Source organism: Helianthus annuus, chromosome 10 (genome assembly GCF_002127325.2).
Source record: "Helianthus annuus cultivar XRQ/B chromosome 10, HanXRQr2.0-SUNRISE, whole genome shotgun sequence".
Taxonomy (NCBI): Eukaryota; Viridiplantae; Streptophyta; class Magnoliopsida; order Asterales; family Asteraceae; genus Helianthus; species Helianthus annuus.
The window spans coordinates 180371015-180442292 of record NC_035442.2 but is presented as its reverse complement, the minus strand read 5'-3'; the positions used below and the strand labels follow the sequence as shown (position 1 = coordinate 180442292).

At 35.9% G+C, this 71278-nt stretch overlaps 5 protein-coding genes and 3 long non-coding RNA genes across 44 annotated transcripts in view; 4 read left to right on the top strand and 4 right to left on the bottom strand.

Moving 5' to 3' along the window:
- The window catches only part of LOC110886972, a 3965-nt gene extending 3048 nt beyond the window's left edge, over positions 1-917 (top strand). The window contains exons 5-6 of one of the 2 annotated variants that reach the window (XM_022134862.2): positions 106-270; positions 492-917. In XM_022134862.2, coding sequence (XP_021990554.1) covers positions 106-270; positions 492-772 — 446 coding nt within the window. In that variant the 3' untranslated portion in view covers positions 773-917. The remainder of the gene's footprint in view (positions 1-105; positions 271-491) is intronic. The other variant, XM_022134863.2, reaches the window with a different exon arrangement.
- A 14105-nt stretch (positions 918-15022) lies between these two features.
- Positions 15023-23033, top strand: LOC110886971 (receptor-like serine/threonine-protein kinase ALE2). Of its 2 annotated transcripts, none has more exons than XM_022134860.2 (18): positions 15023-15920; positions 16718-16822; positions 17145-17285; positions 17363-17464; positions 17546-17611; positions 17742-18179; positions 18323-18454; positions 18556-18642; positions 18746-18832; positions 18922-19017; positions 19125-19349; positions 19432-19521; positions 20312-20401; positions 20489-20860; positions 20932-21222; positions 21318-21704; positions 21808-22051; positions 22144-23033. In XM_022134860.2, exons 1-18 carry the CDS (start codon positions 15830-15832, stop codon positions 22799-22801), a joined length of 3702 nt encoding a protein of 1233 aa, XP_021990552.1. In that variant the 5' UTR covers positions 15023-15829; the 3' UTR covers positions 22802-23033. The 2 variants fall into 2 exon arrangements, with proteins under 2 accessions (XP_021990552.1, XP_021990551.1); XM_022134859.2 differs by having other exon boundaries at positions 15024-15920; positions 17360-17464.
- A 2690-nt stretch (positions 23034-25723) lies between these two features.
- LOC110886970 (receptor-like protein kinase FERONIA) lies at positions 25724-36606 on the bottom strand. The gene is made up of 3 exons (XM_022134858.1): positions 36324-36606; positions 27981-28814; positions 25724-26195 (listed from the first exon to the last, which is right to left on the bottom strand). Exons 1-3 carry the CDS (start codon positions 36570-36572, stop codon positions 25773-25775), a joined length of 1506 nt encoding a protein of 501 aa, XP_021990550.1. The 5' UTR covers positions 36573-36606; the 3' UTR covers positions 25724-25772.
- Positions 36607-36828: 222 nt separating this feature from the next.
- LOC110886969 lies at positions 36829-38359 on the top strand. Its single transcript, XR_002563089.2, has 3 exons — positions 36829-36969; positions 37439-37492; positions 38049-38359. It is a non-coding gene; the product is annotated as an uncharacterized LOC110886969 (long non-coding RNA).
- LOC110886967 (receptor-like protein kinase HERK 1) lies at positions 38276-48535 on the bottom strand. 2 transcript variants are annotated; one of them, XM_035978878.1, is made up of 5 exons: positions 47597-48535; positions 47016-47069; positions 45857-45943; positions 44655-45273; positions 38276-38400 (listed from the first exon to the last, which is right to left on the bottom strand). In XM_035978878.1, the coding sequence occupies exons 1-4, from the start codon at positions 48527-48529 to the stop codon at positions 44656-44658; spliced, it is 1692 nt and encodes a 563-aa protein (XP_035834771.1). In that variant the 5' UTR covers positions 48530-48535; the 3' UTR covers positions 38276-38400; position 44655. The 2 variants fall into 2 exon arrangements, with proteins under 2 accessions (XP_035834771.1, XP_021990548.1); XM_022134856.2 differs by lacking the exon at positions 38276-38400 and having other exon boundaries at positions 44581-45273.
- LOC110886968 lies at positions 43083-44613 on the top strand. Its single transcript, XR_002563088.2, has 3 exons — positions 43083-43223; positions 43693-43746; positions 44303-44613. It is a non-coding gene; the product is annotated as an uncharacterized LOC110886968 (long non-coding RNA).
- A 3434-nt stretch (positions 48536-51969) lies between the features above and the next one.
- LOC110886965 lies at positions 51970-60846 on the bottom strand. 31 transcript variants are annotated; one of them, XR_004870099.1, is made up of 16 exons: positions 60050-60846; positions 59666-59954; positions 58977-59574; positions 58593-58881; positions 58292-58375; positions 58115-58189; positions 56578-57923; positions 55478-56482; positions 55094-55382; positions 54405-55002; positions 54021-54309; positions 53720-53803; positions 53543-53617; positions 53287-53351; positions 52517-53169; positions 51970-52394 (listed from the first exon to the last, which is right to left on the bottom strand). It is a non-coding gene; the product is annotated as an uncharacterized LOC110886965 (long non-coding RNA). The 31 variants fall into 31 exon arrangements; XR_004870101.1 differs by having other exon boundaries at positions 52517-52681; XR_004870089.1 differs by having other exon boundaries at positions 52517-53351; positions 54021-54100; positions 54194-54309.
- Positions 60847-62920: 2074 nt separating this feature from the next.
- On the bottom strand, positions 62921-70119 carry LOC110886963 (protein transport protein Sec24-like CEF). 4 transcript variants are annotated; one of them, XR_004870077.1, is made up of 22 exons: positions 69994-70113; positions 69048-69831; positions 68745-68978; positions 68582-68656; positions 68389-68487; positions 68162-68273; positions 67226-67353; positions 67000-67119; positions 66824-66904; positions 66660-66737; positions 66433-66525; positions 66270-66324; positions 66090-66166; positions 65946-66017; positions 65374-65863; positions 65144-65308; positions 64926-65071; positions 64373-64543; positions 63810-63898; positions 63669-63700; positions 63230-63391; positions 62945-63141 (listed from the first exon to the last, which is right to left on the bottom strand). XR_004870077.1 is itself a non-coding variant. In XM_035978874.1 (21 exons), the coding sequence occupies exons 2-21, from the start codon at positions 69810-69812 to the stop codon at positions 63288-63290; spliced, it is 3186 nt and encodes a 1061-aa protein (XP_035834767.1). In that variant the 5' UTR covers positions 69813-69831; positions 69994-70119; the 3' UTR covers positions 62921-63287. The 4 variants fall into 4 exon arrangements, 3 of the variants coding, with proteins under 3 accessions (XP_035834767.1, XP_035834768.1, XP_035834769.1); XM_035978874.1 differs by having other exon boundaries at positions 62921-63391; positions 69994-70119; XM_035978875.1 differs by having other exon boundaries at positions 62921-63391; positions 68389-68427; positions 69994-70119.
- Between the last annotated feature and the right edge of the window lie 1159 nt (positions 70120-71278).

The following is a 71278-nucleotide window of genomic DNA, read 5'->3' as shown; positions in this document are numbered from 1 at the left end:
ATGACCCACTTGGAAGGCTTTGGGTCAAGATTGCCCCCTCTAGATAGAAGTCTACATAGTTTTTGGTTCCAGGGTTAATAAGGTTGACACAAATTATTGTTGCAGGTGGGAATGTGGTGGTTTTATATGCATCGTTACACCATGACATTCACACCGTCGTAAACGTGTCTGGTCGATATAAGATGGATAGGGGCATTGAGGAGCGTTTGGGAAAAGATTATCTGGAAAGAGTGAAAAAGGATGGTTTTATCGACATCAAATCCAAAAAAGGTTTAACGATTTTATGTAGATTGGGGCCATATGCCTATTTCAATCCATTTACTTGTGAATGGGTCAGTTCGGGTTATGTTTTATCTTTTAACGGGTCAAATGGGTCGAAAGTTCCTCAAAGTGGATTTTTTTATGCATAAAACTTCTTAAATTATTTTATTATGAAATCACGTAACGATGCATAAATCTGTAGAATTAAAATTATTTTTCTGCTTATTTAGGAGAATCATCGTTTCGTGTGACGAAGGAAAGTCTAATGGAACGCTTGAACACAAACATGCATGAAGCGGGACTTAAAGTTGACCAAGATTGCAAGGTGTTGACCGTTCATGGATCAGTTGATGAAGTCATTCCAGTTGAAGATGCTTCGGCGTTTGCCAAGACCATACCCAACCATGAGTTAAGAATCATTGAGGGGGCTAACCATGGTTACACTAACCACAGAGACGAATTAGTTTCGGTTGTTTTGAATTTCTTAAAGAACAATATGCATAGGGCATGATCCATGCTGTCTTCTTTGAAGTTGGAACAAAATAAAATTTAAAGCAGAATATTTGTATTAACTTGTGATTATAAATACTGGACTGTATTTGTGTAAAATATATGTGTGCACTTAATGAGAAAAATTAAATAATTAGTTAAGACTATTTGGACCATTGAAAAAAGCAAACTAAGTTGTTAGGGACTATTTTCGTAATTTTTAAACCTTATAGACAAAATCCATAATTTGGCCAAAATACAGGACTATCTGTGAAATTTACTCAACGATAAAATGTAAGGGGTGGTCAATCGGCAATTTTTGGATGGTGAGGTCTCCTAAAAGGTTTTTTAACTAATAACAAACGCACTCGTAACTCAAACTCAAAGATGATTTGAGACGTACAAACTTTAGAGTCAAAGACTCAAACTTAAGTTGGTCGAATAAAGTTCCGTCATTTAACCTTTCTTAAGAAGTGTATGAAAACATATAAGTTGTATATTAGCATCTTGGTATTGTGTTCATTTATACTGTTTGTCATTATTCTTTTTATGTAAGAAGTGTACGAAAACATATACAATCATTAAAACTAAAAATTGAGTCAGCTTATCGAGCTATGAGCTGGCTCAAGTTGAATACATGTATATGAACTCGGTTTCTCAGTACTAGTTGAAGTCGGCTTGACCGAGTTAACTCAGTTTAATAATAGGATTTTATGCTTAAGCATCATCTTAGAAAACTCTTATTTACAAGACACATTGGAACATACATGACACAACACAACATTTTTGTTGTTGAACTTGGAGCACACTTGCTAGAAAAATCACAAGCCTCTTAAGAAGCTAAGCCCAACATCAATTCACCAAATTAGCCCAATAAAAGGCCCATCTAATTCATACTCTTCTTCCATGATTTGGGCCATTTGGCATCTCATTTCTTCCTATGTAAAAAGAAAAAGCATGAGAATTGATTTTATAAAGGTTAATAAATGTAGTAAGTAGTGTACAAGAATCTGCAAGACTTTAATTTTGATCACATGATAAAGTTTTGTTGTGGGTTAGGTTTGGAAGGGAGCCAAGCAGCCCATGTGGGGAATGTTTCAGAGAACATGCTCTCTTTTAACCTTTTACACATCTCATCACAATAAATATCCATTCAATTTTCAAAAAAAAAAAAAAAAAAAAAAAAACAATTTTATCACTTCAAACTTTTTGAATAACCGCTTGTGCAGATAACATGTTTTTGTTCCTTTTGCCTTTAACACATTTGGCTTCCTAGCGTCAGAAGCTATTCAATTCCTGACCAAGGTCCAACGGTCATCCACAGCAATTGTCCAGCCTTAGGGGGCAGGGTTTTGTCTTTGGTAGATTAGGATTTGCAATTTATAAAGGGGTAGCGGCGCAACTTATTGTCCGTCTACCTTCTCTTCTGATATAACTTGACAAGTTATAGGAATGAGCAGAAAATTAATTTAAAAAAAAATCCTTCTTATAATAAATGATTTCAAAGCAAATAAGATAAAGTAAAAACATTAATTAACTATATATTAAAATGTGTAGCTTGATGAACAATGCTCTTTTGATATATAGGGAATTTTCATTTACACTCTTTGAATTTTACTTTACATTAGTTTTTTTTTAACCAATTTACATTCTTACACCTAAAACTTTAATAAAACCATAGAAATCTCTAAACTTCAATAAAGTTTTCTTTTGATTTTATCTTTTGGGTTTCATCTTTCAGGTGTTATAATGAACGTCGGTATCGTATAGATACCATAACAAAACAAACCGACGTCGGTTGAACTCCCGCTGCAACACGCAGGTAATTTTACAAGTTTACATTAATTAAATAGTGATAAAGTAGAACTTTTCTTTTAAAAAAATGCTTATAAAATTACACACATGACACCTACGACAGATTCTTTGAAAAACTGAAAAAATATTTTATTGATGGCCCAAGTTGGAAAGAGGTTTTTTCCCTTTTAGTTATTTAAGTACGCCCGTGTATTCACATGTTTCACTTTTAGTTACCTTAATTACTATATGTTGTTTTGGACTTGTGGATATGATAGAAAAAAATTTGGACTTGTGGATATGATAGAATCATAGAAATAAATCAAATTTATAGTTTTTGGTTATAATTATCTTTTACCTTGAAATATGTTTAAAGCCACTATATGTTGTCATCCAGCCTATATTTAGTTCTATCTCATGCGAGACACCATGAGGTGGGAAGCAACAGAAACTTGTGGTGATACGCGTTTTGGGTTAAACGACACGAAAACTCTTAAGGTCAACCATGACATTTTAGGAAGACTACGTTCAGATAACAAAAAATAAAATCATAAGCTTCCGATAATCAAAATATACGACATTGGTTGATTGAAAAGTCGTGTGTTACATAGAACGATAGATTCACTTGATTTTCAAATTAATGATTAATCAAAATTTGATTAGAACAAGTAAGTTTATAAAAAAAACTTTATCATGCCAACAAATATACCTTTTATTGAAGCAAGTTGTGGGGGGTGACAAAATGAGCCCACCAAAGATTAGGTGGCCACACAAAATATCACATGCTAAGATGACATTACAAACAGGGAATCTAATTTCATGATGGGGTTTTTGGCACGTGAAGGGCGACAACATTTTGTCTATTGCCATCTCAATTTAATAAAATTCAAACACTAAATAAACACAAAATATATATTTATAACAATTATTGATAAACAAACACATTTCAACTTTTAGATTGATATCGTATGTACACAACAACGAAGCAACATAATGTCTACAAATTATTATATAAACTAAATAATAGAGGAAGTCACATAAATGAATATTTAAACGTTTGATTTATATGTTTGTAAACATATCACACCAAATCATACATATACGGTTGTGAAATTATTTTATGCATTTACCTTATCTTCACGTATGAGTGTGTGGCATCCTCTAAAACTAAGACAAAGTCGTGATGTGCGTGAAATAGTTCCGTGTATCTACTTTTGTTTATCGTGTAGCATCATCAAACGTCTCTTTGATATATAGTACAATAGCCTAGACACGTGAAATACATGAATTATTTTTTGTATTTGTTTTATCATTAGGTATCATCGTTTAATGTCTCTACACATTGACCCGCACGAGTGGTTATGTGTAATAAGTTTGTGAATCCGTGTAAAAACCTCAATATAAAAAGTTCAACTTGTCAAGTATTAGACCGATATGAGAATATAACTTTCAAGTTGCGACATATTTGTTTTTCTATCTAATAACATGAACTTCATTCAACAAGTGTCAATTAATCAAACTCATCTAAACTCGTAAAAAAGAAGTAATATATGGGAGGTTGGTTAGTGGGGTTGGTGAAGCGGACATGTAAGTCATTAAGATGTTACGATATGTAATCTGAATCACAAGATCAGTTAATCGCTTGGGTGATTTATAATGTTTGGAACATATACTCATGTGAGCGGCGAAAGATATAACTGCCGAAGTATCGTCATATCAATAGATTTGTGCACTTACCGATATTAGTAGTAAATTATACTTTTGAGGGATGTTCGCTAGGCTCCAGCTATCTAAAGGGCATAATATATATTTTTTTAGAAAACCAGTTGCGATAGATGCAAGGTATATCATGCAACCACACTCGTAATTACAGACAACGAAATGGATACCTAATTTAGTGTTGTATGAGTCGAATCAATCTTAAGGGTCAAAACAATGTTGAAATGACCAGAAAAACATGAAAATAATTTGTTTATTAAAATAAATCAACCCTAACCCATATACACTAAAAGCCATGTAACATAAACATGAATCAGTTAACATGTTTATCTAGATGAGTTAATCGGGTTAACAAATTATAAAGGGATTGTAATAACGTTGTATACGAGTTGTTTGAGTCTTAAAAAGGTTGGCATGTTGATCAAATAGATTACATATTTTATAACTTATATAATTATAATTTTAACCGGTTTATATTAGTATAACCTAATGGGTTGATGAATTGCACATGTTAATAATGCTTTGTTATGTGTTTTATACCCAATTACGTGTTAAACATGGTTACGTTGGGAGTGTTTATTGATTGTAGGTGGTACATGGGATTACACACAAAAGATGGAACAAGAATGAGTGACAAAAAATCAAGTTAATTGAACGAATGAGTCAAGAAAAATTGGGGGTTGCAAAACGTCGTGCACAACTTTTGGCATTGCATACGAGAATTAGGCGTTGCAATTGAAGTCGGGTGTTGCACAACGCCACTTGGGAATTATTGACTTGGGGGTTGATTAAACTTGCGAAATTCAAAAATTAACTCGATTATTTAAGGTATAATGCAAGGATTTCGCAATTAACACATCTTGGAAACTAAGGAACGGCTTGGAGTTTCGATTCATCAAATCCAACCCAAATCGATTTCTAAATTCATCAAGATTCAAAAAATCAACAATATAATGAGCAGCAAATCCACCCGTGATTGAACTCGTGTGTAGGGTTGTGGTAGCAATTTATATTCAACTTGGTTTTTTTTTTTTGTATTGAACACGAATTGATTGTAACTATTCAATCTTTTGATGATTACCATTGATTCCGTGTGTTTGGCCTATTGAGTTTTTAAAGAGGCAATTTGTCTTCGACACTTTGCAACATGATTTGTCTATCATTGGTTTCATTAACCATTAACTATCATAATGCTTTGAAAAACTAGTGGTTATATTAGTAATTGGTTGGGATCCTAGCTCGAATGCAATTCTACCGGATTATTGAGTTCGGTCTTACCCTTTGAACTTTTTTGGTTAAACAATTATATCTGTGTAATTGTCAACCATATTAACACAGCCAAGTTATACATTGTGCTTCTAAAACCTCAAACCCGGATGTGATCATCTTCCAATAGTTTTTAAAATTCAAATATATTGTTTTGCACAATTGCTAAATTTAATTAACCCATTTCAAACATCACTTTTAATTCTAATGTCTAGATGAAATAATCAATTATGAAGAAACACCATCCACTAAACTTCTCATGGATTCGACACCCTACTTACCTTAACTAATTAAGGTACTTAGGATATACTTTTAAACTATATTTTTACCGGTATTTCGACACTGATCATAACGCAAACATGTCCCACTTATTAACCATGTTAAATAGGTCAACCCAAACCACAACTTCTTTATTAAACTGGGTACACTGACTAACCCATAACATGATTGTTACGTGTCATGTGTCATGTCTCAGGTCATGTTAGGAATTACCACCCCTAATAAAAAAAGTTGTATTGCATGACCCCCCGCAGCTGACTTGGCGATTGTATAATGCTTTTATGAAAATATTATTTATTTACCATATGATAAAAACATTATTGATTTTCCATAATGTTCTGTTCAACACACAACCGTCCGATCCAACCAATATGTCTGTGAGAATGGGCAACGTTTCTCCACAATACATTTATAGGGATTTAGCCTTATCAATATAGTCAAGTCTTATCGCCATTATGTTGACTACGTTGGTGCTGTTATCATGTTCACGCCAATATGATAAGTAGTAACGTCTACATGTTGTTTAAATCTTAATAAGTTAGTGAGAAATGTTAACAGCATAATGAAACATTTACGACTTATGGTACTTGATTGTACTACATGTTTCTTTTTAAAGGAAACAAATAATGAAGATGATTAGAAATAATTAGCTACTATGGGATTATAACTTGTCAAGATAAACTTGTACAAACACTCAAACACCTCATTAAGTGTTCATTTCATGTAGTCCATACTATGTGTTTTCTCTCTTCACGAATCATGTAAAACATATAATAAAATCAAACACCATATATGTTGCAATAGTTGTGATATGTTATTAACACCAACCATAACTTATTAAGATCATAACATCCAGCGAATTTTTAAAGGTATCACTTTTTGAACGACCTAAAAACAACATATGACAAAATATGGCGATTAACAACAAGTTTGTCCTAATGTTGTTATTAACTTAATAGATTAACAAGGTCCAAACCTTGGGAAAGTAGCATCAGCATAACTTTCACAATAAATTCCTATAATTTGTTGGAAGCGTAAGCTTAACAAGTGTATGGACTAATGATAGAAAGAATTAGGTTATTACTATTAAGGGCTGCTCTATAGGCATATTCCTTTACTGTTGGAAGTGTAAGCTTAACAAGTGTATGGACTAATGATACAAAGAATGAGGTTATTACTATTAAGGGTTGCTCTATAAGCATATTCCTTTACAAATATGATTTGGCTGAGTAAACTTTTGGTATCATTAGATGAAAAATTACAAATCTAGAGCTCACAATCACAAAACACCATCAAAAGCATACAAAAACAACAAGATTTAACATTAACTTACTCGATAACTTATGGATAGAACATGCTTAAGTTGTAATTGATGAGTGATTGACATTATAACATTCAACCCCTCATACCAACATACATAGTTCAAATTCCCTACTAGGAGCTCGCGTATTTATTAAGTGAAAACTTCCCAATCTTGAATTGCTCCTACCGAACCATACCTTATTTCGGAGTTCTCCAATCATCCATAACCGAAAAAACCAAAAAGGCATTTGTGGTATTTAAGGAGAGGCGTTTATTATGTCTTAGCATCATTCATGTGAACATGAGATTTTGGATTTGCCAAAGTTGTCACAAATAACCCATGAGACTTATCATCCTCCATGAGGTTTGCTGGAACAACTAAACAAGATACGAGTGACTCTAATACCATTTTTCAGGGAAATGTTGTTAGTGCATCCATGTCTTTTCTATTAGAAAGTTGATATAAACTAAAGGAACAAAGATGACCAAGGTCTGAGGATCTTTTGTAACCAATACAAACCCGAATGATGTAGAACAAATAAAATTATAAGAAAGGAGAGTCCAGTGTCTTTACAAACACATAATATTTTAATATTTTATTGTAATATTATACCATTGTACTATAAAAATCACATGATTTAATTAATACAAGGGGAATTGGCCTGTAATAATCTCACCTAGACCTTATTGGCCATTAATAATCCCACCTCAGAATATTCCCCCCACCAGTCCCACCTTTCACATATTTTTCCTACAATGGTCCCCCGTTAAAAAAAACTTAACGGAGTTAAACTTTTTTCCAAATTACAAACAAATTTTTTAGGGCTTTTGATCAGAACGATGATACGAGTCCATTGATGTATAACTTATTCCGAAATGGTGCTCCAAGTGACTTGATTTTGGTTCATTGGAAATTTAAACACCCGAATTGAAGCGTTGTTTTCATCGTTTGGAGCACCGCTTCGAGGCAAGTTTTACATCAATGGACTCGTATTGTCATTCTAATCAAAAGCCCTAAAAAATCTGTTTGTAATTTGGAAAAAAGCTTAACTCCGTTAAGTTTTTTTAATGGGGGACCATTGTAGGAAAAATAGGTGAAAGGTGGGACTGTTGGGGGGAATATTCTGAGGTGGGATTATTAATGGCCAATAAGGTCTAAGTGAGATTATTACAGGCCAATTCCCCTTAATACAATTATCATACCACGATGCCACGGCAAAGATCTCGAATTGACACCGACATACTAAACATCATGTGACCCATCTGGTGAGAGAATCGATTGATCAAGACACACATGTAGAATCACTCAACTCACCACACATTTTGTATCTTGTAAGCTTGTTGTGTTTATTAAATCTAATTGTTCATAAAGAGTATACAAAAAAATTTGTGAACTAAATAATTAATTTCCATTCAAAGTTTGAAACCTATAAATACTTATGGAGGTAGGGGCACTCCATTAGTGATGGTTTTCCATCACTCACAACATAAAGATCTCGAATTGACACCGACATACTAAACATCATGTGACCCATCTGGTGAGAGAATCGATTGATCAAGACACACATGTAGAATCACTCAACTCACCACACATTTTGTATCTTGTAAGCTTGTTGTGTTTATTAAATCTAATTGTTCATAAAGAGTATACAAAAAAATTTGTGAACTAAATAATTAATTTCCATTCAAAGTTTGAAACCTATAAATACTTAGGGAGGTAGGGGCACTCCATTAGTGATGGTTTTCCATCACTCACAACATCCAATCAAGTTTCGCCACGTCATCAAGCTTTATTCCATCACTAGTGATCAATTTTACTAGGGGTGCCCATCACTAGTAATGTTTTTTTTAAATTATAAATTTAATCATATATCAAAATACTTTAACTTTATGCCTTGAGTTAAACTTCCTTGTACTTTTTTCGTTAATATATAAAAAACCAAATAACAGGATCCTCCGTCCAAATTAACCAACAATCTCCAAACCCCCACTTTAACATCTTCCTCCACTACCACCGCCATCATGGCCACCGCAACCGCTTCACTCTCCTTCACCAGACTCCTCTCTTCCGCCTCCAAACCCCACCGCCCCTTCACCCACCACTGCTCCCTCTCCTTCAAACCCCTCAAATTCTCCACCAAAATCTCCGCTACCATCTCCGTCGACGACAAACTCCCCGACGCCACCTTATCCTACTTTGACTCCTCTTTTCATCACAACGGTCTTCTTGAAATTCAACGCGTCATAGCCATGACATGTGTTAGAAGTCCACGCGTGGTGAGTTCAGGCGGCGGCGGTATATCACGTGTAATAACGCGTGATTTTTTGTTCACCGCGGAACGCCCCGACCCCCTTAAAATAGACCACAAATCATTGCTTGGTACCCTAGTAATGCACCCCAAAACTTTCCAATGCACACATAAAACGACCTAAGTGTGCATTATGGCAAAAATCAAAATCCCCATGGGGGACCCCACCGAAATAGAAGTCATACGCAATTCGTATCTCCCTTTCTCTTCCATGGGTATCTCTTGTGAGTCGTGACTATGTTGGGTCCTCTCATGTGGCGAAAGATGAGCCGCATGTCTCATTGAATGTATTAGGTAGCGTATGTCTTTTATATTGCCTCATAGAACATGTCTGTCTGCTAGTTGTTGATTCTAACGTTACATGGAAATAACGGATATGCAAAAAAATCAGATAACACATGAATTTATATTGCATAGTCTTGGTTACTTCTTCAACTAAACATATCATACGATTATTGGATAAAGTAGATGAGTGTAGCTAAAAGATATATAAACACTATAATATCAGGTATTTCATGGTTTTGTAGCTGTTTCAAAAGACATGACATGAGGATGAAGTAAATATATAAAATAATTTCTTGATTAAAAAACGTATAACTAAAAAGTATTACTTTTAGGATTTTCTTCTTAATAGTATATGATTATGTAATATGTAATGATACATGTGGAATAGGCCTCAAGCAATACCTTTTTCTGGAACAGTATGTTAATTATTTTATTTGTTTTCTAAGGCAAAAGTGTTTCCGTCACTTCCTTTTATAAAGTTGGAAAAAAAGTGTAAGTGGGGATTGAGATGATATGATGATGGATCTACCTAATTTGGCTTGACAAATAAAATAAAAATAAGATAAAATAAAATAAAATTAGGCTCTAAGAAACATTAAACTAATGGCATGTTTGGCTAAGCTTTTCAAAACAACTTATTGGCTTATTGACTTATTAAAAAACCAATAAGTTGTTTTTATGTTTGGTTAAGCCAAAAGTCCTTTTAGAAAATTTTTTTTGCAAAGAAGAAAAAGGAGGTTTCAAGAAGTCACAATATTGTGACTTCTTGGCCAACTTTTAACTTTTCAAACTACAAATTACCAATATACCCCTTCTTTACCCCCTTATATCTAAAAGAATGCCCATTTTAGTCATTTTACATCAATAAGCTAATCCAAACATTTTTTTTAAAAACTCGTTTTCAAAAACTCCTTTTCCCAAAAGTTCTTTTCCAAAAGTTCTTTTTAACTATAATAAGCTTAGCCAAACATGCCCTAAAAAATATGGTAGAGATATTATAGAGAAATAATATACCTTTTACTTTATATAAAAAATATCAGTTCAATTTTATATATTAAAGTCCGTAATCTTGTTTAAATTACACTTATATATATATATGAAATGAGTGATAAACGTCGGTTATCATTACACATTTTTTTGTTGACATGAATGTCATACGTACTCTTCTATTGTGAAACATTAACTTATCAAATTGTTATTTTGTTCATCGACTTTTGATTGATTTAAGGGACAACAAGTCGTTCTTTAGATTTTTAAATATTTTAAACAATTTTAATGACACTAATATATGTGTATGTTTTTTTTTAAATACTGATGACTATATAAGAGACATTATGGTGGTAATTTGCATTATACGGTTAAGTTTACGTTTGATATACTTTTTCAAAAGGGTAACTAAATGGAACCGCTTATAATTATGAATAGAAACTACTAATAAGAAAAACAATTTGTATTAAAGAATAAAAAATAATTGTTTTAAAATATGTTTTTATCGAAAATCAAAGAGTTAACTGCCATTTTCGTCCCTGTGGTTTGGTCACTTTGGCCATTTCAGTCTATTTTTCAAAAATGCGCCATTTTCGTCCCCCACGTTCTGGAAAGGTGCCATTTCAGTCCAAAAATCATAACCCAGTTAAGTCAGTTAGTAAATAAGGACTGATTGTGTAAATTTGTAACATAAAGGACTGATTGTGTAAAGTTGTAACACCACCACCACTAGCCCTGCCACCACCACCACTCCGCTGCCACCACCACCACCGCCACACCGCCACCACCGCCACCACAGCCACCACCGCCACCACAGCCACTGCCACCACCGCCACCACCACCACCACCGCCACCACAGCCACACCGCCACCACAGCCACTGCCACCACCGCCACCACCGCGACTACGGGATCTTGTGCGATTATCTTTGGCTTGTGCGATCAAGAGTTCATCATCATCGTCAATCATCACGTTGATCATCATCAACAGTTCTTCGAACCACCATTCCATACATAACCCGACCTGATACCATGACTGAAAGAATTGAAATGGTGAAGATGGAGGTTTCAAAACGGAAGATGGAGGTGAACGGAGATGATGGTAAGATGACGGAGAAGTGAAGTTGCAAGTTTCGATGACGGATACATGAAGTTGCAGGTTCCGGAAACACTTCAGATTCATAACGGCTACCACAACCCTGCCACCACCACCACCACTCCGCTGCCACCACCACCACTGCCATCACCACCACCACACACTCTCTGTTTCTGTCGATCTGGGTCGAATTGAACGGACATCTGAAGTTCCTTAGATCCCCACAAACATTTTACACCCCTCACAATGCTCAAACACATCGATTTTAGCCGGAACCGAACCTGCAACTTCGCCGGAATCTTCACAGTGGCCGGAATCAGTCAACACGTCGTTCCAGCCGTTAACGGTTCGTTTTTCTTGTTCCGGTTCATTCGTTTATACTTGTACAATGTTTGCACCAGGTTAATTGGAATATAACCTGATTTTGGTCGTTAATTTGAGCCATTGACTTTCCTGTTTGACCTTCTGTTGACCGATTTGGGGGAGATGACACTGTTGACATCTGTGAGAGTGGTGGTGGCAGCGGAGTGGTGGTGGTGGCAGCGGAGTGGTGGTGGTGGCAGGGCTGTGGTGGCGGTGGTGGCAGGGCTGTGGCGGTGGTGGCAGGGCTGTGGTGGCAGGGCTGTGGTGGTGGTGGCAGGGCTGTGGTGGCGGTGGCGGTGGTGGCAGCGGAGTGGTGGTGGTGGCGGCAGGGCTGTGGTGGTGGCGGTGGTGGCAGCGGAGTGGTGGTGGTGGCAGGGCTAGTGGTGGTGGTGTTTAATATTTACTTAAATGGTCCTTTATGTTACAAATTTACACAATCAGTCCTTATTTACTAACTGACTTAACTGGGTTATGATTTTTGGACTGAAATGGCACCTTTCTAGAACGTGGGGGACGAAAATGGCGCATTTTTGAAAAATGGACTGAAATGGCCAAAGTGACCAAACCACAGGGACGAAAATGGCAGTTAACTCAAAATCAAAATTCGAAACACACTAAATAAATAAAAAGATCTTAATATTTCTTTACAACTTAAGTAGTTATTGTGAATCTCACTATCAAACAAACAAAATATTAATTGCACACTCATTTAAACCGAAATCCCTTAAGCACAACACGTGGTTAGATCTAGAGTTTTTCCACACACTAATCCATACACTACACAAATGATGTAACTTGTGACATATCCTGGAACACTAACACAAAAATAATCGGATTTCAGGTTAGCCAAGAGCATTCACGTTGGAATCATCGCCCTCTTCCATATAATTTAACTAAAAACGTATTTATTCTTAAAGTATGTTCTCCTTTTAAATCCTCCTACGTCCGATTCCTCATATCTATCTCTTTTTAGTTAAATAATATTTTCATTCTTTTTGGGTTATGTTTTCTCTTTCAACTCACAACCACTCATAAAAAATAATAGATATATGGAGTGAATAGTAATTCTTTGTATTTTAGGGAATCAGATGGAGTCCAAAACCCACGTCCAAAAACCAAACCACTAATTTCAGATAAATTACAAGCAAGGAGTCAATTTGGTGTGATGAGAAAATATGCGATAGATAAATTACATTTCTTGATGTTGTTTCTTAATCGTATAAGGTCAGCTTCATAAATTCTAAAACCTTGCAGGTTAACAAATCCACAAATCCCGCTTCACAGAGGAAGAGCTCTCGATAGTTGTGGTGGAGTAATAAAATAATTATTGCTTTCCGAACCAGAAACTGTCTAGTCCTCTCTTAGAGCATCCACAACATGGAGTCCAAAACCCACATCCAAAACCAAAACACCAATTCCGGACACCCCCCACCCGTTGTAGGAGACTGACTTTGGTGGTCCGGTTTGGTGTAGCGGACTGGCCCGATTTGGTTTTATAGGGACCACATACACACATGGCCTTTTAGTGTAAAAGTGGGGTGTGATATGGAGGTTTGAAATGGTTTAGTGTTAGAGGAAAAAGTGAGTTTGAAATTATTAATGTTTCCAATGATGTGGCAGGTTTGAATTTTGAACTTTGACCGGCGTTATGAATACTCTTATAAAAGCATCGTCAATTCGTCATCCTTTAAAACTATATAATGATTAGATCAATAGACTTCAAACAAACATGTTAGCTTTTATCACATCCTTCGGGTTGCGGGAGTGGCTTCGGAATGGAGGATTAAGGTGGCAAGACGGGAGCATAACCCTCACTTCTAGGTGGCATCTCTATGTTGATCGGTAATCAAGACAAAGAAAGAAAAAGGGAAGCTGGATAGAGACTCAAGATGAAGGGGTAAGGGGATACGGTGTGGCAACTTTTGGTGTCGGTAAACTTGGTTTACCGAAATGGCAAACCATTGCCAACCAAAGTTTACCGATCAGATATGGTTTCATGCGGTGAAGCTTTACCGATGCGGGAAAGGAGAAAGGAAAGAGAGAGGGGGGTATGGGGTGGGGTCCATTCCAATCTCAACCAATCACACCTTTTTCCTTTTTTTTAAAAAAAAATAGTTTACCACTTCACCAAGTGTTTAAACCATTGCCAACATTTTTCACCAAAGTTTAAACACTTTTGCCTAATTGACATGGCGCGCTCTCATTGGTCGGTTTTTTGGTTTGCCACTTTAAAGTGTTTAACCACTCCTTATACCCTAATATGAGAAAGAGAGTCTTTACCAAAGTGACAAACGCAAGTAAATATGTACCGTGAAATAAACTTAAGTAAAAAAAAAGAGTTAAATGTCATTTTAGTCCCTGTGGTTTGGACCATTTTGCTAATTTAGTCCAAATGTTTCAATTTTTCTCCTGTGGGTCCAAAAAGTTTTCACCGTTGCCATTTTTGTCAATTGGGTTAACTTCATTCATTTTTTCTGTTAAAGAGAAGGACAATTCGGTCTTTTTATATGGCCGAATCAGCCTTCTAGTTAACAATATTACATATAAAATGACCGAATTACCCTTCTCGTTACTTGAAAAAATGGATGAAATTAACCCAGTGGATTAAAATGACAATGGTGAAACATTTTTGTATTCGTATGAAAAAAAATAAAGCCTTTAAACTAAACTGACAAAATAACCCAAACTATAAAGACTAAAATGACATCTAACTCTAAAAAAATTAACATAAAACCCATATGTGCATATGGTGATTTTGATTTGGATTGATTTTCACTTAAAACAAGGTGAGCTGTCAAATACAAATTGACACATGACACCCCACTCTTTATCCCCTCTTTTCTTGTATATGCCAAACATCATAACTGAAAACCAGCCATTAAACTGGTCAAAGCAGCTTCTTTCTAATTCACCCCATCAACCCATTTTCTATTATTTTCCTCATAAAAACTTTAGTTTATACACTCTTTTGTCACAAAATATATTTTAGGGCTTTCTGTATTTCACACTTTCAAGAAAATTCCCCTGTTAAAAACTCTGTAGACATCTATCCCCCCCTCTAAATCCCACCAAACTCTCCTTTCTATAATCTTTGTCTGGTACCCTCTTCCTTGATTCTTTAAATTTGTTAAATTTTGCAAAACTTATACAATAAAGACTCAATCTTGCTTGTCTCAAGTCTTGTTTTTTTAATCTTTCTTATCTTGGGCTAGTATAAACAAAGATAAAGATCGGTAATATACACGAATATGTTAGTTTTATAAAATAATACATGTTTTTCCAATCAATTTATTCTTGAAAACACAAGAAAACACAAAAAACAGTTGTCTGAAACTGAAACTGAAACAGTAACAAGATGCTGCTGTTAAGAATAATAATAAGAATAACCGAAACCCTTGTTAGGGGTGTTTGAAGGAAGTGTCTTTCTTTATCTTTGTTGCTTGTTGTTCACTGTTTGTGGGGGTCTTTATTTGATCTAACTCTATAGTCTATACATACATACCCCTTTCTCTCTCTTCTTTTATTGTTGCTTCAAGTTTTTACATGTTCAGGCTATTTATTATAATTAATAACAGGAGTTGTTGTTATTATTATTATTTTTATTTTTATTATTTTGTTTTGATTGTTTTTGGGTGAGTTGGGATTGGAGTTTGGGGATTATTGATTCATCTTCTTCATGAGATGATGAATCTGATGGTGAAGTTTATGTATATCTTCTTGGTGTTGCAAGTGTACGCCATTGCTGGTTCTTTGGTTGTTCAAGAATCTTCAGGTGGTTATTTCCCTTTTTACCCTTCTCAAAGTTTTGATTTTTTTTAATCTTATGATTAAATCTAGCCTTTTTTTGGATACCCATTTGGGAATTTTTATTAAATCTTATGTTGGTTAGGTAGTTTCTTGATCATGTTGCATGTGTTTGAGTTGCATTATTGATAAATCTTGACATTTTCTTGAAATCCCATTTGGGTGTGTTTGATTATCTCTTGATTTTTGTGCTTGAGCTACATTAATGATAAATCTTGATGCTGCAAATTGTTATAGAATTTTTTGTGATTTGTTAATTTTGGTAACAGGCTTATATTTGATCATTAGATTTGAAATCACTCTTATTATTTTCAGAAGATCCATAAAGTTGGTCACTTTTTTTTTTTTTTTTTTTTTTTTTTTTTTTTTTGAGAAATTTAGAACAGTAGATTTATCATCTTGAAAACTCATATGGGAAATTTCCTACATTCTTATGTGGGTCTGGTAGTTTCTTGATTATATTGTTTGTGTTTGAGGACATTTCTGGTAAATCTTGATGTGGAAAGTTTTTTTTTTTTTTTTTTTTTTTTTTTTTTTTTTTTTTTTTGTGATTATGAAATATTAAATGTGGGATTATGTAAATAAAATGTAAATTGGGTTGATTTATAATCAGGGTTTGATGATGAGATATGATTTTTAAATCTTTGTAATATAAGGGAAATATGCTTATATTTGATCATTAGATTTAAAACACATTCATAATTGTTGAAATCTTTTCAGGATCCATCTAGATTATATAACTTTAGTTTACTAATTTTCTTTCAGCTTCTTCACATTTCGAGGCTGCGTCAGGACCCGAAGGAAGTAAACGCCTTGGACCTTCATCATCTCCAAACACTCCTTTAAATGAACCACCACCAGATGTTGCAGGTATACTTTGACTTTTGAGGTCAAATGTGGTATTTTTCAAAATCAAATTTGTATGACTAAGATCAAGTGATTATTTGTCTTTTCTTCAATTTCTTTGATGTTTTGAACATTTTTTGTATATGTTTTAGCATGTAGGATATAAACCTATAAGTATTTATATTTAACAATCGTATCACATGTTCATTTTTTTTTTATTTTTATCGAACTAATGAGCGTATTTTACAATGTGTAACCATGTATGCATTAACAAAATTCATTGTTTAAAAATTGTTTTAAATTATTATGAATTTGTGCTTATATTTGATCTTTTTCCGAGTTGCAGCACCAATTGCGTCAATCCCAGATGGATCACCACCAAGCCCACCAGTCATCCCGCCAACCTCCCCCGTTACCGTGCCACCAATTCCTCAGCCGGAAAAAGGACCCGCTGTCAAATCACCAGTCTACCCACCAACAGCTTCAGGTATTTTACTAATTTTTAAAATTTATATTAATATTATTTTTTATTATAACAACTCGGCTTTGTCTTGATTGCAGTAGAAATGACATCACCACCAAAAAATGCGGTTCAAAATCCACCACCTGTGGCCCAAGCGGCACCACCATCTATGTCTCAAGCACCACCACCATCCATTTTGCCTGGTGTGCTGACATGCATGATTATGAATTTTTTTCGATCAAGAGCTATATTTAAAATTTGAAAATTTTACATATAATGTGCAGAGCCTGTTACACAACCGCCAACCAAAACACCGGTAGCATCACCGCCGACATCCCCTGCATTGCCACGTAATGAAATATTCATTGCTTTTTTTTTCTTCTTTTTACATATCAAATTTTCAAAACTTTAATCTTTTTGTGTTTTAATTTACAAACTCAAATCTTTATTGACATAATGACATATTATTTGCTTATGCAGTTCCTGCTGAATTACCGCCAAGCACATTACCGAGTTCACCGCCTTTGCCGCCAAGCACATTACCAAGTTCACCCCCTATGCCGCCAAGCACATTACCAAGTTCACCGCCTATGCCGCCAAGCACTTTACCAAGTTCACCCCCTATGCCGCCAAGCACATTACCAAGTTCACCCCCTATGCCACCAAGCGCATTACCAAGTTCACCCCCAATGCCGCCAAGCACGTTACCAAGTTCACCCCCTGTACCACCAAGCACATTACCAAGTTCACCGCCTATGCCGCCAAGCACTTTACCAAGTTCACCCCCTATGCCGCCAAGCACACTACCAAGTTCACCCCCTATGCCGCCAAACACATTACCAAGTTCACCGCCTATGCCGCCAAACACATTACCAAGTTCACCGTCTGTAACGCATGTACCTACTTCTAACCTGCCAGGTAAACTATACGTGTTTTATTATTTGTCACTCCCTTTGTATCAACATAACCGTCTGAATCAAGTTTCAAGTTCACACTGCAAAATCATTAGATTAATAGTTTGATTTTACTTATGTCGATATCTTATAATATATGCGATTCAGCCCCTGTAGCATTGCCTCCGAGCACATTACCAACAAGTCCACCTCCAAGTCAACCAGCATTGACCTTCCCTCCACCAAAAGCTTCACCTCCAAGTCCCTCTGCATTGACCATGCCTCCACCGAATTTACCAGGTGAACTAGATTTGTTTTCTTTACTATTCATTACGTACAATATATATATAAGTCCGCTATGATTGTATGATTTATATTTTTTATGAAATTCGTTATCACAGCGCCTGTCGCATTACCACCACATGCATCCCAAGTAAACGTAACACCGCCTCAGCCTATATTTGCACCACCTCCATCTAATTTATCAGGTGGATTAAAGCTCCGTCTTTATATTCATTTTTTATAAATTTTAACTTTTATAAATTTTAATATCTCGGATGTTTTAATTTATTTTTTAATTTGTTGATCCAGTGCCTGTTGCATTACCTCCAAGCAATTCACCACCGAATTTGCAGCCGATCCACCGTAACTCATCCATGCCTCCTCCAAACTTACCAGGTTCATTTATTTCATTCCAGTATTATTCATTTACCCTTTAGCGCATTTGACTAAAAAGTTGACTCCTTTGACCGAACTCGTTATTGCAGAGCCTCATATCTCTCCAGTGTCACCGCCTATTCTTCCGTCACCTCCAAATCGAACAACACATGATATTGCTCCAACTCCACCTTCTCCTGTTAAAGGTTTCTCAAAAACGTTCTTTGTTTTTATTCTTTTATTCCGACTATATGGAGTATTACCGAAAAGTTGATATGATGATAATTTATTTTTTGTTTTTTCTTTCATGTAGCTCCAATCGGGCATAAAGCTCCGAGCTCAAGTAACCATGCTCCTCCTCCACATTCAACGGATGAATCTCCGCCTACAAAATCTCATCCACCGCCATCTTTACCACCAGTGTATCCACCGCCACCACCAGGCCCAAAGATTAATCCAACCCACCACACCCCTCCACCGTCAGCTGGTCCAGAGAGTAATAATTCAAGGCACCATGCTCCTACACCACCAAGTTTAGGTATGCATATGCTCAAAGATTAATCCAGAATTTTTATATTTTTTTTTATTTTCATCTCTTATGCATACGGATTGATTTTCAGGTTCAGCGGTGCCTCCAGTTGAAAACTCGATTTCACCTTCAATCTCTCCACCTGGACCACCTACAATTTCTCCATCTGTACAAACCACAAGTAAGAAACACTCCACGTGTGCTTTAACTTTATTTAGATAGTGTATGTGGGGGCTAGGGGTGCAAACGAGCCGAGCGACTCGAGATCGGCTCGAGAAAAAGCTTGAAACGAGCCGAGCCTTATCAAGCCTGAGCCCAGCTTGAGCCTAAAATAAAGCTCGTTCATTTATCGAGCCCGAGCTCGAGCCTAGCATGTGAAGCTCAAGCTCGCCAGGCTCGTCGAGCCTTGCCGAGCCTTAGCGTAATATTAATTTTTTATTAATATTTAATAACATTTACCCCATATTTAAAGTTGTCTAGTAAACGAGCCGAGCCGAGCTTACTTAAACTTGTTGACGAGCAGAGCCCGAACCTAAAAAAAAGCTTGTTTAGTAAACGAGCCTGAGCTTCACTTTTCAAGCTCGCGAGCCTAAATGAATCTGTTGTTTATATTTAATATATTAATAATAGATAGTAAACGAGCTCAAGCTTGAGAAACTACCAACGAGCCGAACTTGAGCTCTCATAAGTTAATTGAGCTCGAGCTCGGGCTCGGCTCATTTGCACCCCTAGTGGGGCCACCCAACCCCAGTATTCAACCTTCTTCGTTAAAGCCGCCCATATATTTGAACCTACTTTTTAGGCTACCCAAGTATGTATCTGGTTTAAATGTTTAATTTATACAAATTCTTGAACAGTTGAATACTTGGGTGACTTCCACATACAATATCCCTGTTTTTTTTTTTTTTTTTTTTTTTTTTTTTTTTCAGATTTGGAATGAAGCTTATTTTTTACTTTTTTTTATATGATAGTGCCGGTTCTTTCACCCAAAGTTTCTCCCTATAATCCACCAAGAATTCCAAAGCCGCTTCAAGCATTACCACCTCCACCTCCCAATGAAGGTAATAAATCATGTAGTTCTCACTTCAACCATATAATGAACGGGTCGCTTTCACAAATCCAGAGAGTTGAATTTTATCGATTTTCAGATTGTTTATCAATGACATGCATGGACCCATTGACCACTACACCTCCCGGAACACCATGCAAGTGTGTTAGGCCTATGCAAGCTGAGCTCAGGCTTGGTGCTTCACTGTACAACTTTTTTCCGTTGGTAACTGAGTTGGCAGTCGAAATGGCTGCTGGCCTCTTCATGAGCTCAAGTCAAGTTAGGATCATGGGAGCAAACGAAGATGCTCAAGATCCAGAAAAAACGATCGTTATCGTTAATTTGGTACCCCTTGGTGAAAAGTTCGATAACTATACAGCGTATCTAACTGCTCAAAGATTATGGTTGAAACAAGTGCCTATAAAGTCCTCGGTTTTTGGCGATTATCAAGTTTTGTTCGTCAAATATCCAGGTATTTGTAATTTAAACCGAAAAAATCACTTTTTTAAATTCTATATCTTTTAATTAGTTGGTTATTGATAGGTCTTCCTCCTTCACCACCTATGCCATCTTCTGGCAACGGTGGAAATGGTGGACCCTACGGTCATGGAAACAATGGTAGGGACGTAAAGCCGATTGGTGTTGATGTGAGTAAGCAAAGGCATAACAATAAGCTTAGCGGTGGCGTGATCTCTATAATAGCCTTGTCAGCAGTTGTAGCCGTGGTTCTAGTCTGTGTTGCGGTTTGGGTTCTGGTGGTTAAACGTAGGGATCATGCGGCTCAGTCAGGACCCTACGCATCAGCTAATTTACCTTCTGTCTCAAAATCGTCAGGTAATCCCAATGGTCAACACCATTGTCCAATCAAGATGGGTCCAAAAGTATATTTCGATAAAGAGTCATTTGACCATAAAAGTCAAAACTTGCAGGTGTTGGTGGATCAGTGACAGGGAGTGGGGCCGAGTCAGCTTCGCTATCGTTTCGGTCTACGATAGCGTATAATGGATCTGCAAAGACATTTAGTTCGTCTGATATTGAGAAAGCAACCGACAATTTCAATGAATCGGGAGTTCTTGGTGAAGGTGGATTTGGGCGTGTTTACAGTGGCGTTCTTGAAGACGGAACAAAAGTGGCGGTCAAAGTACTTAAACGTGACGATCAACAAGGTGGTCGGGAATTCTTGGCGGAAGTTGAGATGCTCAGCCGGTTGCACCATCGAAACTTGGTTCGATTGATTGGGATATGCACAGAGGAACGAAACCGGTGTTTGGTTTATGAGCTTATCCCAAACGGGAGTGTTGAATCTCATCTTCACGGTAATTTATGTCCATTGAAGCTAAAAGACACATGTTTGACTTTCAAAAGTCAAACATTGGTTTATGAATATAGGTATATCATAATGAAAATTTGGTTATGCAGGAATCGATAAGGAAATCGCACCATTGGATTGGGGGGCTCGTTTGAAGATAGCGTTGGGTGCGGCCCGTGGGCTAGCTTACTTGCATGAAGATTCAAGTCCTAGAGTCATACATCGAGACTTCAAGTCAAGCAACATTCTGTTGGAACACGACTTTACTCCGAAAGTTTCTGATTTCGGTTTGGCTCGGTCCGCTTTAGACGAAGAAAACCAACACATCTCGACGCGTGTCATGGGCACCTTTGGGTACGTTCTTTTCCTTCAAAATTAGAGTGTTGTAATTTTGGAATTCTATGTGATCGTTGTGTTTCGTTTTTCTTGATCTTTTTCCTCGAAAGGTATGTGGCTCCCGAGTATGCGATGACGGGTCATCTTCTTGTAAAGAGTGACGTGTATAGCTACGGAGTGGTTCTCCTTGAGCTCCTTACCGGAAGAAAACCCGTTGACATGTCAATGCCATCGGGCCAAGAAAACCTAGTGGCGTGGGCCCGGCCCCTGCTCCCGACACACGAAGGTCTAAACTTGCTTATTGACCCATCACTAAGCCCCGAAGTTCCATTCGACAGTATAGCTAAAGTAGCAGCAATAGCATCAATGTGTGTGCAGCCCGAGGTGTCACACCGACCCTTCATGGGTGAGGTGGTTCAGGCATTGAAGTTGGTCTGTAACGAGTGTGAAGAAACACGCGACCTGGGCTCAAGGAGCTGTAGCCAAGAGGATCTAACATCCATGGACTGTGATCCTCAAGCCAGTACAAACTCAGGCCTGGACCCGGGCCCATCTCGATCCACCTACCAAAGCTACGAGTCTCCACTAGATGTGGAGAGTGGGTTTTCGGGACTTCAACGAGATGTAGATTCGTATAGGATGGGCTCGAGTTCAGGCCCGTTGAGGCCAAGGAGCCGGTTGCAGATCTGGGAAAGGGTTAAGAGATTTTCAAGTGGTAGTATGAACGATTATGGAGAGCTTTTAAGGTTCTTGTCACGATCACGTTGACTTTTTTGAGTTTCGTTTTCTTTACTTTGACCATGGTTGACCTGACCCGCTAACCGTCGGTGGGCAAATTTGCTGTATGAAATGTACAGATAAATGTGTTGAAATGTATTTCCTTTGTATAGTTGTAAATACACACAGCAAGCAGCAAACAAGAGGTTTCAAAGACTTTTTGAGGCAATTTTTGTATAACTTTGTAACAGAACTACGAGAATCGTATAATCACTTTTACGTATAGTTTAAATGTGCCACATAAGACAGTTATTACATGCATCATGTATAACTGCTTATGTGGTTTCGTAGTTCTCCACTTAAAATAAATAAATAAAATTATTTTAAGTGGAGAACATGTATAGTTTGCCGTTAAAAAAAGGTTTTAGAGTACCAATAAATGTGACAATTTGATATTTTTGTAACTTATTTTAGGACATATTGATAGCCCCATTTGTTCCAAGGTGTTTGTTTTCACAAAATAATTTTTAGATAAACCATGACTTGCTAATTGCTTAACATATTTTCATATGCAAAATCTATGTATGTTCACCAACTATTCGCAGTTGGCCCTTTTTATCTTAACATGTTTTAGGGAATAATGCATGAAATCTTTGAGCATTGATTCGCGTAGGAGCTGGGACTTAGTTTAATTTCAAATTGAAACATTTTGTTATGTTTGGGATTATTTGTTTCTTTTGGATGGTTATTTAATTTGGTTTTTAATAATATATCGAAACTTTAGTTGATCATGAACTTGTGAACAATTTCTTATCGCCTCGATCTTTCCGTCATCAGCTGGGTCTTACAAATTGGTATCAGAGCCATGGTTATATGAAATTAGGTTATTAGACATCAGACCTAGACTATAGCCATAGGATTCCAAACATGAGTTATCTCATGTTTCCATAAAACTCTTTATATCTTGCTTTATCAATCCCTGGATTTATAGGATTTGTTCCTAGGGTCTAGTAATGATTAAGAACACTCGCAATCTGGAAAGGTGAATGCCTGTAATAATTTCGTATAAATCCGAATCAACCGACGAACTAGTCATGTTTTCTTGGGAATTCTTGGAGTGAGTGTTCACTTAGGTTAAAGCATGTCTTTCCCAACATTATGTGAGCCTAACTACTTTGACTAGTCAATGTTTTCATTTATTTATATCTTCTAAATCTCTTGTGTTTTCTTTTCTTGTGATCTTATTCTTATAGAATGCCCTAGTTGTAAAGTTCTCAAAACCAAAACAACTGCAGCCCTCATTGCTCAGCAAATGGTTGTTATCCTCGTCACGAAACACTCCCGTCACCTTTAAGCACTTTAACTCTTGCAATCCAGTCAAGTTCTACGGAAACGAGGGAGCCACTGGACTCTCACAGTGGTTTGAAAGTATAAAGTATCTTCGTAAAGAGTAATTTTCCCGACAAACTCGAGGTACGTTACGTCACGAGTGTCCTCCAAAAACGGGCACTTACATGGTGCAACGCGGAAAAGCGAACCCGTGGTGCTGATGTTGCCTTAGCTTTGCCCTGGAATTAGGGCTGTAAACGAACCGAACGAACACGAACAAGGCCTTGTTCGTGTTCGTTTGTTAAGGAAATAAACGTGTTCACGAACAGGTCATGAACACTTACCGAACGAGATTTTATGTTCATGTTCGTTCATTAAGGAAATGAGTGTGTTCGCGAACGGTTCACGAACACAAATAAATTTGGCGAATGTGACGAAGGATAAAGGTGGATGGCCTAGAGAGTAGCACTAGAACTTGAATTCCTTATTGTGGAACGGTTGTCGACCGTATTCGTCGATGTTAATAATAAGAAATGAAAGGGAAATGGTGCATAAACAAGGTTAAATATGGTTTTTATTTAGTTTAATTTTTAGGATAAAAAATAAATATAAGTTTAATTATATAAAAATGTATAGATAAAATATATAAAAGTACAAAAATCTTTAATTAAAAGACAAACATGCGACTATAAACGAACGCAAATGAACGAATGTTCACGAACACCTTACCAAACGTTCACGAACACAATTGAACGAACGAGACCTTTGTTCATGTTCGTTCATTTAACTAATCGAACGAAATTCCTTGTTCGTGTTCGTTCGTTTATTAAACGAACGGACATAAACGAACTTCCCGCCGAACGGTTCATGAACTGTTCGCTGAACGTTCGGTTCGTTTACAGCCCTACCTGGAATGATGTCAAGAATCTGAAGGCCAAAGTTGATTTTGTTCACGAGTTTCCATTTCCGAAGGTTAAGTCTCATGTAAGTGTTATACAACTTTCATTACCATTTTTATATGGTGAATTGGAAATAAATAATCCCGCCTAACTCAACTTTTGGCCGATAATAATCCCAAGTCAGTTATTGTCCGATAATAATCCGAACTGGTCAATTTTTTTTGTAAAATAATCCGCCGTTAAAATAGCTTAACGGAGTTAAGTTTTTTTCCGAGTTACAAACCGATGTTTTAGGGCTTTTGATCAGAATGAGAATACGAGTTTAATCCAATTGGGCTGTGTCTGGTAAAGAGGATTGTAGATATGTTTGCGCTGGTATTGAATGCCAACTTGTATAGGGACGGTCCAATTTAGTTTCATTGGGTCAGGCCTTTAAGGCCCAATGTTTAGGGTTCTTCCGGGGCTAGTCGATTCTTGGGGACAAATCCCGGTATTGGCTAGTGGCCGAAAACTTTTTAATATATTCATTTTTATTATTAATAAAATTAACTTTACTGGGTACCATCCATTTAATTTTGGCTCAATTTGCAAGAAAAAGAATTCATACGTTTTATACATAACCATTAGAAGTATTCAACCTTTTATTTCAGTACAAGATTCTAAATTTACCCAAAGAAATCGATATGCGATCCATTTTAGTATAGGCAACATAATATATAAATAGTCAAAAAAATGTTGTAGCATATCATGATGTATTTTCACCTTTTGGTCTTCCATCTCAGAGTGAAGATACTTCAGTGATCGCGCAACTTCCATTCCCTTTCCTCATCGGAATCCCAAGTAGCATTGTGGTATACACCCGTATCATCCTCAAAGACATGGATCATCTCAGATGCTTCAACACAAAATCCAAGCAAAGGAACCATGTTAGGATACTTAACACTCGTAAGCATCTCAACAAGCACTCCTTCTCCGTAAGCCTCATTTCCAGAGGTGTAGCGTTTTATATATACATTGTTGTCTCCCTTGGAATGTTCTCCTTTATTCTTCCCCTTTTTAGATGAAGAATTTTTTTCATATTTGTAAAAATAGTGGCGTTCTGCTTTGTACAACGTATATTTTTTTGTCCAGATGGAAATTGCATGCGTCTCTGAAAAATTCTTTGTAGCCAATTTAATATCACTGAGACGAATCTTCAAGTGTTCAAACTTGTTTTCCTGCATGTATATGACAAAGGGAAAAGGAAGTTACAAAACTGAATAGGAATTATGCCCATCTTTGGATAATCCTTTTAGAAAAATTAAAATTATAAAAGGCGAATGAATTCTATTTGTGTCTTTCCCTCTCTTCTTTCCAAATTAAAAGAGTAAACTGCCATTTTGGTCCCTGTGGTTTGGCCAGTTTTGCCACTTTAGTCCAAATCTCAAACTTATTACATCCAGGGCCCTGTGGTTTGCATTTTGTTGCCATTTTAGTCCAAAACTCCAAAACCCCATTTTTTTTACTGTTGCAACCTCCTATTTTGTCCTGTAGTGCAGGGGCATTTTGGTCATTTTGTTTTTCATTTAACATTTTATTAATTAAAATTTTGGTCATCTCTCTTCTCCCAAATAATCATCATCAGCAGCAGAATATCAAGAACATGTAGAATCAAGAACAGATCAAAACAGCAACAGATTATTAGAACATCATCATCAAGAACATCATCATCATCAAAACCCAGAAAATTCAGAAAATCAAGAACATCATCATCATCAACCCAGAAAATCCAGAAAATCAAGAACATCATCATCAAGAACATCATCATCATCAACCCAGAAAATCCAGAAAATCAAAACCCAGAAAATCCAGAAACCCATCATCAAGAACATCTGTATCTTCAAGAACATCATCATCAAAACCCAGAAAATCAAGAACAGATCAAAACAGCATTTGATTAATTCAGCGAGATTTTAATATTAAACGAATTAATTTTCGTGCATCCAAAGGTAATTTTCAGATTTTCAGTTTGTTTACTTGAATCATCATCACCTAAACAAATCCAATCAAAACAGAATTAAATTAAATGAGATTTGAACAAATTAATTGTAGTGCTTTGAACAAAAAAAAACCCAAATTAAGAACTCAAAGTAAAAACCCAGATCAAGAACTAACACAAGGAATCAACCCCAGATCAACAACCTCCACCTCCACCGCCATGACCCCCACCGTCACTTCCTTCTCCCCTTTCAGCCGACGACCAGAGCCGGCACTCCGGCGCCTCGTTTTGTCGGTGACGATCCCACACAACGATCCCTCAATCCCCTCTTCTCCTTACACTCTCACACCCACACCCATATGCCTCCATTTCTGCACATATGGCCGGCCACCACTGTGGTGGCGGCGACGAGATCAAAAGAAACTCAAAGCCCTGATTTCGATTCAGATATGAAACTCAAAGCTCAAAACCCTAACTGACTCTCTCTCTTCTCTCTCTCCTCTTTCATGTAGATCTGCCATTGTACAAGTCGATTTCGTCATATTAGAAACCCTAGAACCGAAACCCAACTGCAGATTGTATATGAAGAGGATCTGAGTGCTCGATTGAATTGTTTGAGGATCTGAGAGAGAGATCTGAGTAAGAAAGATGAGAGAGACAGAGAGAGTTCTGTATGAGAGAGAGAAAGATGAGGATGATGATTTAGGTATTTTATATACATAATTGAGTTATAATAATTACAAAATACCCAAAATGCCCCTGAGAATAAAGACAAAATAGAAGGGTTTAAGTAGGAGAATCTGGTCAAATTTGAAATTTGGACTAAAATGGCATCAAAATGCAAACCACAGGGCCCTGGATGTAATAAGTTTGAGATTTGGACTAAAGTGGCAAAACTGGCCAAACCACAGGGACCAAAATGGCAGTTTACTCAAATTAAAATTATAGAAACAGAAGGGAAATTTCTATGCTAGAATGACGATCGCAAAAAGAAAAAGATAATAAGATAGAAAATTTGTCTTACAGTATTTTCACGAGCCAACTGAACTTCCAATGCTTTCTCGAGTCCAGCGATAACATGGAGCATATCTAGGTCCTCATTTAAGCAAGAATATGTTGTTTCTGAGTAGATAAAGCGTGATTGTAGGGACATTTGATTCCATAGATTAGGATGGATTATATCCTTTAGTGTTTTGTTCTTATAATGATATTTGGCCAATGAAACTAGAGACCTATTATCCTCCTCAATATATGCTTTCCCCCTGCACAATGTTTCAAATAAAACAACACCGAATGAGTAGATGTCTGACTTGTGGGTCACATCTTCCGTCTTTTCAAATGATGAGTCTATCATGGAAATTTCAAAACCGGATAACTTGGCTTCCCAGTTATCATCCAATAAAATTGTATCACTCTTGATGTTAGAATGTGTGATAGCATAATCACGTCCCTTTTCGTAATGGAGGTAACTCAACGCACGTGCAACACCTACACATATCCTCAATCTTTGCTTCCATGTGAGGTTCAGGTTGTTTAGATACTGCCTAAGACTTCCATTGGCCTCAAGTGTGGTTACAATGATTTTCTCATCTTTCTCTTCACAATATCCAATGATAGAAACTATATTGGTGTGCTTGAGATCAGAAAGTACTGATTTTTCCTTTAAGAATTGGAGGTCACATTCCCCGTGCTTACAATCAAACCTCCGTACAGAAATCTTCATCTCCTTTCCGGAATGCAAGAGTTCCCCTTTGTATGTGTTACTAAATTTATCGTGTCGAATGATGTTACCAGGTTGAAAGTTGTTGGTGGCCTTTACTACGTCTTCAAGTGTGATTTGTAACTTGGTCATTGTTTTCTATTATAAGTATAAAGGAATGCAAGGATATCAGGTTACAAATGATAGAGAAGGCAAGATCTAATATGATGTATGAGAAACGACGCATACATAAATATATACACTTTGCACCCTTCATCCATGACTTTCTATTCCTTGTAATTAGGGCTACAAATGAACCAAACGTTCGGCGAACAGTTCGTGAACCGTTCGACGGGAAATTCGTTTGTATCCGTTCGTTTATTAAACAAACGAACACGAACAAGAAATTTCGTTCGTTTAGTTAAAAGAACAAACATGAACGGAGGTCGTGTTCGTTCGTTTATGTTCGTGAACGTTTGGTAACGTTTCGATAGTTCATTAGTGTTTTTAGTTTTTATGTCTATTTAAATCCTTCAAAATTCCGACAAATTAAATATCTAATAAGTGTCAGTGTATTATATATTCTGATTATGAACGATTGTTTGTGTTCGTTTGTTTCCATTTGTGTTCATGAACATTAGTTTGTGCTCATTTGTGTTCGTCAACGTTCGTTTTTGTTCGTTGCCTAAAATTAACAAACAAACACGAACAACTTCATTTCCTTAACAAACGAACACGAACATAAAATCTCGTTTGATAAGTGTTCGTGAACGGTTCGCGAACACATATATTTCTTAACAAACGAACACGAACAAGGTCTTGTTCGTGTTCGTTCGGTTCATTTGCAGCCCTACTTGTAATTAATAAACCTTAATTAATTGAACAAACAAGAATATTTATGGGGTACTTACGAGTTTAAAGGTGCACATACTATTTTAAACACTGTAAGTTTAATCATCTATACATAAGCATGCATTTCCATACTATTCATATTCAGTTATCAAAAAAAAATTAATATTTAAAAGATGACATGATATTCAAGTATTTTACTATAAGAATACAACTGATTAAAACATTAAACAATACACTAATAGGGTGAGGTTCTAAAGTAAACACAAGCATATTTGTGAATTGAGTGAACAAATCCTGGCAATTGATTTGGCCATTGATTTACACTAGTGTATTTTCATTATCAAATCCTGACCATTGATTTACACTTGTGTATTGATAATCAAGGATTAGGATTAGTTCGCTAGTATCCACTATCAAGAGGGTTGTTGACAAATGAGCCTAGCCCTACATTAATATCTAAAATATATACATTTTTATGTATGTATATATATATAGAAGGGGGTTTAAATGAGAAGAAAATTTTTTAAGAATAGAAAAATAAGTTTAAAACCAATAAAAATGCCCTATTTAATATTTTAAATGTGTATTTAACGTTATTGTAAGGATATATAGATAAATTTCTGACTTAATTAATTTAATTTATTTCCTAATTAGCTACCTAACTTGTAACTCATTTTTAAAATATTTTTTTAAGACAACCATGGGGTAGTGTAGCATAAAGTTGTAGGAGAAATTTGGATATATATGATATATTTTGATATGTGTGGAGTATATATATATATACGTGTGTGTATTTGATAAATTTTGAATGTGTGGGAAAATTTTGAAATGTATAGGATAAAATAAATAATAAGGAAAGTTATAAATTATTTATTGCTTTACCATTATGCATTGTCTTCTATTTATTCTCATATGAAATTTATTTTCAAATGATCATTCTCATATATATATATATATATATATATAATATATATATATATATATATATATATATATATATATATATATAGGGTAAGGTTTATGCGAGAACCACCCTTATTGCGAGAACCGCAAGAACCAATATGAACACAAAATAAAATCTAAAAAAAAATCAAAAAAGCACTCAAAAGTTTTTTTATTTTTTTTTAAATATTTTTCTTCCAAAAATCACTATATTTCGTTACCGTAAAAAAAAAGTTTTTTTTTCCGACTAACAGTTATCCATGCACATGTGCATATGTATCATTACTTCGACAAATTCAGTAAAACATTATCAGGAATAGACAATTGCACTTTAATTTACAATACCATTAGTAATACACTACTTTTTACATTACCAATATTCAAAATGCACATGTTAGACATTAGGTATAACCATGATATAACATGTTTTGGTACAAAAAGTTTTTGATTTTGAATGGAGAAGTAGGCCCATATACATGTTTTTTGGTTAGTTATATCTAGTGGTTGATGGTTTGGTTATAGTTGTCAATTTATGATGTAATATGTTGATTGGATGGTATAAATGGTGTTTACATACATGTAATAAAGTGAAAATATTGTTAATGGTATTGTATTATGGATGGTAGGACGTAATGATATTGTATTATGGATGGTAGGAGGTAATGGTAGTGTATTATTGATGGTATGATAGATGAAAGGGGAAGTGTATTCAAAGTAGTGTACTAAAACACCTTATTTCATGTTGATACATATAAATGCACATGTGCATTTCTAATATTGGTAATGTAAAAAGTAGTGTATTACATATGGTAGTGTAAATGAAAGTGCAATTGTCTAATATGTGTAATGAATTACGGAATTTGTCAAAGAAATGACAAAAATGCACATGTGCATGCCTGTGTATTATGGATGGAATGATAGATGAAAGAGAAAGTAGTGTACCAAAACACCTTATTTCATGTTGATACATATAGATGCACATGTGCATTTCTAATATTGTTAACGTAAAAAGTAATGTATTACACGTGGTAGTGTAAATGAAAGTGCAATTGACTATTATTTGTAATGAATTACGGAATTTGACAAAGAAATGATACATATGCACATGTGTATGGATAACTGTTACTCGAATTTTTTTTTTGAATTTTTTTTATTTTTTTTATTAACAAAATATAGCGAATTTTCCAAAAAAAAATTGTAAAAAAATTTAAAAAAATTTTTTGGGTGTTTTTTAGATTTTTTTAGGAATTACTGTTTGTGTTCACACTAGTTCTCACGGTTCTCGCAATAAAGGGTAGTTCCTAACGGATCTTTGTCCTATATATATATATATATATATATATATATATATATATATAGGGGACCGCTAAAATGAGAACCACTTCCAGTTGTAAGAACCATAGGAACCACTTTATAGCCTTTAGATCAACTTGATGGATGGATGAGATTAAAAGTAACAAAAACTAATATTAAATAAAATTTGTCTTATTATGTCTTTTATATTTTAATCAAAAAGGGTAGATTGGTAAAATAACTCTTTTTTTGTCTTTTTCACTTTATTATTTTTTAATTACTTTTTGTTTTATTATATTACTTTTTATTTTTTAAAAAGATTTCTTTATTAAACAAAAATTTTGAAAATCAGATTTTTTATATAAAAAAAATTTATGCGCTTTTTTTACCACCCTTTTTTTACGCGCGTTTTTTACGACCCGTTTTACGATCCGTTTTTTCACGCCGATTTTGCGACCGTTTTTTACGTCACGTTTTTTATGCGCTTTTTTTTACCACCTTTTTTTTTTTTTTTTACGTCACGTTTTTTACAAGCCGTCCCGTTTTAGCGCGCCGTTTTAGCGTCACGTTTTTTTACAAGCCGTCCCGTTTTTTGTCGTCCCGTTTTAGCCGTCCCGTTTTCTTCCGTCCCGTTTTAGCCGTCCCGTTTTTTTACAAGCCGTCCCGTCTTACGCCCCGTTTTTTTACGTTTTACGCGTCGGTTTTTTACGTTTTACGCGTCGGTTTTTTACGTCTTACGCGACGGTTTTTTACGTTTTACGCCTCGGTTTTTTACGTTTTACGCGTCGGTTTTTACGTTTTACGTGTCGGTTTTTTACGTTTTACGCCCCGTTTTTACGTTTTACGCGTCGGTTTTTTACGTTTTACGACCCGTTTTTTTTACGTTTTACGCGTCGGTTTTTTTTCGTTTTACGTGTCGGTTTAAGTTTTACGTGTCGGTTTTTTACGTTTTACGCGTCGGTTTTTTACGTTTTACGCGTCGGTTTTTACGTTTTACGTGTCGGTTTTTTACGTTTTACGCCCCGTTTTTTTTACGTTTTACGCGTCGGTTTTTTACGTTTTACGCGTCGGTTTTTTTGACGCGCCGTTTTTTCGCCCGTTTTTTAATGCGCCGTTTTTTTTTACGTTTTACGTTAAATTTTTTTACGTTTTACCGCGTCGTTTTTTAACGTTTTACGTTAAAATTTTTTACGTTTTACCGCGTCGTTTTTTAACGTTTTACGTTTTTACGTTGTTTTCTTTTTAACGCGCCGTTTTTTTTACGTTTTACGTTTTTTACATTTTTAACGCGTCGTTTTTACGTTTTACGATTTACGTTAAAAACTTTTTACGTTTTACGTAAAACTTTTTACGCTTTCTTCGTTTTACGTTTTACGTTTAAAAAGTTTACGTTTTTACGTTTTACGTTAAAACGTTTACGGTTAAACAGTTTTTTTTTACAAAAACATTTTTACGCAACACGAACGCACCCAGAAACGCATACTTTTTACACTATAAGTTTTACGTTCTATGTAAAACTTTTTACGTTCTACGTAAAACTTTTTACGTTCTACGTAAAACTTTTTACGTTTTACGTTAAACAGTTTACATTTTACGTTAAAAAGTTTACGATTTAACTTTTTTTTTAACAAAAACTTTTTTACGCAAAAACGAACGCACACAGAAATCGCATACTCGGGGAGGTGTCTCAGATATATCGTTATCATCATCGACTAGAGGGGGAAAAAACAAAAACATCCAAACAAAGTGTATCTCGAAAAAATGAAACGGGGTTTGGCTCAGATTAGCGGATAATCAAAAGGCTGCAAAAGAGGGGTTGCAGGTTTAAAAACCTACCCTCCGCCGTCCTTGCCGCGCCATCTTCCGTTTTTTTTTATCATCACCGCCGATTCAAAAAGGCGCCAGATTCAACCGATTTAAACAAACCAAAAAATGTCAGTAGCAACAAAATGCAGTAACAACAAACCCAAAAAGAACATCATCCATCAACAGATCAAGAACACAGGCCAAAAGATTCAAACATTTAAACATTCAAAACCCACAAGGAACCTGAACATTATTCAACCCACATATCAAACATTCAAACCCCATAGATCAAGAACAAAGGCCAAGAAGATTCAACCGATTCAAACATTCAAACCCCAGAAAAAGAAAGAACACATACCAAAAATTCAACAGATCAAGAACACAGGCCAGGATTCCACAGATTAAAAACCACAAATCAAAACATTCAAAACCCAGATTCAACAAATCAAAAACCCACAAATCAAAACAGATCAAACCCCACAAACCACCATCGGCTTGCCCCTTTGCCGAACTCCCACCAAACCCACCGACGGAACCGTGACTGAACCACCGCCTCTGCCACACACCACCAAAAAACCCTCCACCGTCTCCCCACAAACCACCTGGCTAAACCACCATCGCCGCCGCCGGCCATCTCCACCCACCCCACAATCAGAATACTCCAACCCCCGACCGAAACAACATCAACCGGAGACACCACCGCCGGTCCGAAAGAAGGTGAGACGAGGCGGCGCACCGGAGACACCACCGCCATAGGAAAAGCGTGTCGGCAGGAGCTACCGCCGCCGCGTGCCGCCGTCATATTCATCATCAACATTGACTGTATCATCATCATCATCATCATCATCAAACGACGGGGAAAAACCGGCCGTAGCCAGCTCCTCCGTGTGGTTTCCGGGCTGAAAATGACAGGGGGAGATCACCGAGCAGAAAGACGAGGGTGGGGGGTTGCCGGCTACCATCACATTTGAGAGAGAGAGAGAGAGGAGACTAATGAGAGGGTGAGGGTGTTTGTCTGAAACTCTTGTTTCAAGAGTTTTAAAAAGAAAGTGATAAAAGTTTTAGAAGAGAGAGGATAAGAAGTTATAAAAAGGTTGAGAGAGAAATTTCTGACAGTTATAAATGTAGAGAGAGGGTGTGGAAATGACATTTGGTGTTAAAAGACCAAAATAACCTTTTGAGTGTCAAAATCTGATTGGTTGATAGTGGTTCTCGCGGTTCTTACAACTGGAAGTGGTTCCTATTTTAGCGGCTCCCTATATATATATATATATATATATATATATATATATATATATATATATATATATATATATATATATATATATATATATATATGGTAAAGTTCATGCGAGAACCACCTTTATTGTGAGAACCGCGAGAACCAATGTGAACACAATCTAAAATAGCTAAAAAAACCTAACCCCCCCCCCTCCCCCAAGCTAAATGCTAAAAACTAAAGCCCCCAAAAAACCTAAAAAAAACTAACCCCCCCCCACCCCATCCCCCTCCCCATAAACCTAAACCCCCCTCCCCCCCCCCCCCACCCCAAGCTAAAATTCTAATAACTAAACCCCCAAAAAACTTAAAAAAATAAAAAAAATAAATCTAATTTTTTTTAAATATTTTTTATGTTAAAATCGCTACTTTTAGTAGCAAAAAAAAATTTAAAAAAAAAATTTGGCTACTAAAAGTAGCGATTTTTTTATAAAAAAATATTTAACTTTTTTTTTTTGTGTTTTTTAGCTATTTTTAGGCATTTTTGGTTGTGTTCACATTGGTTTACACGGTTCTCGCAATAAAGGGTGGTTCCTAACGAATATTTGTTATATATATATATATATATATATATATATATATATATATATATATATATATATAGGATAGGAGTTGGCCAAAAAGTCCAAATTTTCTAAAAAGTGTAAAAAGTCATAAAACACACCAAAAACCCACAAATAATATGATGAAGATTACTAAACATCATGTATGTGGGTTTTGTGTTGTGTTTTAGATGTTAAGGCCCTGATTGTGGAATGACAAATATTATTGTGTTTTATGTTGTTTAGCATAGTGTGTTTTATATTCATAGTTTTACGATGGTGTGTTTGAAGTTTTTATGGACTATTAGAGTTTGAATATGGTGTTTTAGTAATATTCATTCTATTATTTGTGAGTTTTAGGTGTGTTTTATGCCTGAACTTATTGTGTTTTATGACTTTTTACAATTTTTAGGAAAAACACACTTTTCGTAGGATCCCCACTATATATATATATATATATATATATATTATAACTGTAACAACTGATGAAAAAACAAATCAAAATCATTTATAGTAGAATCCTTGTTCTAATTAAAATACAACTTTAAAAAAGAAAGTATTCTTTAAATAATTATTCTCTTCTCTTAAAATCACTTTTTAACAAATTTTTTTACATAATTGTAAATACAACAAAATTATACATGTGTAAATGACAAACTTACATATGTGTATTTTTTTTATCTATAAATACATATAAATTTAAATATGTAAATTTATTTTCTAATATCATATCTGAATGAAAATGACAAGTGTAATATCTCTTTAAATATGAATTGTTTTCTATTAAGTTCTCATGGTTCTCAAGAAATATACTATTTCTAAGTTTAACCTTACACTATATGTGTGTCTCTATAATGTGTCTCTACTCTTGTCTTTAAAAGATTGATGCTACATTAATAACCTTTTATATCAATGCACTTAAAGAATTTCTTTTATAAAACAGTCCATGACGTACCTGAAATTCTAAAGCTTTCTTAAGTTGCACTAAAACTTCTTTTGTTGTCGGTCGTTCTTCCTTTTCATGATGTAAGCATCGGTAGGCAATCTTTTGAAATGTCGTTAATGATTTTAGCTCGATTTGTTCCTTAATTTTCTTGAACACCACCTCATTATGCTTTCCTTCACCAAAATTGTTTTTAATGAAAGTAGGTAGATAGTGCCCCTCTTGCTTGTGGATTTCATAAGTCGATCTCCCGCACAACATCTCAAATAAAACAATCCCAAATGAATAAATATCAGATTCTTGTAACACCCCAAAAACGTTAACTAGGCATAAGATAAGTTAAAGAAATTTATTTAAAAAAAAAAATAAATAAATATCATTTGGGCATAAGTTAGAATGTAATAATAAAAGGGTGGTGTTTAAATTAAATAAGTAATTAAAATAGGGGGACTAAAGATGTAATTGGTTAAAACTAATTACAATAAAATGATAAAAGATAAAAACCCACACACAGATCTTGTGTGTGGGTGTCTGCTCGATCGAACAAGAGCCAGGGGAAACCCTAGCTTCACCAATCCTACCAAGAAATCAGTAAAGATTCAGAGAAATTGAAAGCACAATCAGGAAATTTCAAGCTCTTAACTTGTTCCTTGCAAGAGTAAGCTCAATTTCATGAATTAACAAATTGTAGGAAGGGGGTTTATATCAAATCTTGATTGCATGTTATGAAATTTATAAAAATTAAGTTAAGATTATGATATAGAACCAGAATTATGTCCGATTTCTAACAATTTTATTGTTAGTAGCCAAGACCCAAGTTGATGAGAAATTACTAGGGTTAGAATGATCAAGTTTTAGTATGTGTGTGTGTGTGTTGTTGAAAAATAACCTTGTTTATGATATGAAATCACTAGAAAATATGATATGGAGTAAAGCTTAATTGATTGTTGTTGAATGATTGAAGTAATTAGCTTAGAAATATATGTTAGTTAGATGAGTAAATGTCCCGAAAATGCGAAACCCGCCATGTGTTTGATGAAATGCTTGAATGAACAACTATGTGTAATTTAGAAAATAAAAGAGAGAGATTTCGGGTATTAAACGAATGAATGTATGTGTTGATATAGGCATAAAAGAAGAAGGTTCAAGCTCTAAAAAGTTGGAAGGCCCTCAGGATCGAGGTATGTTCCGTTGCATACAAACCTTTGTTAAATTCTCTTTTTACTTAACTTGATGTAGAACTATCCTTGTATGACAATCGTGGTAAATAGCAAGTAAATAACGAATCCTTTGTGGATTTGGGTATGCTAACGAAAGTTGTGTTAAGCTATACATTTTGACCGATTTAAATTAAATCGTGTCAAGTAGAGATGAATGCCATCCGTTCTAACGGGTAGTTTTGAATGCCATAAGGAATGTGAAAGTTATAATCCGTTATGCGGATAGAACGAAGAATAATGCGTATGCTTGACTCTCAATGAGAGTGTTTATGCCAACCCAATTAAACGGGTCGAATATGTATGCTTAACTCTCAACGAGAGTGTTTATGCCAACCCAATTAAACGGGTCGAATGTGTATGCTTAACTCTCAATGAGAGTGTCTATGCCTAACCCAACTATTTGGGTACTCGAATGCGTAAAAGTAAGAATGTTTTGTAAGGATAAAGCTTAAACGAAAGAATTATGATTTTTACTAGGGTGATAACTAACCTTTTAAAATGTTGATTGTTAATGTAGGTAAAACTCCGCTATAGGCGATTTGGGGATATGGAGCGAGTACATGATCAAGCCTTATTATACCAAGCGCTTCCGCTAGTTTTTATACATGCTTTGGGGTCCATGTTTTGTTACTTTGTTTAATCTTGTTAGAAGTCTTACACTTGAAAACTTGTTGTTTTGTTTGGGTAGTTTAAAGCTAGTAGGGTCGTAGGTGAATATTGTTTATTATGTCAAAAACAGGGGGCATGTCCGTATTACAAACGGGTCATGCCCAAATTTTGTAAAAATTTTTAGTATGTGATAAAGTTGGTATTTTAATGTCCGAAAAATTATTCTTTTGTAAGTAATCTAACAGTAACGAAACGCGGACCTTACAAGTTGGTATCAGAGCCAAAGTTTGAGGGATTTGGCAAAAGTCTTAGTGCTCGAACTCAAACCAATGGCTCGTGCAAATGTGCTCGCTCCAAGATCGCCAAGGAGGTAAAATTTTAAACATTGTTTAATATGAACATGTATAGTGCGCTACGGTTTAAGAATTGAGATTTATTATGTTAAGAAGTGTTAAGATGGGTTAAATAAGAAATCCCGGGACCCGGGAAACAGTCGGAACAGCCAAAAACCAAGCTGCAGCGTTTTGCAAAACGAAGGGCCGTCGCCGACGGGTACCCTCCCGTCGCCGACGCCACCCCATTGCCGACGCCTTAACCGTCTGCCGACGGGGTTAATGGGCCGACGGCCATTTGCAAAGCCCGTCGCCGACGGGTTAGTAAGCCGTCGCCGACGGCTTGTGTAATCCAGCCCACAAAAATTTTAGAATTTTTCAATTTTAATAAACAGTATTTTTCGGGAGCCGGATTCACGGTTCTGTCGAGTCATTATGGGGAAAATTAAGTATGTAAGGAATAAGTAAATAATGACAATGGTATAAAACCATTAAACGTTGAACGAAATGTATGCAAGGGCATGAAACAAACGACAAACGTATGAAGAAAAGCTCGAAATGTAAGAATGTGAATAAAGTAAAGCCGGACTTATGAATTATGATGTATTGAAAGTTTGCGTTAATGATGAATGTAAATGCTGTGTTATAGATGGCTGATGCAAGAAACGTTAATGAAGGTGACGACACGAAAGAATGATGAAAGCTGAAAAAGCGAGTAAGTTTTAAAATATAAGAATGCGAACGAAGTAATTATGGATTAATGAACTATGATGTATTGAAGCTTATGAATTATGATTTAAGTTTCCATCCTTCTCAGGAATGCCCGTTTTATGCTCTTGTCAAGCTATTAGAAGATATAATAAGCTATGTAAAGTTATGTAGATCGTTAACAAAAAAAAAAAAAAAAAATTATAAAAGTCGAATGTAACTTATGGAATGGCATGAAATGAATGACGAATGTATAAAGTGGAGTTGGAATTCGTATGAAAATTTGGATGAAAGTATGCTTTGCTAGAGTTACGCATTAGAGACTTGTACCTTGTACATGAATGGTGTAATGCTTATGTGTATTAATGATTTGTTTTCTATGGTTAAGAGGCGAATACGTGCTAAATGTGAATCATATGAGTTTATTAGTAAAGGATATGTTGGAATTATGAAATATATAGTTACCTTGAATGATAATTGTTAATTGTAGAATAATGAAACATTAGCATGTAAAAGTACGTGTATGTGAGTGTATATGTGTATTGTTTAGAGGATCACGTAAATTGTATATATCATACAATACGAGTATGAAATGCGTAGGATATTAATCTTATGGACTACCATATTTAGATGGATACATGTTCAAAAGTTTAAAGTGTGTAAGCAAGACAGTTGACTTTCTTAAAGTCAACAGTACAGGAATATTATAGAACGGCCATTAGACTCAAATGTTAAAGTAAAGAGTTAATGTATTATGTATTCAATGATTTATGTGTTATGCTTGATGATAGTTAGATGTATGGATTGGAAACGAGATAACTGTTAATTAATGTCTCATTTATACGAAATTCGATTAACGAAAGTCAATTAACGTGTGAATAGTTGTGTGTATGCTCACATAAGCTAACGATGTTACGAACGTAATATTACGTAAGGATGGAAATCTTGTCAATTGACTCAAGAATGGATGGCAAATAGGGTAAGAGGAAGCGGTGAAGCAAGCATGAACATGGACACTAAAGGTAAGTGATTTTTGCCATCACTTCGAAATTATCCACTCAAAGATGTATGCGTATTTGAACAATCGAAAAATTAAAGTGGAACGTGTAAATAAATGAGAAATGTTAAGATACGTTTTGGTTGAAATGGTTGGCTTATGTTAAACCGGTAAGACCTCAGTATAGGGGTAAAACCGGTCATAGATTCTAGTTGAGAAGTTTTAAGGCGGAAATGAGAACTTGGTAATGTTAATAAAAGATATGGAGAGAATGTTAGATGAGGTATTAGCTAAAGACATTTTTGTAAATATGTTGCATTGAAAGAAAGTACAACGCGTGATACAGTACTTATATACAATAGGTACTAAGCGATGAATAACTTTAAAAGGTCAAATCATAGAAGGTCAGTAAATAATAATTATTTACAAATTTTGGAAATATTACGTAAGAAATGCAACGTATAATGTGGGATACTCATTAGTAAGGGACATGCTAGAGAACGTAGGTGAATTAACACCAAATACGGTGAACGAACAGATCGAAATGATATATTAAGAGATGGTCATGAATTGACCAAAGTTCAAGAAAAACACAAGAATCATCTCACTTATGCCCGGTCAAGCTAGCAAAAAGGGGTCTAACGATTCTTAAAAAAAAAAATTTGGATCAATATAAGAAAGAAAGATAAGGATGAAAAGTTTAAGTTTACGATTGAATGTAAATCAAACTTAAGAAAGAATGGTGGGAATACCACTAGAAATAGGATGTAGAGTGTCGCGTAGGGACGCGCTACATGAATTAGGACATGGAATTAGTGCTAGGACCCAACACTTGAAAATGAATATAGAAGATTAATACGAAAATATATCATAAGAAATGTCATGGTAAATGATACGACAGGAGAACGTAAGATACGGATGAAAATATTAGAATATAAGAAATGGATTCAAACTAGTAAAAGTGAAAGGTAATAAATTAAAAGTTCGAATCCGTAAGTGAAGACGGAATAATCAAGTGAGGATAAAAAAAAAAAAAAACTAAGTACCAAACTCAAATAAGTTATACGGGTCAAAGGGCAATCGCTATTTGAACTCGGTATTTAATGTTCGGTTTGTCAAGTTTATTACTTATAGGTGAGCATAATGTATGGGCATGCTTTGTAACAGTTTGGAAAGCATTAACCGTCGTAAAGTGTAAATAACGAGTCAAGAGTTTTGACCCGCGCCAGGTGCGTATAAAAAGATTGTATGTTAATAGGAGCTTAAGGCCCGACTAGAGAATGGTGTGTCAGAACAGGATAACTGATACCCATATGTAAGAATGCATTTGCAATTAGACTTTAGAAGAGTCAAACGAAATAATGAAGTCCTTGCAATTAGGCAAATATATAGTACAAACGTGTGCCTCGATACAACCACAATAGGTGAGAGGGCGTTAGTCTGACCTTGAAAGGTTAGACAGCGAAAGTTGGAGAAATAACCAATAAAAAGAAGGATTGTATGTAAAGAAATGGAATGTATGATATGTTTAACATGTACGTAAGAAAATTTTGAAAGACACGATAAGTGAACAAACACCCTGTAGGACACAATTATGAAAGGTTATGTACTGATTATTTATTTATAGATAAATATGATGGAACTTTTAGTGAAATGATAATATTGAAGCTGGTGGGAGGATGCCCACGAGTGAGAGCATACTTCATGAATAAATGAGAACAATTCTGGTATGGAAGGTACGTATAAAGAAGCGAATCGATCCGGCACACGGATAACTGACTTATGCACTGAAGGCGAGGTTAGTAAAATGTTTAGTTCTTGATTAATGATTAAGAATCCGTAGATTTAATTGTAAGAGGGAACAAAATGAATGGTAGAATAGTATGGTATGATATACAATAATCGACTTGTAATGGTCAGCGTGAGAAGGTATGAATGTTATTAAGAGGAAGAATTAAAGGCCTTAAATGAAAGTTTGAGTTGAATTGGTTAAACATTAGTATGGTGCTCGTACGCAACATATCTAGTTGTTATCATAAGTAGTTCATGCAAGGAGCTAATAATAAAGTGTGCGAAGGATTAAGTTTAAGGCTAAACTCAAACTTGTAATTAGCTCAGGTGACGGTAGTAACCGTAGAATGATGCCTTATACTCGTATTAAATATGAAAAAGTAATTAGGAAGTGGGTAGCTTTGTATTAGTACCACTAAGTCATTAAATGTTTATAGTATATGTATAATATTGTGCTAAGCCCTCATATGATCAAGAAAGTAATTGGAAGAACGTTAGTAAATGCATGAACATGTTACGCTTATTTAGAAAGATAGAAACAAGCCGTAAGCATAAGCTCATACGATCAATACTATACATTGGAATAAATTCCAATGAACGAACAACTAGTGAATGATGTATGCTCGGAACTAGCATTATAAAGTGAAAACGACACTAATAAGAGCTCTAGATCAGATTCTGACTTATACGTGATTATGAAAGTAATTTGCTTGAATTAAGAACGGAGGGACAATGCGTACAAAGACGTTTATGCATGAATGAAACTCTTACCAAGATCTCGAATGCATCTACGTTGTAGTAAGCATTGTGAATGAAAAGATGAAACAGTAGGAGTAGAATTGGTCTAGTTGGAACGAGAAAGGTTTCGGGGACGAAACCTCTTTTAAGGGGGGTAGACTTGTAACACCCCAAAAACGTTAACTAGGCATAAGATAAGTTAAAGAAATTTATTTAAAAAAAAAATAAATAAATATCATTTGGGCATAAGTTAGAATGTAATAATAAAAGGGTGGTGTTTAAATTAAATAAGTAATTAAAATAGGGGGACTAAAGATGTAATTGGTTAAAACTAATTACAATAAAATGATAAAAGATAAAAACCCACACACAGATCTTGTGTGTGGGTGTCTGCTCGATCGAACAAGAGCCAGGGGAAACCCTAGCTTCACCAATCCTACCAAGAAATCAGTAAAGATTCAGAGAAATTGAAAGCACAATCAGGAAATTTCAAGCTCTTAACTTGTTCCTTGCAAGAGTAAGCTCAATTTCATGAATTAACAAATTGTAGGAAGGGGGTTTATATCAAATCTTGATTGCATGTTATGAAATTTATAAAAATTAAGTTAAGATTATGATATAGAACCAGAATTATGTCCGATTTCTAACAATTTTATTGTTAGTAGCCAAGACCCAAGTTGATGAGAAATTACTAGGGTTAGAATGATCAAGTTTTAGTATGTGTGTGTGTGTGTTGTTGAAAAATAACCTTGTTTATGATATGAAATCACTAGAAAATATGATATGGAGTAAAGCTTAATTGATTGTTGTTGAATGATTGAAGTAATTAGCTTAGAAATATATGTTAGTTAGATGAGTAAATGTCCCGAAAATGCGAAACCCGCCATGTGTTTGATGAAATGCTTGAATGAACAACTATGTGTAATTTAGAAAATAAAAGAGAGAGATTTCGGGTATTAAACGAATGAATGTATGTGTTGATATAGGCATAAAAGAAGAAGGTTCAAGCTCTAAAAAGTTGGAAGGCCCTCAGGATCGAGGTATGTTCCGTTGCATACAAACCTTTGTTAAATTCTCTTTTTACTTAACTTGATGTAGAACTATCCTTGTATGACAATCGTGGTAAATAGCAAGTAAATAACGAATCCTTTGTGGATTTGGGTATGCTAACGAAAGTTGTGTTAAGCTATACATTTTGACCGATTTAAATTAAATCGTGTCAAGTAGAGATGAATGCCATCCGTTCTAACGGGTAGTTTTGAATGCCATAAGGAATGTGAAAGTTATAATCCGTTATGCGGATAGAACGAAGAATAATGCGTATGCTTGACTCTCAATGAGAGTGTTTATGCCAACCCAATTAAACGGGTCGAATATGTATGCTTAACTCTCAACGAGAGTGTTTATGCCAACCCAATTAAACGGGTCGAATGTGTATGCTTAACTCTCAATGAGAGTGTCTATGCCTAACCCAACTATTTGGGTACTCGAATGCGTAAAAGTAAGAATGTTTTGTAAGGATAAAGCTTAAACGAAAGAATTATGATTTTTACTAGGGTGATAACTAACCTTTTAAAATGTTGATTGTTAATGTAGGTAAAACTCCGCTATAGGCGATTTGGGGATATGGAGCGAGTACATGATCAAGCCTTATTATACCAAGCGCTTCCGCTAGTTTTTATACATGCTTTGGGGTCCATGTTTTGTTACTTTGTTTAATCTTGTTAGAAGTCTTACACTTGAAAACTTGTTGTTTTGTTTGGGTAGTTTAAAGCTAGTAGGGTCGTAGGTGAATATTGTTTATTATGTCAAAAACAGGGGGCATGTCCGTATTACAAACGGGTCATGCCCAAATTTTGTAAAAATTTTTAGTATGTGATAAAGTTGGTATTTTAATGTCCGAAAAATTATTCTTTTGTAAGTAATCTAACAGTAACGAAACGCGGACCTTACAATTCTAGAGTTAAGAATCCTTTTTCTCTGTAAAGTGGGTCCAAGTATCCCTCTGTGCCACAAGCATGATCAATGATATAGTCGATTTCATGAGTTAATGGGCTTATCAAAGAAAGCCCAAAATCAGCAAGTTTCGCTTTCCAGCCGTCATTTAGTAAAATGTTAGCAGATTTGATGTCCCTATGTATCACCCTCGCTTGTTTTCCAACTCCTCCATGAAAGAAATACAACGCACTTGCAACATCAATGCATATGTTAAGCCTTTCCACCCATGTAAGAGAAACATCACTCAAATACCTATCAAGACTTCCTTTGGGTGCATACTCAAAAACAATGATTTTTTCATTATTTTCATCACAATAGCCTATAAGGCCAATGACATTCTCATGCTTATACTCCAAAAGAATTTGGAGCTCACTCAAAAATTGTTGTTCGCCTTGACCAAGCTTCGTATCCAATCGCTTTGCAACAATGGTTTTAAAACCATCACCATCTTTAAGGTTTCCTTTGTAGACTTTCCCAAAACCCCCGCCCCCAATGCAATTATTTCTATGGAAGTTTTGGGTGGCCTGATTTACGTCTTCAAATGAAATTCTTAGGTTTGCCTTGTTTTTCTGTCGAACATGGCACACCAACAAAATACATATATTGATAACTGAAGCTTGTTAAAATAAAAATTGATGATTAAAATGGTGTTGAAAAGGATATATACAACTTGGTGAATGCTTTATAATTAAAACAATAATAATGACTAAAATGCATGTTGGTATTTAAAGACTACCAATTGGTGAAAAGCTAGTCAGGAGGTGGCTTGATGTATGCTATAAATATATATATATATATATATTGATGTAGGATTACAAGTTATTGGAACGGAATTGGTAAAAGAAACCATAATGTAATGATAAAAACTAGATTTGCAATAAAAAGTTCTAAAATTTTATAAAAGAAAAACTACAAAATTATCATAAAAAGTTAGATTGGTGATATCATAGGCTTCGAACATTGAACAAAATGATTTATATTATTTTTACTTTTTATTATTAATTACATTAGATTAATGTTTGGATGTAATAAGATTTTAGATATGGATAAAAAAAAATTATTTAGACGTAATAATTTGTTGGTTCACTTGTCGTAACCAAGAGTCAAAGTAATATGAGAGAATAATGGAATGATAAAAAATAAACGTCTTACAATAATTTCATGCATGCTTTGAGGTTGCATTGCATTCTTATGTTTATATGCAAATTCATCCATATACGAGCGTTCTACTCCCTCCTCCTAATAATATGAAGAGAATAATTAGTGCTAAAACTTTTTTTTTTTTTTTTGCAAGGAAAACTTCTTAGTGCTAAAACTATGATAAAACTATAAATTGCATATAAATGAAATTTCGCAAATCAATAGGTCCTCTATTGATGACTTGATGTATCTTTGGTATTTATAATTTAGAAACAGAAAAGTATATGGTTAATTACTTTTAGAGTCGCATATCATGATTAAATTTCATTTTTTTAGAGTAAAAATAACCAAACACTTAGAGTAGCATATCATGATTAAATTTCATTTTTAGAGCAAAAATAACCAAACACATAGATGTATAAATAAAAATGGTACACACAGAAAATAATTATATGCCATTCTCATCCAAAAACTCTTTTTTTCCATGGTCATCCTGGTTTCTGATTCTTGCCATTTTCATCCACGTAGTTAACATCCATTATCCAACGTTAAATCAAGGGCAAATCAGTCTTTTTCCATGTTTCTTTATTTTATTCACTCTTTCCTATCTATATATAAACAATTTTATTCCATCTTTTACTCCATCCATAAAATATGGATGAAGAAAATAGAAACAAGGAAAAAGACTTTTTTTTTAACATAAGATAATGGATGTTGTTAATTTCGTGGATGAAAATGACAAAAATCATAAATCACAAGGACGACCATGGGAACTAAGGGGTCGTTTGGTTGACATAACTCTATAGAATTGTAATAGGAATTTAATTGTTTTCCATAGGAAATCATGTGTGGTTGATCTTAGACAGAGTTGTAATTGGAATGTAATTCAAATTCCTTTAAATTCCAATTCAATTAACACATTACATAATTTCATTGGAGTTAATTCAAATTCCTTTAAATTCCAATTCAATTAACACATTCCAATTCCTTCAAAAAAAAAAAAAAAAATCTTCGAACCAAACGACCCGAGTGAGTTTTTGGATGAAAATGGCAAAATTCCCCAAACCATATTGAAGAAAATGCAGAGGAGAGTGCCATTATAGTTTTCATTTCTATTATTATTAACATTTTACTAACAAAAAAGATGAAGTGATAAAAAGAATGATCTTACAGGAATTTCGTGTGCTGCATTCTCAAGCTCGCCGACAACTTGGTCTTTACCCAGCTGATATCAGAGTAAAAAAAAGTACTTAATGCTCAAAACTTTAAATTTGTGATAAAAATTACAAATTAGTGATGGGAAAACTATTTAGTAAGAAAAAACTATAAAACAATGAAACAGACTGATGACATATAAGATTGTGACTTGATTTCAAATTGGTGCTCAAAGATGATACCTTAAAAACTATAAAATAAATTTAGCAATAGATTCTAGGTCAAATTTGGTTCTGATATAATGAATAAGAAAAAAAGAAAATAACAAAAGATAGAAATAATACCACACAGTGGCGGATCTAAGAACTTTTTTCACTGGGTTCCTTTTGGTAGATTTTCACTATTTTTTTTTTCCAAATCTTACGAGGTTCTCACTAATTTTTCCCAATTTTTCTAAACCGAATGGGTTCCTGGAAACCCACAAAAGTAACCCAGATCCGCCCCCTGATACCACATCATGCCTTTTTCGATTAAAATGGAATATGCATAAAGAAAACAGAAAGGAAAAACATTAATAGTAGAAGAAGTTGATCTTACAAAATCTTCAAGTCCAGGCTGAAAGTTTAATGCTTTCTCAAGTTCATCAACAATATGGAGCATATGTGGGCGGTGTGCACGCTCTTCCTTTAAGCAAAAATACGATGTTTTTGAGTATCTTCTGAGGGATTGCGGGGACATTTGATCCAATAGAGCAGGAAGGATTATATCCTGCAATGTTTCGTTTTCATAATGAGATTTTGCCAACGGAGCTAGAAACCTATTAGCCTCGTCACGAATAAACGCTTTCCTCCCGCACAATATTTCAAATAACACCACACCGAATGAGTAGATGTCTGATTTGTGGGTCACACCTTTGGTCGTTTCTATTGCTGGGTCCAAATACCCTATTGTGCCAATAGGGTCGGAAAGGACGACGTGGTCCATTCGGTTTAGAGATTGTTTGATGGAAACTTTAAAACCAGATAACCTGGCTTCCAAATTCTCATCTAATAAAATTGTGGAGCTGTTGACGTTAAGATGTATAACACCATAACCACGTCTCTCATCATAATGGAGGTAACTCAGAGCACGAGCCACGCCTACACATATCTTCAGTCTTTGCGTCCATGTGAGCTTCGGGCTGTCTAGATGCCCCTTGAGACTTCCTTTGGCTGCATATGAGGTGATGATGACCTTCTCATTTTTCTCGTCGCAAAATCCAATAATAGAAACGATATTTGGATGGTCGAGATCAGAAAGTGCTGAAATTTCCGTCCAGAATTCGACGTCCCTTCCTCCGTGCTTACGATCTAACCTCAGAGCGGAAATCTTCACCAACTTCCCGGCCCGTCGGAGTTGTCCTTTGTATGCTGGTCCCAGTCCACCTCGTCCGATGATGTTATCAGGATGAAAGTTGTTGGTGGCCTTTAATACATCTGCAAGTGGGAATTGTAAGTGAGCAAACTTGGTGAACGTTGTAGCTGATGCCATTATCAAGTAGAACGGTTAAAAATGGATGAGTAACTACCATCTAATAACATGTATAAATATATGTACAATTGAGTAGCCACCACCATATCCATGACTTCTTTTTTTCTATTTATGTAATTAAATAACCTTCTATAGTTGAATAGATATGAATCAATCATGCTGCACTTACGACTTTTTTTTGTTACAGATAATTTTATATGAATTTAATTTTTTTTTTTTTTTTTTTTTTTTTTTGTAATGTAAACATGTACCTCCACATGAGAAGCTACATACTATTTTTATTTTGTAATAGATAATTTTATAAGGACTTACATTTTTTTTAAAAAGCAAATTTTAAATTTGTACTCGTAAAAATTTAACTATGACGTTATCAATTTGGGTGTTTCTAGAAGCTTGCTTCTCTCATGTTTATAAGGAATTAAAAATGAAATAAAATATTTATCACCTCAATCATCTATTTATTTACATTTACATATGGATTTAAACATGGACATAAAATTTTATCACCTCCATCTTCTATTTGTTTACATACCTTTTTAAGCCATTGATCACAAATTGAATTGATGAGTTCTGTAATTTCTAAAATTTTAAAATACAAAAATTCTTAATGTACGAAGCGTATGCGACCAGAAAATAACATGCATAATTATACATATAACATGCGTGATTAGGGTTTATTCATGCGTGATTTTGTTGTTTTTTGGTGACTACATGCGTGATTGTGATTATGGTTTTGTTCATGGGTGATGATGTGTATTTGTTCTCGCGTACGCTTCGGACGTTAAGGACTATAGTACGTTAACTTCCCCTATATATATATATATATATATATATATATATATATATATATATATATGTATATATATATAAGGAGAGAACGTCCTAATTAAAGTGTGAGAACGATGAGAACAGATCCTGGTCGAACACCGCATAGTGCGCGATATTTATAATCCATGCTAATTAGTTGGTCATTGGATCCTAATCCATCTAAATTATATTATGCATTTTTGTTTTTATATGGAAGTTAAGCACATGATATAATCAACCCAGCAATATTTATAAATCGGTAACCGCGTCCAGTTAACGTGTTTTGAGGTGGAGATAATGATGCCCCAACTACTACAAGCTGACTTCTTCAAATGGGTTGACAAAGATTAATGATAAAAGGGGTAGAGATTCCGGTTAACCGAAACATAATTACTATGTACAACACCACACTTAGGAGTTAGGGTATACGGTGTGGGACGCGGTGAAGGTCGGCAAAGATGTTTGCCGATCGGCAAACACCGCCGCCGACTATGTCGGTACGCGGCAAACAAACAAAATCGGTAAAGGTTTGCCGATCGTTAACATGAGAGAGGGTAGTGAGAGAGAGAGAGAGGGGATATTGTGGGTGGGGTCCATTCCTATCTCAACCAATCACAATTTTTTCCTTTTTTTTTTTTTGAAAATAGTTTACCACTCAGCAAGTGTTTAAACCACTGCCAACAATTTTCAGTAAAGTTTAAACACTTTTGCCTAATTGACATGGCATGCTCTGATTGGTCGGTTTTTTGGTTTGCCACTTTAAAGTGTTTAACCACTCCTTATACCCTTAGGATTAATATAGCACTTAATTTCTTTTCTTTTCTTCTCTTCTCGATCTTATATATTTCTTAGTATTTCTTAAGTTCCTTCCAGGCTCCGAAAGGCTATTTTTTCAGGGAAACCGACTGGCCATTCTGCGTGGAAATGAGATTAAAAATGTGATTAATTATTAAACTTTCTTTATAAACCAATAAATTGTTCAATTGAAAATGTCAAAATATGATTGAATGAAAATTAAGGGAGATGAATAATTAAGTTGGTCTTTATAAACGATGCTAACTGGTCACTGGATCGTAATCCATTATACGCAATGCTTTATAATGATGGGAATTTACTCTGGACAACTATAATGATGGGTCTTTGTAACGATGCTAACTGGTCACTGTAGCGTGCAATTATTATGATTGGAGATAACTATGATATGCCAACAACACTTGTTCATTTTATAATGTAAATCTACTCTGGACAACTATTATTATAAACGTACCTAGCTATTTATAAAACGGTAACATGCAATTTTTAAAAGGGAAAATTACGAAAATGTTGGTTCCACTTTTCAAATTTGTCACCCTCCTGCGTCGGTGGAGAGCCGCATTTTTTAACAATACAAGTTGACTTGTGCATTTTTTATTCAAAGTCTACTCAAAAAGTCAGAAGGATCACACAAATTGAGAATTATATTTTCAATGATACGGCATGCAAGTGCTACTCTCTTTAGTTCGCAACCTAGTCTTGTGAATAGTCAATGGGAAAGAATTGTAGTTGATTAAATTTGCTTCATGGTGTTATTGTGGGAGATCGTGTTAAACGAGTCGTGTGTCATTTCAGTTACATTATAGAATTGTTACCTTTAAAATCATGTTAAACATATAGTGTCATGTAACCGGATAATTAAACATGTCCATGTAAGCAGTGTTTAAGAAAAAAAAATACACGATTAATAATTAATTAACTTGTCGTGTTAAGCGTGCCATTTCGTGTTCCACTCTTTAACACAACTTCCCCACCTCTCGTATGTGTATATTTATTATGAATTTATCATCATGTTGTTTGTTAGTCTGATCAATATATAACTAGCTTTCTTAATAAACCAATGAATGGTTCCATTAAATTGACAAAATATGATCAAATGTGAACTGATAGGAGATGAATAAGTTCACTTTTTGGTGATTCTAATTGGTAATCGGCCTAAACTATATAATTAATATATGTAGGCTGTAGCCTTATGTCACGGAGTTACTTTTCGAGCCCCGTGTGGCGTCCTCAAGTCCCCGAGGACAAGCCAATCCATTCCGCTTCTTTGTGTGGGTCAGTGATTTCGTCCTGCCTTGGACTCATCAGGAGAGCGGCGTCAGCTCTCGACCGGTTGTGCGTTCGTCGTTTGCACGACTAGGCACGTACACCTCTTCATTAACACTGACTCTGTCCCCCGATAAAGTCTAGGACTAGCCAGTAACCCAAGCTTTCAAGCACAGCCCACAGCATTGCGACCTTCAAATATTTGGCCCGTGACACTTAGCTAACGAATACTTATAACAATGGTAACTTAAAATTATTGACATGTTTTGAGCTGGGGATAATGATACTCTCTACCTACAAGTTGAATAGTTCATTTCATGAAGTAAGTCTACTATGAACAACTACGAACTAGTTCTATACCCGTCCGGTGGACGGGCATGTTAATGGTCTAATGATAAGTATTTTATTGTTTGTATTTGTATTATACACAAAACATTATTATTTGTTTAAAACAAAAAAAATGTGTGAGCTTTCTAATCAAAAGTGTTCGTATGTAGATATATTATGCCTAAAAACATAGCAAAGCGAGGTTGTTAACAATCAATCGAATCAAATTGCATCAAGTTTTTTAAATCAACCATTGACTACTAAAACTTCCTTGAAACATTTGTTTACATTTACATACATATTTTGATACACATGAGTGTCCAGGTATTTATCCAAAAATAGGTAAGTTTTGACTATATTCAAATGAAACTTAGTCAGTTACATCTTGCACATAAAAGTGCTATCCCTAGTGCTTACTACTGCTCGAACTTTCATACTATATGTGTATCTTAGGCATTTAGAAAAGCCAGATACTTGATCAAAGGTAATGATGTATGCAAATTGCAAAGAGACAACCTTACGAGACAAAAATAGGAAAAGGCTGGTAGATCGCACATTTTCAGATATCTTTGCATATCCCATTTTCTTTTATCAATATGCTTTTTGTTCGATAACGTATTTGACAAATCATCTATCTTGAAGGATCCCCACCCTACAAAAAATTGGCATTCCATTACACATTTAAGAATTATGCTTTAGATGAATCAGACCCATCAAGTCCTAGTTTCTAAAAGTACGACGTTAAAAGAAATTTAGACTAATTACGAGATATACCAATCAAATCCATGTCTTGAAAGTCATTTTGAAGAAAATCAAACACGTTTTGAACACCCTTCGAAACCCACCGTAGCTCAGAAGGTTCTGAGTGTAGGATCCCCTGCGGCAACATATACTACGCCAGTTGACTTTGCCTAAGCCCACATCAACTCCGCCCTTCAACTTTTCAAGTAAAACACTCACTTTGACCCATATAACTACTAAGCCATCTATTTAAACTTCTTACTTGCAATTTTCAATCTTTAAGTCAGTTCCATGTGTGGACAATGATTTTCAAAAGAGTTAACTTTGAAGAAAAAAATGATTTTCAAAAGTCAGGATTAAAAGTTGAGCACTTTGAATGGTCAAGATAAACCCATAAAAAGAGTTAACTTTAATGGGAACATACGAATATATAATTTCGTAAACTAATTTAACTTTCTTGGTAATTTGCTCTTCCGACACAGTCTGGCCCGCTTTGGACCTGAAACTATTTTAACCCGTTACACAACCAGCCTGACCCACCCAGGTAAGAGAAGATAGAGAAGAATTTCAAGAGGTTTGGCATCTGCAACCATCACTACAAGTTCAGATATACCTTGTCTTCGGCAGCTAGGCGAAGATGGTTTGAAGTGACTTTCAACACGTTTAGCCCGTTTAACCCATCCTTTCTGACTTGTTCGAGGTTATGATTTATGAATAACCCAAATTGACCCATCATTTAGAAAACAGGTGGTCGAATATGCCAACTCTAGTAAATTTAATTAAAAAGTTATTGAAAGACAAACCTGAGCAAACTCTAACATGGTAAACTATCCAGGACTGCCTAAACTGAAAGGCCCACCATGATCACCTTCCACCAATACCACCAGTCCATCAGCGTATAATAAACATTAGTTTGTATATTATTGGGGAACTTTTCTTTACGAAGATAAGTTATACATAGTTTATGTAATTCAATGATACGCGGTTTAATGAAATAGAAACATAACAATTTTATTCGATAAAGATGGTAAAGTGTGTATAGTAAAGAGAATAAATTACCAAGTCGGAGACGTATTGAAAGCTTGAATTTTGTTATCCATCACCATAAACTGTCATTGGTTGTTTACGGATGACCTTGATGACACATCGAAAAGTTAATACCACAAGCATAAACCTTAACTTAAAGTTTATTAAAAAAATAAGAACAAAGGAAAGAGAAGAATCATGTAGTTTTACATGAGAAACAAAGTTGCTAACTATATGGCCATCATCTAGACACATCCAAGGTCCGTATGTGTTGAAAATACGCCCGATTCTGACCTGGAAAACATGATCCAGTTACCAAATAACTGATAGCTGGTGGGGGTATTATAATTACACAGAACAGCTATTGTTTCTTTAAATGTAGGAATTGTGATATATAAGATGCATTATGTCATTGTCCGAACTTTATCAAGATTATCAAAACCTTGCTTTTATTGTCTAGCTCAATGCGACCTCACAAACATATGGTCAAAATTTAGAAGTCAATACATACCTCCACACTAGTGTCACGCTGATTATTCATTGTTAAATTTTCAGCAATCCTTTTCACTTGACTGTAGCAGCTTCTAACACCTACATAACTCAGAAACTTTAATTTAAAAATTATAAATAAAATAATATAAAAGCAACATAAGAACAATTAAATAGTGTATCTGTTGGATTCACATGCCACCAATATGTTTCCTTTTGAGGATGCACAAGAGAATCCCCATAAACCTCGCTAGTATTTGAAAGCAAAAACCCTTGATCCAATTCTCTTGGTGAGTCCCAACTTGTTTAGGCTACCAATCACAAAAGTCAAAGGAATTATAGATTCTTGAAACAATCTTGATAAATAGTCAATTAGGCATTTCACTATATGCGACAATGTGCATACCCATGAAAAGGGTACATCTTGAAATTCCAAATGTAAATCGAGTTGTGCCTTTTATGAGGTCACAGTGCCTAACTTTAAACTTTGAAATTTATAACCATCGGGAAGTTCAAGAAGTTCGGAATCTGCAGCCTTCAACAGATTCATAACCGAAATAGTGGTTCCTGCTCCAGCATCTTCGAGTTAATCGCCATCAAAATTGATCCTTTTGATCACAGGTCGTTAAATATTGAACAAAATGCTGAAAAGTAACATATTAAGGTGGAAATTATAGAAGAACTTACCATCCCGATGTGATGTCAGAAAAGATCTCCGTAGATGGCTGATCGGACGGCTGTGATGGTCGATTGCGTGACGGTGACAACCGATTGAGCAGCAGAGACGGTAGATTGAGAGGCGGAGATGATTGGCTTGGTGGTGGTAGTAACCGATTGGAACATCTCCTCTTACGGTAGTATTTTGTAAATGAATAGAGAAGGTATTGAAGTGGTTATTGCCGGCGACGTGGGATGGAATGAAACTGAGGAAGAAAACCGTTCAAAACCACCGATAACTTCTGCTTCTAGAAGGATTCTGCTATTTTAAACGGATAGGATTTCATCTGAGGATGATCTAACGGTGGTGATTAATTATAGGAGGAGGTTGACTTTAACAGGAACATAAGAATATAAAATTTAGAAGTCAATACATACCTCCACACTAGTGTCACGCTGATTATTCATTGTTAAATTTTCAGCAATCCTTTTCACTTGACTGTAGCAGCTTCTAACACCTACATAACTCAGAAACTTTAATTTAAAAATTATAAATAAAATAATATAAAAGCAACATAAGAACAATTAAATAGTGTATCTGTTGGATTCACATGCCACCAATATGTTTCCTTTTGAGGATGCACAAGAGAATCCCCATAAACCTCGCTAGTATTTGAAAGCAAAAACCCTTGATCCAATTCTCTTGGTGAGTCCCAACTTGTTTAGGCTACCAATCACAAAAGTCAAAGGAATTATAGATTCTTGAAACAATCTTGATAAATAGTCAATTAGGCATTTCACTATATGCGACAATGTGCATACCCATGAAAAGGGTACATCTTGAAATTCCAAATGTAAATCGAGTTGTGCCTTTTATGAGGTCACAGTGCCTAACTTTAAACTTTGAAATTTATAACCATCGGGAAGTTCAAGAAGTTCGGAATCTGCAGCCTTCAACAGATTCATAACCGAAATAGTGGTTCCTGCTCCAGCATCTTCGAGTTAATCGCCATCAAAATTGATCCTTTTGATCACAGGTCGTTAAATATTGAACAAAATGCTGAAAAGTAACATATTAAGGTGGAAATTATAGAAGAACTTACCATCCCGATGTGATGTCAGAAAAGATCTCCGTAGATGGCTGATCGGACGGCTGTGATGGTCGATTGCGTGACGGTGACAACCGATTGAGCAGCAGAGACGGTAGATTGAGAGGCGGAGATGATTGGCTTGGTGGTGGTAGTAACCGATTGGAACATCTCCTCTTACGGTAGTATTTTGTAAATGAATAGAGAAGGTATTGAAGTGGTTATTGCCGGCGACGTGGGATGGAATGAAACTGAGGAAGAAAACCGTTCAAAACCACCGATAACTTCTGCTTCTAGAAGGATTCTGCTATTTTAAACGGATAGGATTTCATCTGAGGATGATCTAACGGTGGTGATTAATTATAGGAGGAGGTTGACTTTAACAGGAACATAAGAATATAGAATTTTAAACGGATAGGATTTCATCTGAGGATGATCTAACGGTGGTGATTAATTATAGGAGGAGGTTGACTTTAACAGGAACATAAGAATATAGAATTACTATTATATGTGTATGTGCGTAACATATGATGAAGTAGTTGGGCAAACGATTGATAGCCTTGCTATTTATAAAATTAGTAACGTGTACATATTAACAAGTTTTGAGTTGGGATAACTATATGTCAACAATTACAGGTTGACCATTGAGGATGCACAAGAGAATCCCCATAAACCTCGCTAGTATTTGAAAGCAAAAACCCTTGATCCAATTCTCTTGGTGAGTCCCAACTTGTTTAGGCTACCAATCACAAAAGTCAAAGGAATTATAGATTCTTGAAACAATCTTGATAAATAGTCAATTAGGCATTTCACTATATGCGACAATGTGCATACCCATGAAAAGGGTACATCTTGAAATTCCAAATGTAAATCGAGTTGTGCCTTTTATGAGGTCACAGTGCCTAACTTTAAACTTTGAAATTTATAACCATCGGGAAGTTCAAGAAGTTCGGAATCTGCAGCCTTCAACAGATTCATAACCGAAATAGTGGTTCCTGCTCCAGCATCTTCGAGTTAATCGCCATCAAAATTGATCCTTTTGATCACAGGTCGTTAAATATTGAACAAAATGCTGAAAAGTAACATATTAAGGTGGAAATTATAGAAGAACTTACCATCCCGATGTGATGTCAGAAAAGATCTCCGTAGATGGCTGATCGGACGGCTGTGATGGTCGATTGCGTGACGGTGACAACCGATTGAGCAGCAGAGACGGTAGATTGAGAGGCGGAGATGATTGGCTTGGTGGTGGTAGTAACCGATTGGAACATCTCCTCTTACGGTAGTATTTTGTAAATGAATAGAGAAGGTATTGAAGTGGTTATTGCCGGCGACGTGGGATGGAATGAAACTGAGGAAGAAAACCGTTCAAAACCACCGATAACTTCTGCTTCTAGAAGGATTCTGCTATTTTAAACGGATAGGATTTCATCTGAGGATGATCTAACGGTGGTGATTAATTATAGGAGGGGGTTGACTTTAACAGGAACATAAGAATATAGAATTACTATTATATGTGTAAAACACTCACTTTGACCCATATAACTACTAAGCCATCTATTTAAACTTCTTACTTGCAATTTTCAATCTTTAAGTCAGTTCCATGTGTGGACAATGATTTTCAAAAGAGTTAACTTTGAAGAAAAAAATGATTTTCAAAAGTCAGGATTAAAAGTTGAGCACTTTGAATGGTCAAGATAAACCCATAAAAAGAGTTAACTTTAATGGGAACATACGAATATATAATTTCGTAAACTAATTTAACTTTCTTGGTAATTTGCTCTTCCGACACAGTCTGGCCCGCTTTGGACCTGAAACTATTTTAACCCGTTACACAACCAGCCTGACCCACCCAGGTAAGAGAAGATAGAGAAGAATTTCAAGAGGTTTGGCATCTGCAACCATCACTACAAGTTCAGATATACCTTGTCTTCGGCAGCTAGGCGAAGATGGTTTGAAGTGACTTTCAACACGTTTAGCCCGTTTAACCCATCCTTTCTGACTTGTTCGAGGTTATGATTTATGAATAACCCAAATTGACCCATCATTTAGAAAACAGGTGGTCGAATATGCCAACTCTAGTAAATTTAATTAAAAAGTTATTGAAAGACAAACCTGAGCAAACTCTAACATGGTAAACTATCCAGGACTGCCTAAACTGAAAGGCCCACCATGATCACCTTCCACCAATACCACCAGTCCATCAGCGTATAATAAACATTAGTTTGTATATTATTGGGGAACTTTTCTTTACGAAGATAAGTTATACATAGTTTATGTAATTCAATGATACGCGGTTTAATGAAATAGAAACATAACAATTTTATTCGATAAAGATGGTAAAGTGTGTATAGTAAAGAGAATAAATTACCAAGTCGGAGACGTATTGAAAGCTTGAATTTTGTTATCCATCACCATAAACTGTCATTGGTTGTTTACGGATGACCTTGATGACACATCGAAAAGTTAATACCACAAGCATAAACCTTAACTTAAAGTTTATTAAAAAAATAAGAACAAAGGAAAGAGAAGAATCATGTAGTTTTACATGAGAAACAAAGTTGCTAACTATATGGCCATCATCTAGACACATCCAAGGTCCGTATGTGTTGAAAATACGCCCGATTCTGACCTGGAAAACATGATCCAGTTACCAAATAACTGATAGCTGGTGGGGGTATTATAATTACACAGAACAGCTATTGTTTCTTTAAATGTAGGAATTGTGATATATAAGATGCATTATGTCATTGTCCGAACTTTATCAAGATTATCAAAACCTTGCTTTTATTGTCTAGCTCAATGCGACCTCACAAACATATGGTCAAAATTTAGAAGTCAATACATACCTCCACACTAGTGTCACGCTGATTATTCATTGTTAAATTTTCAGCAATCCTTTTCACTTGACTGTAGCAGCTTCTAACACCTACATAACTCAGAAACTTTAATTTAAAAATTATAAATAAAATAATATAAAAGCAACATAAGAACAATTAAATAGTGTATCTGTTGGATTCACATGCCACCAATATGTTTCCTTTTGAGGATGCACAAGAGAATCCCCATAAACCTCGCTAGTATTTGAAAGCAAAAACCCTTGATCCAATTCTCTTGGTGAGTCCCAACTTGTTTAGGCTACCAATCACAAAAGTCAAAGGAATTATAGATTCTTGAAACAATCTTGATAAATAGTCAATTAGGCATTTCACTATATGCGACAATGTGCATACCCATGAAAAGGGTACATCTTGAAATTCCAAATGTAAATCGAGTTGTGCCTTTTATGAGGTCACAGTGCCTAACTTTAAACTTTGAAATTTATAACCATCGGGAAGTTCAAGAAGTTCGGAATCTGCAGCCTTCAACAGATTCATAACCGAAATAGTGGTTCCTGCTCCAGCATCTTCGAGTTAATCGCCATCAAAATTGATCCTTTTGATCACAGGTCGTTAAATATTGAACAAAATGCTGAAAAGTAACATATTAAGGTGGAAATTATAGAAGAACTTACCATCCCGATGTGATGTCAGAAAAGATCTCCGTAGATGGCTGATCGGACGGCTGTGATGGTCGATTGCGTGACGGTGACAACCGATTGAGCAGCAGAGACGGTAGATTGAGAGGCGGAGATGATTGGCTTGGTGGTGGTAGTAACCGATTGGAACATCTCCTCTTACGGTAGTATTTTGTAAATGAATAGAGAAGGTATTGAAGTGGTTATTGCCGGCGACGTGGGATGGAATGAAACTGAGGAAGAAAACCGTTCAAAACCACCGATAACTTCTGCTTCTAGAAGGATTCTGCTATTTTAAACGGATAGGATTTCATCTGAGGATGATCTAACGGTGGTGATTAATTATAGGAGGAGGTTGACTTTAACAGGAACATAAGAATATAAAATTTAGAAGTCAATACATACCTCCACACTAGTGTCACGCTGATTATTCATTGTTAAATTTTCAGCAATCCTTTTCACTTGACTGTAGCAGCTTCTAACACCTACATAACTCAGAAACTTTAATTTAAAAATTATAAATAAAATAATATAAAAGCAACATAAGAACAATTAAATAGTGTATCTGTTGGATTCACATGCCACCAATATGTTTCCTTTTGAGGATGCACAAGAGAATCCCCATAAACCTCGCTAGTATTTGAAAGCAAAAACCCTTGATCCAATTCTCTTGGTGAGTCCCAACTTGTTTAGGCTACCAATCACAAAAGTCAAAGGAATTATAGATTCTTGAAACAATCTTGATAAATAGTCAATTAGGCATTTCACTATATGCGACAATGTGCATACCCATGAAAAGGGTACATCTTGAAATTCCAAATGTAAATCGAGTTGTGCCTTTTATGAGGTCACAGTGCCTAACTTTAAACTTTGAAATTTATAACCATCGGGAAGTTCAAGAAGTTCGGAATCTGCAGCCTTCAACAGATTCATAACCGAAATAGTGGTTCCTGCTCCAGCATCTTCGAGTTAATCGCCATCAAAATTGATCCTTTTGATCACAGGTCGTTAAATATTGAACAAAATGCTGAAAAGTAACATATTAAGGTGGAAATTATAGAAGAACTTACCATCCCGATGTGATGTCAGAAAAGATCTCCGTAGATGGCTGATCGGACGGCTGTGATGGTCGATTGCGTGACGGTGACAACCGATTGAGCAGCAGAGACGGTAGATTGAGAGGCGGAGATGATTGGCTTGGTGGTGGTAGTAACCGATTGGAACATCTCCTCTTACGGTAGTATTTTGTAAATGAATAGAGAAGGTATTGAAGTGGTTATTGCCGGCGACGTGGGATGGAATGAAACTGAGGAAGAAAACCGTTCAAAACCACCGATAACTTCTGCTTCTAGAAGGATTCTGCTATTTTAAACGGATAGGATTTCATCTGAGGATGATCTAACGGTGGTGATTAATTATAGGAGGAGGTTGACTTTAACAGGAACATAAGAATATAGAATTACTATTATATGTGTATGTGCGTAACATATGATGAAGTAGTTGGGCAAACGATTGATAGCCTTGCTATTTATAAAATTAGTAACGTGTACATATTAACAAGTTTTGAGTTGGGATAACTATATGTCAACAATTACAGGTTGACCATTGGAATATATGATTAGTGGCAGACTAATGATTTATTTTCTGTTGTGAGGGTGGGGGGATCGGACAGCTTAACCATACTATATGTTATGGAGAGGGTTCGGGATTTTTGCGTAAAAAACATTAACTTTTTTTACCGGGCAACCGCCCCCAAAAACATGAGTGAGTTTGTCCTTGTTTATGATCTAAGATTCTAAGGTCTACTCATAAAATCATATTGGTTGAGAATTAAAGGACACTAGGGTTATTAATATATAGATGATATCCCATAAACACAAATTACAATAGTTGCATGACTCCCTAAGTTTTTTTACTCCCTATTAGTTAGTCATACATAGAGGGGCACAAAACATGTTTTTTCAAGAACCGAGTAGGAACCGGTCCAGGTTTGGTTAACAAAGTCAAGAACCGAGTTGGATGATTCCAGTACGTTTGGGTTTTTGACCGGGTTTCGACCAGTTTGGCCGGTTCGGGTCCGGGTTTTGGCCGGGTAGAGGTGGAACCAGTTCGGTTCCACCGGGTAGGGTAGGGTCTGAAATTGGCATGTACCTGTGGGTCAAGTAGAGTAGGAACCAGTTCCGGATCAGATATTCCGGGTCGGGTAGGAACCAATTTTTTTTACTCCTAGTTATACATGAAGCATTGCATGACTCCCTAAGTTTTATATCAAAAACATCTATGGGGTTGGTTGAAATTAACAGGATAGACCCACGCGTAGTGGTGGGCCTTCATGTGATTGCAATGAATGGGATCACAAAAGCCCATACATCTCACATGGTAGACTTCAATGTTGAATGTTGATGCTGAAATTGGGCCAAATGTTTGCTTTAAATCAGAGATCAAAAGAAAATTCGTATTTGTATTTCCCTTCATTGAATGGGTTGTAAGTTCTAGATTTGTTTAATTCTTAGACACTGATGATTGTTGTTTTGGTCAACGTTTGAACAATTATTTTTATGGGAACGATTCTGACATGTTAACACATGAGGGGATGTGCGAATAATCAAGATATGGTTTCGGGGCTTTAGGCCACTCGGTGTGGGGCTCGGCTTGGCCCATCCTGGACCGTCGCCAGGCCTCAACACCATCCCGGGTGGTCCGCCGTCGTCCAAATCGTTGAGGGTGGGACGCTGGAGACGGTCACAAAAGGACAAAAAAATCATCCGTTTGACAACAAGTAATGGGACCGATAACGAGATTAACAATACGTTTAAGAGTGTGGAATTCTCTTAAACGATTAAACAACGCAACAAATAAGCAAATTGAATACACGATATCACCAACACTTGTTTTCTATTGATTATAGCCAGCTTCTTACAATCAAAATTCAAGACAGAAATCACAAATCCTCTCAAACTAGGTATACGACTAAAAAGACTTTTGAACAAATGAATTCCCAAACCCAACGTAATATGTAAATATATGTATATGAACTTTGTTGGGCTTGAACTCGCGCATGTATAATTTCTTGTTGGTTAGTGTTTCTAACAAATAGAATATATTTTATATAATGTTAATTTGCAAGATTTCTGTGAATTGTTGATTGTACTTTGTGGTTTATGGGTCTTACATGCTTTGTGTTGTTTGTCTGGATTTTGGATTTGTACTATTTGGGTTGGTGGGAAGCTTAAAAGGTTCCTCTTATCCTTTAGACTGAAGAGTATGGGGGGCCGGCCTTGGCCCAGCGAGGCCCGGCGCCGCACCCCCACACCGCCCCCCTCATGTCCGTCCCGTCTTCAACGTTGTCCAGAAGACGAAGTCGCCGGCCCTCCTTTCTTCTCTCTCTTGCATCTTTCTCTCTCCTCTCTCTCTCTCTAAAATCAAATCGATTTAATATTTTTTAATTGTTTTTATAAGTTGTGTGGGGCCCCATCCTCCAACCCCCTTGGTCCATCCCCTTTAGGCCCATCCTCACTCTCGATAACGTGGCGTCTTACGTGGCGGCCCATCCCCTTGAGGATGACCCTCACCATACCCACTAGTCTTATGATATATACAGAGAGTCATACATAGAGACTTCAAGTCAAGCAACATACATATTAGAGCGAAGAAACCAAACCAAACCAAACCAAACCGAACCAATTCATTCAATGACCATAATAGTAGTATATAACACAAATCAACTTACTTTCACAGACGATATAGTTCTAATGGCCATGTACCAAACTAAAAGCTGTTTATTTTATGCTACAAAAATGAAACTAACAAAACTTTATGGGTGAAACCAAGCCCTGTTTTGAAATAACATTCCAACTTTGCTTCTTTTGTTTTGAACCCAACTGTCCCCAGCCCATTCCGCACTACTTGTGTTTTTTTGGTTGTTGATATATAGAATCACCGGGGTAACCCTTTACCCAAAAAAAAAAACTGTCCCCAGCCCATGTAAATACTCTGACCCGACCCAAAACTCATAAACAAAACAGAATCAAGGCATTTTACTTTGAATTTGCCGATGTACGTGTACTAGGAACTCAACATACGATAAACCATTCGACTTGTCTTCCACCATATACGAAAAAAACGTCATTCCTGAAATATAAAATTATGTCAGAATGTTATAACAAACTGCAACAATTACCATGTCATGTAAAGTTAGTTCTAAATTGAGATAATTTGTTTGCTCATAAATAGCATACAACAATTAAAACCGACCAAACCGAAGAAGTTGGCCGGTTTGAGATCCAAACAGTTCGGTTTGAACTTAGAACTAGCCGTGCAAACCGAACCGACCATTTATCTATATTGAAAAAGGTTATTTCGTATATTTAACAAAGAAAGAACTACTACACGAAGTTATGAAACTGACCTGATGGGTCTCCTTTCTTGCACAATTTCAGCCTGTTTTGAAGATGCATAAGACAGTTAAAAGCAAAAATGAACATTTGCGAAAATAAAGACATATTGTTACATGAAAAGACAATCCTGAATAATAATAAATATTACATACCGTAAGTAGTTGCATCTTTGGCTCCGTATCTCATTCACAACCTCATTTAGCTTCTTTGACAAAGGGTTGTCATATTGCTGCAATACAAACTGAATACAAATCTATTATTCATAAAATGCTTGTAATCAATCCCAATATATATATATATTATATATATAGGGAGGGGCTCATGCGAGAACTCCATTTATTGCGAGAACCGCGAGAACCAATGTGAACACAACCTAAAATAGCTAAAAAAACCTAACACCCCCCCCCCAAAGCTAAAATACTAAAAACTAAACCCCCAAAAAACCTAAAAAAATCTAAAAAAAAATTATTTTTTTTAATAATTTTTATGCTCAAATCGCTACTTTTAGTGGCCAAAAAAAAAAATTTTGCTTCGAAAAATAGCGATTTTTATATAAAAAATATTAAAAAAAATTATATTTGTGTGATTTTTAGCTATTTTTAGGCATTTTTGGTTGTGTTCACATTGGTTCTCGCAATAAGAGGTGGTTCTCGCATGATCTTCTCCCTATATATATATATATATATAAGACCACTTTACAATCATGTGTAACTACCTGACTAGGGATTTCACTAACAGAAGAGAATCCAAACAGTTTTTGCATTATATCAGGATCTACCGAACTTCCAACGTAAATTAAGCAATCCTCCCCATTTTCGAGAAGATAAATCCCATCGTCACTCACGTGTTCACTAGAAAGTGGTATCGGTGGAGGAATACCAGTTTCCTGTATCCACAACAAAAGCCCGCGTAAGGTGTAGATCACTATATTTTAGAATAGAGTAAATTACATTTTGAGTCCCTGTGTTTTAGTGGTTTTAACCACTTGAGTCCAAAATCAAAAAGTTTAACGCCCTGAGTCCCTAGTCATTTATTTTATAACGTTTTGAGTCCAATTTTGTTCATTTTATAACGATTTGAGTCCAAAAAATTGGACTCAAAATGTTAAAATTTGGACTCAAAAGGACTCAAATGGTTATAAAAAAAATGTCTAGGGACTCAGGGCGTTAAACATTTTGATTTTGGACTCAAATGGTTAAAACCACTAAAACACAAGGACTCAAAAAGTAATTTACTCTTTAGAATATTTTGTAAAGTCGGATTATTACCTTTGTGTCAAGGTCATGAACACTTATCATCCTGGGATATACAAGTGGTACTGCTAATTGCACAGAGAGTGGGGTAACATAGCTGATCCAAAACGATCGATCATCTATACGTCCATCCGTTCGTAGTCCAATACTTTTAATCAAAGCTAAAAAACGAAAGAAAAAAAATGAGATACGTATGAAAAAAAAGGAGATACGTATGAAAAAAAAAAACATACCGAGAGTGTATAAAGGCAACAACTTGAGTGCCTCAGGAAGAATAAGCTGTCCAGATGATGAAACGGTCGCGCAAAACTTCCGGTACGAATGAAGAATACTAATGCAGAGTTCTGTCACACGATCCCTCACTTGCAATAACGGGGTAGAAGGGATTTCATTTGCAGCTGCAACATACAGAAGATCAATAAGCATGTGATAAAGCAAAAGTTTGAAAATGATATCAGAATACCTTGCTTTAGAAAACATGAAAACTGGGTGTCCAAATCAGCTGATCGGAAAAGATTGCTGAGCATAGTTGTGCATGGTAACGATAAAGTGGAGACGCGTATTCTTCTTTGACCGTATACAGTAGTATAGAGAAGCGCACACTGGAACGAACATTCCGTGCCATCTGGCAATTTATCATCGTGTTTCAAAGTTACCATTATTGATTTGTCACAATCAACCGCAGGTAGGTCAACATCTGTGGGAATGCGTTTACAGAAGTTTCCAAAATATTCTTGTACTTGAAGACCCTGGCTGCATCTAACACGCATGACGGCTTCAAAACCCTGTGGTCTTGTGACATTCCATCGAAGATCGTTGTAAAGTTTTGCAGGATCCGAAAGTGCAGAAAACGGATGATAATAATACATCTGCCCTCCGGTTGTCTTTGGGATAACAGAGATTGAAGCAATGTCAACGTAACTTTGAGTAGTAATGAATACGTCGACAGAGACCTGAATATATTTACGATTGAATACGTAAAACGGTAAATAAGATTGCAATGATTAAAAAAAAGGAAATCAGATAAAGTTTCACCTGGTACTCTGCAAATTCGATAGCCAGTGTCTTCATAGTCTTGTCCGCTGCTTGAAGTAACTTATGAGGTTCCTGAAAACAAAAAATAACCATTTATTTAACGAAATTGATTTGGAAACGGGTCAAAATTTTTGCCAACAATACCTTCTCTCCTGCAGAGATATTAGTTCTTCCTTCAGCTTCTCTGGCAGAAAGAGCCGCAATACCGACAGAAGGCAAGACTGAAACAAAATAAAATGATGTCAATATAACGACAAAGATACTAAATTTCTTCCCGCAAAACCTCAAAAAACAAAAATATGGTCACAAAATTAATAAGCTTGCCTGACTGAAATACCAAAAGTTTGCCTCCCGTACTCTTCATTGCCAGAAAAGCAGCCTGATTAATACAAAAAAAAAAAAAAAAAAATTAACAATAGTCACATCTACTATAAATAATCTGATAATCAGAGACAAATATATTGACCCGAACAGTCAAATTTGGTACCTTCATCGCGGCACCAAAAGCCGAGTCAGCAGTTTTATTATTCTGAAACATAGTCGGGATGCTCTCAAGCAACAAATCAAGATGTTGTCGACACTGTAATGGTCAAGAATATACAACAAAACAAAATGATGTTAATAAGAATAATAGTTCAGAAATATGATAATTAATTATTAAATATTAATCACACGACGACAAGAAGAGTACTCTATTTGAATAACTTAACTTACCTCGGAAAGTTGAACAATAACGTCAGTTTGAAGAGGAGTGTAAACGTCTTCAATGTCGGGAACTATGAGCATTAATGGCTACAGAAATAAACGCACAAGCTATGAGCACAAAGAGTAAAATTATCTTTTAAGGCTTAACAAAACAGCTTCCGCTTTAGTCAAACCTGTTGCAATGCACGTTTCAGATTGTAAAAATGGATTGTTGAGTCAAATGTAGCGATTCCCACCATTGTCCTCGGACCCTCCTGCGACAACCATATTATCGCAATCATAAATTCAAGTCGCTAACATTTAATATCACCTTATCATTTTCAAAATGTCACTAAAAACATTAACTTACTGGAAGATCAGCAATAACTCGGCTAATAGCACTGCATGCTCCTGCAGTTGCACCAGTTTGCAAAGCGTTCATTGATACATCAATGAGGAAAAAGAATACAGCAGGCATTGGCTCGCGTACCTATATAAATAATGATATAAGAAAATAGCAGTATAGGATATTAATTAAAATAGAAGCACCAATACGAGGATCAATGAAATGGAAACTATAAATCGAAGTATCGAACCAGAAATTCCTTAGTAGCAACAAATTCAACGGTTCCTCTACATAGTTCAGGCCGTTCATCAGCATCTCTTCGCCTACCATCTGGACCTAAATTGCACTGATAATCACGAGGTGTTTCATCTGTAAAACCTAAAAAAGAGTAAAATATAATTAGTGGATAGTCTTTGAGAGGCCAGTTAACGTACAAGACCACCTTATCGTGCGATGCGTATGCGAACATCTCAATTGCACATCTGATCTAATCTAGGCCTTTAATTGAACACGGTGGCACAATAGTAATTAACTTTGCATATGGGCCAAACTATGTGTAGATAGTCACCCTTAAAAAGTGTTTTTTGTCCTTATATGCACTCCTTGCAGTGTCGAACTGTGGCCAAAACGCGGCATTTTGGTCCGGCTAACCAGACAAAGACTGACGGGTGTCTGACGAGTCTGTTGACCGGACCAAAACGCCGAGCTTTGGCCGCGTTTTGGTCCTGTCAACCAGACCGGGTGTCAGTCTTTTGTCTGGTTGACAGGACCAAAACGCGGCCAAAGCTCGGCGTTTTGGTCCGGTCAACAGACCCGTCAGACACCCGTCAGTCTTTGTCTGGTTAACCGGACCAAAACGCCGCGTTTTGGCCACAGTTCGACATTGCAGGGTGTGCATATAAAGACAAAAAACACCTTTTTTTGGTGTGTAAATAGGCAAAATGGTGTGTAGATAGGTACACCCTTGCATATTTGCGCACGTTATAATACATAATTACGCACATTATTTGCATAATTACGCATGGGTTGGGTTAACCCTAATTACACACATTATATGCATAATTACGCACGTTATATTGGTGGTCGCGTACCGTCGCACGTTAAGGAGGGCTTGTATTTTAAACTTTCTGTAGTCTTTGAACTACATTACGAAAAAGTATGAAAAGGAAAAGATATCAATACTCACCACAGAAATTACAGATAAAACGTCTTCCTTGATCAACAAACTTCATAAACGGATTGATGTAGCCTTTGCAACGTGAACAACGAACGGGACCTCCTTCACCAAAATCAACTATCTGAAAAAAAAAATCAAAGGTATCCATTTCGTAATTAATTTGTTTACACTACATAAACTTTTATAGGGTTTGCTAAATTTCGAAAAAATCAAGAATTCCAATTTTCAAGTGTTACTTGGATAGGCTCTTCAGACGGATGGGGTAGGGCCAAGGGCTGGACCAACAGCGCCAGTTGCATGCCAGATGTGTTCAAAAGATCAGAAGTGCAAGGGATCTGGTTAAAAAAAACAGAATGATTGTACACCTAACGTAAGCAAAATAAACATTTTTGTAAAAAAAAAGTATATACGAAAAGAAACACGCGTTACCTGATTAATGGTGCTCCTCATGTAGCGAGGACTGCAATTTCCGGTATCCCGTACAATAAATTCGCTTGTAGCAGGCTTCACATCATAACATGTCATAAGACAGTATAAACACACAGATGGAAACTGTGAATAATAAAGAAATAGTAGAAATAAAGAAAAATACCGGTGGAGGATTGGCCTGGTTACCCTGGCGAGTTTCATGTATAAGGACTGAAGAACTTGGAACGGGTCGTGGAATTTGGTTTGGATCGATTTTTGATGGGCCTGAAACCGCATTTCCAATGGGGCCTGCTGCAGGTGAAATTGTAGCCATAGCTTGTTGATTAGGAAGAGGCGGAGCCATGCCATACATTCTCGGTGGTTGTGCAGAACCAGAAATTGGAGGAGGTGGTACATTCTGCAAAACATTAACAATGTTACACATCCAACTACCCATTAAGAGTTCGAAAATCAATTTAAAACTTACTTGTCTTGGTTGCATTTGCCACGGTTGAGCCCCAAATTGCGGACCAGATGGTTGCGGTAAACCCTGTCCCGGAGCTGAAAACATCGGTGGCCCTGAAGACGGTTGCGGTATACCTTGTCCCGGAGCCGAAAACGACGGCGGCCCTGAAGGCGGCTGCATGCCACCTCTCGGAGGTGCTGAAAACAGGGGTGGCGCCGCTTGTGTCGGCCCTCTTGGCTGATTATCAGAAAGACCTCCAAGAAACGACGCCATGGTTTGTGTCGGAGGCGGCGGTCCAGTCGACGGTCTTGGCATAACATTAACTCCACCTGAAGGATATTGAGGACCACCTTGCACACCACGTGGCGGTCCAAACGCTGGCGGACCGTTACTCATCGGACCACCACCAAGTGTCGGTGCAGGTTGACCAGGACGAGGACCCGGAGGACCCATAGGTAACGGTCCAGACTGCATAGGCCTTGCAGCGGAAGGCGTGTTACCGCCAGGAGGTCCTCCAGCGGCAGTGGGGCGGTTAGCAGACATAAAAGGAGGCAATGTACCATGTGGAGGGCCACTAGGCACTACACCTCTAGGAACAACACCGGGCGGTGGAGGTCCGGGACGATTAGGTCCAGCGGAAAACGGCTGTTGGGCAAAAGGAGGAGGAGGACCTCTAGGTCCATTAGCGGGGTTATTCGGGCGATTAATATGCAGGTTTTGCATATTATCTGAAACTGAATTAGGGTTATAATTGCCTGGTTGTCTAGGTCCACCGGGAGCAGCCATTCAAAGGAACCCTAAAACACTGTACATACATTTTATCACAATTCAAACAACTTCGTTCCAACCACATCATAATAATATAGATTCAATTTCTACAGATCAGCAATCGATAACAACCAAATTGGAACACAAATTTGTAAAATTGTATAGAATGAAGTGAAAAGGAAGCAAATTGATAGCGTACCTGTGGTTGAATTCCAGTGATCAGATCAGTGAAGTGGGAAATTGGGGGTGCGAAACCTAAAATAAGACGATGATCGAAAATTGAAATTGAAATTGAAAAATAAATAAAGAATAAATAAAGAAGAAGGCATAAAATAAAGCAAGTTATTTAATGTTATTGGGTAGTAGCCAGGTGGCAATGCTCTATTGGGTGAAAGGAGTCATCATGATACATGGGTTGTATAATTTATTGTACGTCTATGAATGGTAACGTTAATGTATTTAAACTCTTTATCGGTAAGTTATTTGAACTTTTACAAAATATTTTACTTATACAATTTCAGTTCATTTGTTTTACATCCAATTTCAAGTTCAGTCCTTATATTAAAAAACTCAATACACTAGTCTTTGACGTATTCAATTGCTCGCACTAACAGACCGTTTGTATTTCAGTGAAAAGATAAAAACACCCCCAAAGTTTACTTACAGTTTCAGTCCCTGAGCGTATAATTCATATTTTCCCCCCATATTCAAAACTCTTTTCTAATCTTGTAACTAAACACCAATTATCCTTAATTGCTCAGCAATATCATGTTAAAAACTCTTTCCTAATCTTGTAACTAAACACCAATTATCCTTAATTGCTCAGCAATATCATGTTTTTAACATCAACAACAATCTGTATCAAGACTTGTAAACATAATTGAACTTCCTTTGAAATAGGTTTGACCGTTAGAACTTCAAATAGGTTTAACTTTTAGAACCTGAATTGGGATTGACTGTTAGAACTTAGTTGGGATTGAACTTTGCAATTGCAATTGAGTTTTAGTAGTAGAACATAAACTCCCTTCATTATCATAGGTTTGACCAATTATTCTGGTCAAACATGTCTAGCAATGCCTACCAAAGTGTAAGATCCTTTTTCAAATTATAATGTTTAGAACTTGAAATGGTATAGGCTTTTAGAACTTGAATGGTGATTGACGTTCACAGCTTCAAGTAACTTTTATTTTCAGAAGTTGAATAACCTTCAGTTAAACATGTATGACATTTTATTCTGGTCAAACACGTTAAAGCAATGCCTACCAAAATTACAAATGCTTGAACTTTAATCTAATTCCTATTGTGCAAACCAAACTGTCTGTAACATCCTTGTTCTATTAATAGCTAAGTAACATTACGCAATTGAACTTTAGCCTGAATCCTATTGTACCCTGATCAGGTTGTTCAAATGCTACAACTAATCCATCTACTTATGTGCAGTAAACAAACAATACCATCTATCTAAATTATCATATAAACAAGCA

Bases quoted from the DNA above. Each gene is read 5' to 3' on its own strand.
- LOC110886970 (XM_022134858.1), bottom strand. From the start codon at position 36,572: ATGTTGTGCGGGAGATCGACTTATGAAATCCACAAGCAAGAGGGGCAC. The intron at 28,815-36,323 runs GTACGTCATGGA...TACTTATAATAG, and splicing joins AGAAAGCTTTAGAATTTCAG to AAAACAATGACCAAGTTACA. The intron at 26,196-27,980 runs GTAAGACAAATT...ATATACATGCAG, and splicing joins AGTTGGCTCGTGAAAATACT to GAAAACAAGTTTGAACACTT.
- LOC110886971 (XM_022134859.2), top strand. From the start codon at position 15,830: ATGATGAATCTGATGGTGAAGTTTATGTATATCTTCTTGGTGTTGCAA. The intron at 18,180-18,322 runs GTAAACTATACG...TATGCGATTCAG, and splicing joins ACCTACTTCTAACCTGCCAG to CCCCTGTAGCATTGCCTCCG. The intron at 19,350-19,431 runs GTATGCATATGC...ATTGATTTTCAG, and splicing joins TCCTACACCACCAAGTTTAG to GTTCAGCGGTGCCTCCAGTT.
- LOC110886967 (XM_035978878.1), bottom strand. From the start codon at position 48,529: ATGGCATCAGCTACAACGTTCACCAAGTTTGCTCACTTACAATTCCCA. The intron at 47,070-47,596 runs GTAAGATCAACT...CTCTGATATCAG, and splicing joins AGCCTGGACTTGAAGATTTT to CTGGGTAAAGACCAAGTTGT. The intron at 45,274-45,856 runs GTAAGACGTTTA...CATGTTCGACAG, and splicing joins AAAGCATGCATGAAATTATT to AAAAACAAGGCAAACCTAAG.
- LOC110886963 (XM_035978874.1), bottom strand. From the start codon at position 69,812: ATGGCTGCTCCCGGTGGACCTAGACAACCAGGCAATTATAACCCTAAT. The intron at 67,354-68,161 runs GTGAGTATTGAT...ACTCTTTTTTAG, and splicing joins TTTTATCTGTAATTTCTGTG to GTTTTACAGATGAAACACCT. The intron at 66,905-66,999 runs GTAAGTTAATGT...TGGTTGTCGCAG, and splicing joins GAGTTATTGCTGATCTTCCA to GAGGGTCCGAGGACAATGGT.